This window comes from Python bivittatus, unplaced genomic scaffold (genome assembly GCF_059951505.1).
Source record: "Python bivittatus isolate LINGU-HERP-01145 unplaced genomic scaffold, Pbiv_v1 ctg000070_np1212, whole genome shotgun sequence".
In the NCBI taxonomy this organism is placed as follows: Eukaryota; Metazoa; Chordata; class Lepidosauria; order Squamata; family Pythonidae; genus Python; species Python bivittatus.
Genome location: NW_028277034.1, coordinates 30,516,784 through 30,588,872, shown reverse-complemented (window position 1 = coordinate 30,588,872; position 72,089 = coordinate 30,516,784).

The window sequence follows — 72,089 nt, the reverse complement described above, 5'->3', positions numbered from 1 at the left end:
CAAATTAGGTTATGTGCAACAATGTACTGACTATGTCACCGACACCGTTGAGGGGGAAAAAAACCCTCAGAGGTATATTTGTTTATAACAATTTTAGCATGATTTTCATTAACAGTAATCCCAAAGCAGGGTACTTATTTAATTTGAAATAAATTTCAATCATTCTGATTATGTTTTGCTGGTTTGACTTACTTTCACTGTACAGATGTTCAATAAAGAATGTTTAATCTGTAATTGCAATCTAGTTTTCAAATTCTAAAACTAAAGTAGGGATAGATGGAAATGTCAATCTATGATAATGCTGAAGCAAAAATGTTTCTTTTGGGCCTGCAGTATATATAGGAGAACTTGGAACAAATGTGAACATCAAAACCTGCACCTTTCAGAATTTGGTCATGGGGTTTGCAACTACAAAAATACACAAAATGTATCTTTAAGCAAAGTATCCATCTCTGAAAGAAATGCACTTAAAATCCATTTTTATAAAGAGATACTGTTTGCAAAAAGTGTACATTGCATCCTTTCAATTAGGCAAAACTACTGATTTAGGCTGCTAGAACGGAGAGTGTGACAAATTAGTAGAGGACAGAACATGTGCTAAGATTCCAGGCTAGTCAGATCTGGTAGAATATGTCTGAAGAGTGAACTGCTGTTCTGGTTGATTTCAGTATCTTGTAATTAGAATTCTAACTGCACTACCAGATCTGGGCTGAAGAATTATAGATGTCAACTTGAGGAAATCAAAGAATTATGGTTTCTGTATTTTTCTGCTACTAACCTAGTCATCTGGATTTTTGGTCATTTCAGTTTACTTTTTGACATATTATTATCATTCATATGTGAATATCTAAAATATTGTTCCCAGAATTCCTTCACTTCAATTTCATACAAAATTGCTTAATCTCAAAATATCAGCTTCCCTTAAAATTCGTGGATGGCTTGGTTTTTATTCCTATACAGTGGTACCTCGGGTCACGAATGCTTCTGTTCACGAACAATTCGGGTCATGAACAGCACTGTTCGCAAAATTTTGCTTCCGTTCGCAAACTCCGCATCGGGTGACGAACAGGATCCGTGGCCATTTTCCCTGCTGTGACACGTGGTCGTGGCTTCCTGTAGGTGAGGGGGACTCTCCCTCCAAACAATAACCGCCTTCCCACCCGCCTTCCTGTCCTCCACGCCAGAAGTCACCTCAAGCAAGGTTAGCGTTCTCTCTCTTCATACTGTACTGTACTGTACTTTGTTTCATATTTTTGTGGTTTTAAAAAAAAATACATATGGTTCAGAAAGGATTAACCGTATTGACATTGAACCTTATGAGAAAATTTGATTTGGGTCGCGACCAATTGGGGTTGCGACCAGAGTCGCGGAACGAATTAAGTTCGTGATCCGAGGTACCATTGTATATAGCATGTATTTCACTTTCTTCATAAACTTTTTCACTTCATTATTTTATCAATCATTATAGATATTTTCAAGAAATGATAGCTGTTAATTGAATTATAATTACAATGTGGAATGTTTGGCTTGTACTTTACAACTAGCAAAATATCCCATTCAGAACATTTTGAGTAAATATTTTAGTAACAATCTGTTACTTTTTTAGGAAACTGTCATTTTATATGTTCTCATGAATAAGAAAACTTCTGTTTTGGTTGTAGTCTTGCATGGAAATGAAACAAATAGTCTTTTATTAATTTCCTTGCGCACATTTACTGGGCTGATGGGCCACAGGTTATTAAAGAACACCCTTGATGTATTTTATATAGGCAATAACTAGAGTGGACAAAGACAGCTTTAAAAGCATAAATGTTTCCAGTAGACAATTAGTGGTGTATCACAATATATACCAATACACAGATACTGGATGGATGGATGGATGGAAGGAAGGAAGGAAGGAAGGAAGGAAGGAAGGAAGGAAGGAAGGAAGGAAGGAAGGAAGGAAGAGAGGATTGCTATATACCCAATTCCAGTGTCAACTTTCCCTCATAATTCAAGAAATACAGTATAATTCCAAGAATAATGATCCACAACATGAGTCTGGTATAGCTACAGTGGCAGTACTAAAACTAAATATGCTTGATTGCGCATATTTAGAAACTTTAAAAATCAGTCTACAGAAGTCTGCTCCACCACAACACCATTCAACTTTCCATCCTGTAATAGTCCATAGGGCATACGAAAAATACTTTACACGCGCGCGCACACACACACACACATATGTGTGTGTTTGTGTACAGATTGTGTGTACATACACACTCCATATGTGTAGGTTTGTGTATAGATTTCAGGTTACCTTGTAGCTTGTAGGTTAGAATGGAAGGTCATTACATGCTAGCAGCAGCAGAGCGACTATAATTACACCTTTTAATGCCATTTTTGTGGTGCTATTGAACATATTAAATCTGGGAAACATAACTATTTAATGTTATATACAGAAAACCTCTCTCTCTTACACCATCCCATTCCCCACAATTACAAATAGACTTAACCTGCACTATTTTCATTTTTAAAATAACATTTAAAATAAAAATAAAAATCCATTACCAAAAAGTATATAAATATACTGGCTAGAAATAATTTTAAATACCAAGCACCCTTTTATATTGGTCAAATTATACTGATTTCCATGAAAATTAAGGTACCTTAAATGCAAATACTAAGGTGTAAATAAAGTATAGTGAAAATTAATTTGTTCCTTCTTAATTTCCTCCTAGTCTATTATTTTGTGACAATAGTATATATTGTCTTAAAGGCAAACTAAAGAGAAAGAATTGAAATTATGCCACAATTCCTGGAAGTTTGTTAGAGCAAAGGGTCTATTGGAAATGTAAACAAGTAGAATATAGGAAATTATCTTTAGAGTTCTCCAGAGTTGCAGAGTTAGAGTCTGAAACAACAAGCTTGAAAATAGAATAATAATTTTGAGTAGAATCTGTATGACTGAAGCCAACATTTAGATAGTTTAACTTGCAACCTGAAGTCTGCATTCAATGGAGCATATATTAAGAATTGGCTAGTAATTATTAGACAGTTTTCTAGAGCTCTGGGCTGGAACAGACAATATAAAATTTATCATATTATTTATCTAGCAACTCTTTTATCAATCCATGTGGTCCATCTTGAAGTAATTGGTTTTCCCTGTGAAGAAGTGTCTTCATTTTTATTCCATCTACTTTTAAGGGTTTTTTAAATGGAAAATATATTGTTCTGCTTCTACTTTTGTCATTATGTCCATGTCTATTTTCCCATACCTTTTGTTGCTGATTGTATGTATCATAGCTATATTTTTGCATAATTTGGTAATATACCATGATTATACTGTATCTCCAGGAATGCAGATTTTTAAACACAGAATATAACTTGGAATCAATGAATATTATTAGTTCTGTGCTAAAGTAATAAGATACATATGCCTGAAATTTGCCAGTACATTGCCCATAGATAATAAAAGGAAAATTCTGAATAATTCTTATCATATATGTATAAAAATAATTTCATACCTATTTACTTTTACTATCACTAATATATTTTCTGTGTATCTTTGAAATCATTTCATACCATTTAGAAGTATATTTTAATCACTAGATTACATCCATTTTTTTCCCCTTGAATTTGGACTTAAAAAGACAGCACTTTAACATTGGATATAAGTACAGCATTTTACAAGCTATTTCAGTTTGACATAAATAGGAAAGCAAACTGTATTTTTTTCATGCAAAATTTATTTATTTATTTATTTATCAAATTTATATAGCCATACATCTCACCTAAAGTGACAATGAGCAGCTTACAGTAAAACCAAGAATTAAAACATTTTGCAAACCTATTAAACAATAAGCATGGATAAAACAAGACCATAAAAGGGAAGGTGTTTACATACAGTATAAGCAGCAGGCAGGCTCCCTGTTACCAGGGGATTCCCAGGCTTCCTGAAAAAACACATTTTGAGAGCTTTACAGAAGGCCATAAGGGTTGGGGCTAGCCTTACCTCAAAATTAACCTCAAAATTACATTAATTAAGGATAGTTTTAAACAATAAAACATATTAGTATTATAAAGTTTATGTTGTAAATATGTTACAGTCATAAGTACAGGTACTGTAATGCTGTTAGACAATAACTTCATAAGGGACTTTAGACAAGTATGCAGCCCAAGCAAGCTTATGATCCACCATATAGAACAGCATAAAAAAATAAAACCACTAATCCTGTTTGATATACTGAGTTGTGAACCTTCTTGTGAAATTATAGCTTGTCTCCTTCCTTGGCTGACACAAATAGCTCATTTTCCAAAATGTTATCAGGGAGATGCAATCTCTTCTTTTCCATATGATTCATTCTATGCAACTAGCTCCGGGTTGTGATGTTACACCTCTAGAGCGTTTGCAAAGATAAAACACAGTTAGTCTAGAAAGCAACAGCCCTATTTAGTGATTATGCTCAAACTCTCTGTGAACACACACATGTGCATGTATGGCCAACATATATTATACAAATCCCCCATATCACCTATACTTTCTGTGTTCTGGAATGGGAAAATGTGAAGAAGAGTTCACACTTACCTGAACACAAGAACTGTCCATGTGGTTGTAAACCTTGCTTTCTTAGAATTCTCAATCTCATGGGAACTTTATTCACATGAATGCCCTTTCAGGCATTTCTACTCAGCATGAAAGTTGGGGACCTGATGGCGAAGGACAATATTGCACGAAACAAGCTGGATAAATATTTGTAACCATAAACAGAAGCATTTTAATAATGTCTAGGGGCATACAAGTATATGCAAATTTTGGAAAGAAACAAAGATATGAGCATTACAGAATTTGAGGAAAAACAAAAAAATCTTTATTGCACAATACAGCAGTACAACATAGTTTCATTCCAGAAACATTCCATTTCAAACATTCAACAGAAATCCCCAACTACATTCTAATCAACAGCTTCTGTTGTGGAAAAAACAAACCGACCATTTCAGACCACTGACAAGCAATGTCCGTGCCAATTAACATCAGCCAATTGTAATTTCATATAACATGCCATTCCTATAAGACATATCTATACTGAAAAAAAGTATTAATTACATATGGTTGTGATTAATTCATCCAGAATCAATGTTAATACATGTGACTTTATTGTTTAGTAATGCAGTGACCCATTTTCAGTGTACAGAGTTTGAATTATTTGTTGAAGTAAGCCTCTAATGAAGTTTAAAGATAAATGGGAAAAGGTTTCTACTTTATATGACAAATGAGTAGTAATCTGATAGAGATGATTCCCATTTTCTCAATCAGCTAAAAATTAAATAGATGGGGAATGGTAATATCTTAATGCTTGCTCAGATCTGTAATTGGTTTTCACCCTTTAGTGTTTAATTTTCCCCATTCATGTCAGTATTCTGAAATGTCTCCTTGTTAACTGAAAAAATACAACTTTTGCCCAAATGAAAAAGTCACATATTCATATAAACTTTCTATAACTACACAAAGATGAAGAAATTATGACCATCTAGATGTTTAACTATAATTGCCATCATTCATGACAATCATTCATCATATTTGTTAATAAAGGCATCTGAAGTCCAACAAAATCTGAAGGATCAGAATAATTGCATATACATAAAACATTTGATATGATAATGAAACTGTGAAAAATATCAGCTGTTTGTGGCATGATATGTGCTCAGATGTACTGTAAATGCCCTCCAATTATCTATAGTAAATATCTTCTGCATATTGCAAAAGCATTTTTTAATTTAAAGTGTAAGAGTGAATTCTATTAGTGTATAGATGATTATCTGCTCTTTATTCATGCAAATACAATGAAATGGATAGATTTCTACTTGAGAAAGATTAGAATTAAGCTACTCAGTAACATCTATAGTTGTGGAAAACTTATTAAACATTTATTTCATTCCCAAAGTATCTTGGATTCTTTATTTTTCCAGTTGGTTCCAAATGAATGTAACAGATCTTCCTTTTGAAGCCCTGATTGATCTTTGGACTACAGAATTCCCCAAAGGTAGATGTCATAATTCAGGCAAGAATAGGGCTCCTGTTTCAGCCTAGTAGTATTGACCTTGAGGGACCCTTTATTCACTTATTTATACATTGTTCAAACACAGAGAAACACAGAAAAAACCAATTTTGTCTTTCACACACAGCTCAATTTCACTCCCACTTCCTCCCTCTCTGTTTCTCTGTCTCTAGCTATCATACAGACAAGCATTATTCTCACATATGGTTCACTCCATTGTTAGGTGTGCGGAGTTATGCAAAAGAAAAGAAATTTATGAAAGATGTGGTGGAGAACAAATGGTGGAAAATGAGAATGAAAGGAATTCTAAATGCACTGGGAGTTAGTTTGCTGAATGTGTCTGAGATGGGATTCAGCATAAGTCTGGTCAAAAAAGTACAAGTGACAAGAAGAAAACTCCATTCTTACCCACACCTAACAGATTCAGCAATAAACCCACATATTCACACAAAAAATCCATAATTCAGGCCTAATTTATCATGGGCTTTCTTTAAATCAACAAATTTGCAATAAACTTTATACTGCACATTCATTTATTTCTCAGTAACCTGCTGAAAACTAGCAGTTTGGTCTGCTCATTTACTGTCTGGGACAAGTGCTCTGCACTTCCAAAAGTTTTCTTCTTGTCACTTTTTTGACCAGACTTATGCTGAATCCCCTCTCAGACACATTCAACAAACTAACTCCCAGTGCATTTAGAATTCCTTTCATTCTTATTTCCACCATTTGTTCTCCACCACATCTTCTTTCATAACTTTCTTTTCTTTTGCATACAGTAACTCTGCACACTGCTGAAACATTGTATTCTTTTCACACCATTCCAAGCAGATCCTCTTTTCTTGTATCTTCTTCCATCCATTCTGTTGCGAGATATTCTATCTTCAAACACTTTTTAATGTGTTCTGAAGTTATTACACTCTCACTCTTGTTTCTTTCACTGTTTCCCTTTCCTTCCATGTCCATTTTTTCCCCAAGGTCTGATCTTGATTAGTTGATACTGTCAAATAATGATCTGCCCCATATTCAGAACTTCTCATTACCCTTGTAACCTTAACCCTAACACTTCATCATAAACAATACAATTACTCATTTTGACTCATTCATTTTTATATGTGTGTATGAATAGACATGCTACATAATGTATCAAAATAAATAGACCTTTTCCTTATAAATTCTCATTAGTAACCATTCTTACTCGTACTTTGCTGCAGAAAGTTTTTTAAAGTCAATCTTATAATTTTAAGTATATTTTGGTTATGGTTTATTATCTATTAATATAAAAATGACACATCCAAGTCCAATTATTTCATGGATTATTCCATGACATGAAAGTAAAAGAAGATAAGGAGTCCATGTAGAATTCTGTAAACCATACTGAAGTCAGAAATCTGAAGAAATTGATGGATCACATTGCAAGTATTTACTAATACTGCAATTAGTAGTTCACTAATGGAAACTGCAAGTATGTGCTTGACAGTGTTTGTATAACAATGAAGAGATGAAAACTTCTTACTCCTTAGTTGGATATGAAAACTAAATAGCTTGGGAGTGAAAGAGCTGAATTATTTATACACAGAGATATTAAAACTAAATAAAAAGCCATATTGGTATGGTAAGGCTTACAATTTCGTTTATGATTTCTGAACTCTCCTTTCTTTTAGATCATAGCATTTTTCTAAAACAAGATTGCAGAGGTACTCAAGTGGCATGAGTAAGAGAAATGATGGGGCATAACTCATTTTGTATTTTGATACTTTAGCTTGAAGTACTTACAAAGAGCTAATTAGTGGTTTTGAATATTTTTTTTTAAATTGCATTCACTTGAGCTTCTATTCAATGTTTTATGTCTTAAGCACTTCATAGATATTACAACTAACCTGGGAAAATGTCATCTTAGCATACACAGTTGTAAGAAATAATTAAAATGCTATGTTTGCCAGTCTTTTCCTATCGTCAGCCTCTCCAGAACGAAGGCAGAATTTTCTCTTCTCCCCTTCAAAGATAGATGGGAGTCCACTGGCATTTCTATGCTAGATCAGACTGTTAGTGGTGCAGAAGATTGGCAGAGACTTTATAGAGGCCTGGTCAGCCACTTCCTCCTTTGTATTTTCTGTTTCAGTTGGGGTTTTTTTTTTGTAGTTGTTGTTGTTTACACTTTATCCTATATACCACCATTATTCTTTATCAGTATATAAGGTATTAGTATTGAAATTCTAATGCAAAATGTTTATGATAGAAAATAAATAAGAACAGAGCACCAAGATCATGAAATCAAGCATGGCCTGATACAAAACAAAACACACACACACATCCCACACACACACAAACACAAACTTGGAATTAGGGAGGCACCTAACTGAATGTTCTAGGTGGCAATTCTGTAACTCCACTAGATGGGGATGTATAGCGAGACTATTCTTTTAAGAAGTATTCAAAGTTCAGTAAAAAAAAAGGTATCCATTTCCCAAAGTTCCCTTCTCTTCCCTGATCAGAATCTTTAACACATAATTCAAGAATCTAAAATAGCTTCCTTATTTGTGTCAATACTGAGCACAGCTCTCACATGCACATTCCTTTCCACATATAAATGAAAAACTAGCATCTTGAGGAATCAGATTTTTATTAGGTTTTCCATAACATATGTATCCTTCATATTCAAGAAGATTGTATTTTGACTTAATTATATATTTTGATTATGAATTACTTTCCTATTTATATACATACACATAGAAAAAAATATTAACTTTTGGGACAACATCAACAGCTTAGAGGTTTCCATGGAAAGAATATTTGTCTTGGGTGGAAGAGTACTTTGAAGTAAAGGACCTGTTAAAAACAAAGTTCTGGCTATGACAAAAGGAGGAAAATTATTCATCCATGTTACTCCTCTCAGTCATGGAATGTGCTTCAAGAGGCCTCCATACAATAGCTTTGGCTATCATTTCAGTATGAATAAAGTCATCTAAAATCTAACTTACAATTTGTCTAAAACATGATCTTTGATATAGTTCCACCAACATTCTTACCCCAAATTATCAAAATGTAATAGACTTTACAATGGCTTGGTATTTCAGAACTTATACGAAAGATCTAAAATATATACATTATTTCCTGGCATTTCAGGAGCTTTTGGAAGTAACTAAAGTACTCTGTCTCTCTGCACTGATACTTTAAAACATGTCTATGGTATATTTATATGAACATGGATGATACCAATATACGGAATACATGGGGCAGAGGTAAGGAAAAGTACAGAAGTGTAGGATGGAGACTTCCTAAGATAAACTGAAATTTATATATATCACATGCATATACCAGTGACCTGGACCATCTAGACAGCGTTACTCAACCTTAAACAACTTTAGGATATGTGGACTTCAACTCCCAGAATTCCACAGCCAGCCATAGTTCAGGACATGAACTATTACATTTAATTTAAAGGAAGTTATATTCAGACTGAATGTGAATTAGGAAGGTATTGGAATCAATGGCCTAAATAGCTTCTTCCAGTTCAATAATTTATGGGTATTATTCTTATACCAGGTCCCCAAGACTATACTGATATATGGAAGAAGTCATCTTTTTTTTTTTTTTTGTATATAATTATCTTGGAATAAAAAGCATATAAAGAAGAATTGGACAGAATGATGAATATATTCAGAATTAGTATTAATCAAGTATTTCCCATCAATTCTTAGTAGTCCTGTTATGAGTTTCTGTTATGTCCCAATTGCATAATAAATCACTTGCACTTTTACATATGCTAATTTAGGCAAATGAGGTTCTTTAGCCTCAGTTGGCTCCAATAGATGTGGTAGTACTTCTGCCATCTTCCTCAATTTTCTAGTACCTTAATTGGAACTTGGCTGAGGTTCTTTCCAATAGAACAGAATATCTGTAGCTCAGGGCTGAACTTGGTGCTCACTAAGCTTCGATGTTTGCTTGCACTGTTTCATTATCCAACTAGATAACATCATCATTGCAGTTTAGGTTCTTTTTCTGCTTTTAAATCTACTTGAAAAGAGAGAATTTAGGTATACAGTGGCTGGAAGGGAGCCGTATCACTGCCACCTGCACCATGGTTTATGTGTTAGTGAATAATTAAAATAGAGAAAAATAGTTTATCTTGTACACATTTTTCTATAGAACTTTCCTACTGTACACTGATTTTTATTTCGTTTCCCCAAATAGATACTGATTTTTAATTAAACTATTAAGCCCATAGCAATAGACAATACAAACTGTTTACTGCATTATTTGTTATCCATGCCATGGCAAATTTTTGGGAGGTCATAGCATTTTACCTCACAAGCAGACAAGGTTTTTCCCCCCTCACACTTACTGTGCAGGGAGGAGAAAGTATAGGGTTAGGATTAGGGTAGAGACTTTGGAGGTTGAAGGTTAGCTACTAAAAAGGGTCTGCTTGGCTAGTGAATTTAATACTTTTGTAATGCCTAAGCAGATCTTTCTGTCTTTTTCTTTCTCCTTCAATGCAGCTCATATCTTTTCTTTCTTTCTTTCTTTCTTTCTTTCTTTCTTTCTTTCTTTCTTTCTTTCTTTCTTTCTTTCTTTCTTTTTTTTTGGTTTTTGATTTCTACTGGAAGGAAAGATGGCAATATACTGTATACTCATAAGTATTCACATGGAAAGGATTTGTATATGCATATTTTTCAAGCAATTTTATTGGTATTTATTAATACAATTGATATAATTTCATATTTTTCTCCTGCTCTGCCTTGCCTTTAACCTCCCTCTTCCTTCTTCTTTTCCTTTCCTTTTCTTCCATGGGTGGGGGGAGTATGGTTTCTCTTGACTATATTACACATATACATATTTGCATACATATACACTACTTTGTCATATGCATACATGTATTGAACTGGGGAGGTTCTTAGAATTGCTTTGAGCTGGAATAGGCAACCCTAGATTGGTAAATGGGATTGTGCCAGACTTTAGACTGGGCTTAGACCATTTTTCTCCTTATCTATTCTTTCTTTTCCATGGATACCATCATTAATTCAGGATTGCCTTCCTTTCTGGTAAATATAATACATTGTTTTTGTGGTATTCCTCTTAAATCAATATTATGGAATAGCCATGATATTAAGCTTGAAATGCATCCTCTTGTCCAAAAGAAAGCAGAGGAGTGTGAACCCAAGCTGGTTAAAAGGAGCTCCCTCCCACTGGTTTTCCTCTTCTTCTACAACCTCTTACATTTCATTTCTAATTGTGTTGATTATAAGCTACAAAGAGGAAGTTTCTGTGATGTTTCATTGAAAATCAGACATTACAGAGCAAAGAAGCTGGGATGATCAATGTGTCCACAGAATGCTGTCACCAGCACAAACACAGCCATTAAAAACATCCCAAGTTTTGATTTTCTTTCATATAACATCTCTCTAATGTATCTATATCTCTCTCAAGTTCAAGGCAGGTAAAATTTGCTGACATGTGTATCACTTTCTTTATCAAAGTCAACAAAATCTTTCCTTCCAAATGCTCAACTGAATCTTTATATTAAAGATACCATTGAAGCAAAACTATATCTTTTTCAGCCGTATGCATACTTACTGGGGAAGAAGCAGACTTTGATAAAGAAGTCAATGGAATTCACTTCTAAGCAGACTTGTGTTATTAGCATCCTATTTGATCCTTGGTCAAATAATACATATTTATTCAGTTGCATGAATCTGATCATGCACATTTTATTTCTAATAAAGGATATGTGTAAGACCAAAATTATTGTGTAGCATGGATTAAACTGTTTCTCTTCCAGTCACTGGATGCCTGAATTTTCTCTCTGTCACACAAAAAAAGAACCTCAGCCAGATACTAGAAAATTGAAGAATATGGCAGAATTACTAATATATCTATTGGAACTCACTGTGGCTAAAGAACCTCAAGTGTGATTTCTTTTATATATAGAGGACATTCCATAGAGTAAAAGGGAGCTGTAAATCAAGTTTTTGGGAAGGTAAAGGGCTACATTCCACAACTTGTGTTTTGATCTAGCTTGGGATCCTATACATTTCCTCTACTGAAAATCAAATTAGCATAATCAACTGCACATAAAATGACATCATTGCGAGTGTTATTTTATTTCTTGGTGAAATATTTGGCTGCCCAAAGACTTTGGTTTGGCTGGCATACGAATGAAGTAAATAAATATAACATGCAGTTTTACTCTCAGTATACCCTTAACTCTCTCACTGAACCCCATGAGATACCAAGAGATGTCAGGAATAATGTATAAGGCTCATTTGGGACTTTTGGGCTTCTTAAGCAGTATTTTGCTGAGGTCCCCTTTTCTAGTTAAAGTAGAATGAAAATAACTTGGGGTAGTGTAGCCCACATGAATGTTATATTCTGCAGGAAATGTCATTTTGTTTAAAAAGTCTATACAAATACTATATAGGCAAAAATGAAGGTTTGGTTTCACCGACAGGCTGCTAGATAGCTGGATAACGGTGGAAATGGCTTTTAAGTCATATTTGATATATATCTCTTTTATCCTATTTTCCTTGCTTTTCACAGTGATTTATTAGAATGCTATGCAAGAATTTTTTTTAAAAAAAAGAAAATTTAAGAAGAAGAGATATCTATTTAATTCATGTTAAGTAGAATCTTCATGTACTCTGGTGGAACCTGGATGAGAGAATTGTGGTAGAATATTTTCAGGGAGAACCTGCTAATATTCACTATTCCTTGATGCCATTTAAAATATTATTTGCCCTCAGCTGAGCTTATATCCCCAAATCCTAAGACATGCTAAGATATGACAGTGAGAGAAGCAGTTGGAAATAAGGAATATTTCATAGGTGTACATTGTATAAATAATTAAAAGACTTTTGCAAAATGCATGGTCCAGACTAAGAAAACCTCAGTTGCTTATGGGTTGATAACTATGGGAATAGAATAATGAAGCAGATGAGCCTTTCATCCAATCCATAACATTCTTCTATTTTCTAAATTGAATTTAAATAAACTCTTTTGAAGTTGGTACTTTGAACACTGGAATCTAAATGCTCTTTACTTCCTTTTCCAGCAACTGGAAAAATCAGTGGTTCAACCACAATAAGTAGACATGAAAGATGAAGTACTTTCAGTGTGAAAGTACAACTGTGCCCAATCTTTGAGTCTCTACTTGAGGAAATCTTATCTCCAGTATCTGTGAATTATTTCCATCATATTATAATAATTTGTAGCCATCAGGCTAGTAACTTTGAAGGCCTGGTGCTCATTTACTAACAAGCCAGCCACGGTGCATCTATCAAAGAATGAATTTTCTACACATTTTAAGGCATGCCACTTGCACAAATTTAGTTTTCAAAGCTGGATCCCTGTTGTTTTATTTCATTTCCATGGCTTTATGTTTTATGACAGTGGGATTAACAATTTAGTTCCACTACCATTACAAACAATATGCAAGATATTCCATATGGTGGCTGCCGACAATTCTGATTCTGTCAATTGGCAAGAAATAAGCACCTGTAACTATAATGATATATAGATTACAGCACAGCATGAATTTAAAGAAGGCAGTTAGCAAACTTTGTAACTATCCAGTAATGCAGTCATGTATAACTTGCATGGAGAGCTTTAGCATTTGTCATCCTAAATAAAAGCTTTATTTGAGGCCTATCTGGCTTTGTGATACTAGAAAATTTGGCTACGGTACTATTGACGATTTATTTATTTATTTTTTACATAAAGGTAATAAGAACCAGAAGGAAGCAAAGCTAGGTATGTTTAATCTTCTTTTAATATCTGGTACTTCAACTACAGATTTCAGAGGAAAGAAATTCCTCTAGATGTGCTAAAAAATAAAAATATAAACGTAAGCACTTTTTTCCTCTGACTGGCATCCTAGGTTCCTAATGCACGATGCTATAAACTGTACAAGAAACTAATAATGTTTATTAACTACGTAAATTAATATATCCTCATTGATAAACATTGACTATTAAAATAAAAACATCATTTAAAAAAATTGGATTGGAAGAAATGGCTTCATTTCTACTTTCTAGGCCATACAGTCCAACTATATTTTTATCCTTAGTATTTAAAATTTGGCATTCTAGTTTCCAACAACAAGCAACTTATCTTCTTTATGTGTTCTGCCCGTTTCAGATTGAACGTGACCATGAAACTCATCAGCCTCTTATTCCCCATCAGTGGTACATACATATATACACGCATATACTAATAAAGGGATGTCCATGGTTTAGCAAGAACCTGTGAGCTCTCAGGACTGGAAACAGAGTTTGATTCTCACTTGTTCTCATTAACTATCAGAAATACAAATATGGCAGCTGATGTTACCATTCAGGTGAAAAAAAGCTGAAGCTGCAAAGACAGAATTAAGTAGAAATATGGAATATAAGAGGCATGAACACAGAAAACTCAACACCATGAAAAATGAAATGAATCAATTTAATACTGACATCTTGGGCATCAGCAAACTGAAATAGTTTGGAACTGGACACTTTTAGTCAGAAATTCATACTACTACTTAGGACATGAAAAACAAAGAAGAGATGGCATTGCTTTCACATTCAGGCTATAGGAAACAGATTACTTGGGTACAATCAGTCAAAGACTAAGTAATATCAATCAGATTCCATGGACATCCCTTTATTAGTGTATGCGTGTATATATGTATGTACCACTGATGGGGAATAAGAGGCTGATGAGTTTCATGGTCACGTTCAATCTGAAACGGGCAGAACACATAAAGAAGATAAGTTGCTTGGTGTTGGAAACTAGAATGCCAAATTTTAAATACTAAGGATAAAAATATAGTTGGACTGTATGGCCTAGAAAGTAGAAATGAAGCCGTTTCTTCCAATCCAATGACTTCTTCATTGCCAACATTCTTTAAACAACTGAAATGACACACACAGAGTGATATAGAGACAGAGACAGAGACAGAGATATGTTGATATCACCAGATGGAGCAGACAAAAGTCAAACTGACTAGATTATTTGTACAAGTAAATGGAAGAGCTGTTATCACAGCAAAGATGTGGGCAAGAGCTGATTGCAGAACAGATCACAAACAGATCACAAACTAATGTGAAAGTTCTAGATCAGCCTGAAGCAGAGGAACAAAGGCAATCTGTTTCCACAATATTATTTTGGTATATACCTACCATTTTCAAGAAGAACATCAGGAAACACTTTGAAGGCTTGAACCTCATTGATAGGGTATCAGGGGAACGGTGGAATGAAAACATTATAAATGATGAATGTGAAAAGAGATTGCTAAGGAACAAGAAACAGAAGAAAGCAAACTGGATGTCAGTAAAGATGGTAGAAATTGCCAAAAACAGGAGAGAAGCCAAAGTCAAGAAAGATCTCAGGAAGAAGCTTAAAGAATTTCAGAGAGCTGTTGAAAGAAATAAGGAGCAGTATTACAATAACATCAATAACACTGAAGATGGAAACAGACAAAGGAAAATAAGAAAAGATTTCCAGAACTCTTCTAAATTTTTCTTAAACTGAGGAAAACTGGATTGAAGAAATATGGTATATTTTTAAAACTGAAGAAATATCAATAACCTGTTCTATACTGATGATGCTACTCTGATAACTGAAAATGCAAATAGTCTCTAAGTTCAAGTTATGAAAGTCAAGAAGCAGAGATAAAAAATGAGACTATGATCAAACATAAAGAAGACCCAACTAATGACAGACCCAGCAATCAGCCTTAGAACTGACATTGATATGATACTGAATATGATAATATATTCAATATTTTAATATGCTGAGTGTGTATGTGTGTGTATACTGTACACACACACACACACACACACACACATATATATATATATATCTTCTCAACCCTATGGGTGGTATGTGTCTTCCTCAATCTTGGGTCCTCTACCCAACTGGGTTCTGCTCAGTATCTGAGCTGTTGCTAGCACTGCACTCTCCTGGACAGACAGCTCTGATGTTATTCTTTGGCCTTTACTTTCCATATCCTTCTAGTTCCTCCTTCAGGCCCTGGTACTTTTCCAGCTTCTCATAGTCCTTCTTCCTGATGTTGCTGTCACTTGGCACTGATACATCTATCACCACTGCTGTCTTTCGGTCCTTGTCTACTACCGCAGTGTCTGGTTGATTGGCCAGTATCTGCCTGTCCATCTGATCTGGAAGTCTCACAGCATCTTAGCCCTGTTATTCTCCATGACCTTCTGTGGAATCTCCCATCTGGACTTGGGGGGGAGGGGGTTAGCTCATACACTGTGCAGATGTTCCTGTACACAGTACCAGCTACTTGGTTGTGCTGTTCAATGTATGCTTTTCCTGCCTGCATCTTACACTTATGATTTTGTCTGTTGTTTTTTTATTTAAGTTTTTATTGTTGTTGTTTTTAAATGCTGGGAGTCACCCAGGATCATATATGTGGGATAGGGAGCTATACAAATTGAAATAAATAAACAAACAAACAAACCTTCCCTTTAGGGAAGGTGGTAGAAAAGGTGGTAGAAAAGGCTTTAGCTCCAGAGGACTCTGGGGGAAGTGGATTATTTGGACTAGTTTCAGTTGGGTTTTAGGCTGGAGTTTAATATGGAGATAGCATTGGTCATGCTTGTTTATAACCTGTGGTGGAGCTGGATGGGGGTGGTGCATCCCTCCTTGTAGTTTTTGATCTCTCGTTGGATTTTGATACTGTCAACCATGGTATCCTTTTGGATTGGCTTTGCAGGTAGGAGGCACTATTTCTCTGTGACTGTTTTCAATTGGTGTTGACAGGTGGGGAGAGATCACATCCATGGCACCTCACTTGTGGGTTGCAGCAGGGTTCACTGCTCTCTCCCTTCTGTTTAACATCTATATGAAATCCCTGTATGATGTCATCTGATGGTTTGGGATCAAGTATCATCAATATGTGGATAATACCTAGATGCACATCTCAACCCCTTGCCTGCTGAATAATGTGGTTGAAGTCCTAACCTGGTGCCTGGAAGTTATGCAGGTCTGGATGGGTAAGAACAGACTTGGGCTCAATTCTGACAAGACTGAGTAGCTTCAACTGTTTGGACCCACGAGATCTGGAAGTATTCCATTGTTGACTCTCAATGAGTTTGAAATCCCCATCTGAGACTTGTGTTCAATGTGAGGGTCTAAGGCCAAAAGGGCCTTTGCATCTCATGCACCATTTGCACCTGTTTCTGGACTGGGAAATCCTGCTCATGGTCACTCACACCTTAATTAACTCCCGATTGGACTACTGCAACACCCTCTACATGGGGCTGCCCTTGAAGACCATCCAGAAGCTTCACTTGGGCCAGAATACAGTGGCATGGCTAGTTCCGGGCACAGTTAGTTATGCTAATGGAACACAGCTACTCTGCAACCTGCACTGTATCCCAATAGGCTTCCAGATGCAACTTAAGGTGCTGATTATCGTCATTAAAGCCCTACATAGCATAGGATTAGATTACTTGTAGGACTGCATACTCCCAAGAATGCTCCCATAGGAAGGGCATGATCCAGGTTCCCTCTTTTAAATTTTTTCATCTTATGGGACCTAGGAATATTATCCAGGTTGCAGATATTTCAGGTCCCCTCCATGTGTGAAGTTGGTAGAATTGTTGCAATCCTTGATACACTTCAAGCTTGGCTGTTTGCCTCTGTTTTTAGAGAGGCTTAAAAGCTGCATAGTGGTTGGGGTAGAAGACAAAAAGTACTGAACAGCCAGAAGGGAGCATGATTGTTCTATAGGGTGTGTATGTGTGTGTGAAGAGAAAGAGATGTCATTGGAGAATTTATCCAATATATTATGTTGTGTTCTGCACAGTTTCTATAAATCATCAGCAAAGGTGGAACATGAAGATTAGTTTAATCAGGCAAAGTTTTGGCAGATTTTCTTCTTCACCATGAAGTTCAGCATTTAGATATGAAAATAAAACTCCTGAATTGCATTAATATATGAGTGGGGTGCAGAGAATATGGCTACAACAGGCATAACTTGCATAAAGTTCAATTTGTTCCTATATAATAGCATTGTACTTTTGTCTTAAATGGAGAGAAAAATAAATCTCTCCTTAGATCCTAAACATTCAGAATGAAGTTATTCAAAATTTTGTCATCTAGCTTAAGACATATATCTATCTGAATCAAATAGCAATTCATGTAGAGAATTCCATAAGTACTTCTCCCTATTTCTGGGAGAATAAATAAAATAAAATAAAATACAGTCAGAAAAGCAAAATAAATAGTAAATAATCTGTTATTGTTTCATGGCACTCAACATCTGTTTCCTGAGGTAGGATCTCAGTCTGCCTAATGATAGGATCAGCCTTATTCCACATTGATTTCACTGCCAGATATGTAAGATGTTACATTGTAAACAAAACTAAAACTTGTATAGATGAATTGTTTTGCAGTTCATCAGAAAATAGCTAAGACTTCTCAGTGTTTTCTCACAGTTCGTACTTGAACTGCAGAATGGAAATAGAATTAGCATGTGACTCCTTTGGGCTAATCAGAAATTTTGGGGTAATGTATAGCAGAGGTATTCATAAGGTGGGGGCAAATGATAAAGTAGGCATCACACTATTGCCACACCCTTTTGTAGTGTGTCCTTTTGTACCTGAGGCACACTATCCTTCTGTAGTGTACCCTGATCCCACACATGAATGAAGGGAGTAGAAGTTGTAGTGTAGTAGTACAACACTCATTTCACCATTTTGATGAAAGTATCAGATCTTGCAGGCTTCTTTGATGCATACAAGCAAGAAAAATACGGCACAAATGTAAGGAGAGTTAAAGATGTAGATGTTGCAATGTAATGTGTAAAACTGAATTAACTTGTGTCTTATGGCAGTAAATCACAGAAGATTATCTCCCAGAAATCATGGCAAGGTTGGCTGAGAAAGCAATCAAATCTCAAAATGTGTTTGTGATTGCTAGAATAATATAACAATGATGGTGACGACAATGATGAAGGCAATATAGCTGAGATGAAGTTCTGGAAATAGGCCAGGCTGATAGCCTTTACAAAACAGAATCCATGTATATCAAAATGGAACTGAGATTTGGACAAAAGTATAACTGAATCTTCTTACTGCTAAGAAAACTTAGCAGTAGAGAGATTTGATTCCAGGAAGGGTGAAACATATTTCATATTTTAAAGTTTCTATAATTATCTTACCTTGGAAAGAAAATAGGGAAAATCATTTCTGCCAGGAGGTAAACTAGTGGTTCCAGGAAGTCTGACTATTGCTATGCTGATTCCCACCAGAATCCCCCAGACCCTGAGTTTCCCATGTTGGGTACTTCTGTCCTAACCTCCTAACTACGTTGTTAGTTGTTTTTAGCAGATAATCTTGCCTTCCCCTGGAAATTGTTCAGGGCCAATTCACGATAGAGACTGATTGAACGTGATCATTTAAAACTTGTTGACAAATAAACACTGGGAAAGAAACGCATATACCATTACCTTGGCAAACTGCATTGTGGGATTAACATTCCTTTAAATTTAAGTTCTAGGCATTCATTACCTCAGTACTTGCCAAAACAGGGTTTTTGTTGTCAAAAGAATGTTTCCATTTAAACCCCACATTTAAAATTCTAATAAGATGCTGGATCTCATTCAACACAAAAAAAAAAATCTATTGCTTTAGTTTAATTTGAACACAATTAGAGAAACAGCCCATTTTATTGTGGTGTCAGTTCCAGTTAATGAAAAATAGCCACTACTTACATTTAATATTATAAGACAAAAAGGCTTGAGTTAGTGTCATTTCAAATCCTATAAACTGTAGTTAGCTAGTATGCATTTAAATGTCTCTTTGTTCCCACTTAAATAGCATCTCACCTGCAGTAATATTATCCTAATGGCAATATTTGGGAATTCGTTATTAAATGTCCCATATAATTTTTAAATAGAATTTAATTGGTTATTTGTAGAACTGTATTAGGCATATTGAATCCATATGGCAATGTATTTTGTTGCACCAAACATGCCTCTTTAGGAAGAAGTGTAATATCAATGTGTTTATTTTTCATATTTAAGCATTTACACTAAAAATTGTAAGATTTTATTCCTGCCATTTGCTTGGAAATATAAAGTGTAGATTGATTGACTGATTGATTGATTGATTTTAGGGTAGTTGATAGTTTGGGGGGGTTAGAGTTTTTTCAATAGACTGGGATATCTATCTATCTATCTATCTATCTATCTATCTATCTATCTATCTATCTATCATCTTTGTTTAATTCTGCTTAGAATTTGGAAAGTATACTAGGTGAGATTTTTTTAGGGTGGGAACATATACCTATTTTCTTGGGAGTAAGCTTCACTGAATTCTTGTGAGGGGATGTGTATAAAATTGCACTATTAGATATACTGGGCACATATGTATTGAGGGACCTATATAGGACAAGGGTAGGCAACTTGTGGCACTCCAAAAGTTGTTATTAATGTATAACTCCTAACATTTTATACCATTAATTATGCTTCCTAGGAATCAGGAATACCTATGACTCTTTTGATTGATTGATTGATTGATTGATTGATTATGTGCCATCAAGTTGATGTCAACTTAGTTTGGTCTACCTGATAGGGCTGATATTACAGGACATATGAAAGTTTTGTGTGCAGGACTCACACGTTTGGTGCTTATGACCTGAGTGGATTCTTTTTATATTCTATTTATAGTATGACTTGAACTAGAAGATTTACAAGCAGAGATTCAAGGACATAGGTTTTGATAGGACCGTTTTATTGCAGTGGGTAAACAAACTGATAATAAAAACAGCTAATGAAATCTTTAAGGCTCAAGCCACATACAGCAGAAATCTTACATTTCTTTCTCCTACCAATGAGCCCCTTAATTCTTCACAGAAGGAGCAGTTGGTACCTGTTCATTTGTTCTTGAAAACAGCTACACTGATTTCAAGCCTTTGCTTCTGATCTTGCCTGTTCTAGTCCTCAAACTTCTGCCATTACATTTTCCCCAAGATATCTCTCCATTAGTAAAGCAACTATTTGGGTCATCTCTGCTTTGATATATGAACTCAAAAGAATATCAGTATTTACAAAAACAGTGAGTCTTCCAGAACAAAAATAGTGTGTGAAATTATTTCTGTCCAAAATGTTGTCGCTTAATCATATCATATGAACCAACTTTACATTTTGAGCACCATATATCCAACAATTCAAGGTGCAATTCAAGGTGCTGGTCTCACCTCTAAAGCCCTTCATGACATGGGGCCTGGTTATCTGAGAGATTACCTATCTCAAATTGTTTCTGCTTGCCCGGTATATTCAGGCAGAGTGGGTATGATCCAGGTGCCTTCTATTAAGCATTGCCTTCTTGTGGGATCAAGGAAGTGTGCCTTCTCTGTCACAGCCCTGCCCACTGGAACAGCATCACCCCATTCTCTTGAGGTTCCAGAAACCCCTTAAAATCTGGCTTTGTTCACAGGCTGGAGTTAATGTGATGGGGAAGGGAGGCAGGTTGGCATGCCTTCATTACTGTGGCTATTTTTAGTCCAGGCTGTCTTGCTTTGCTTATGTTTTTTACTGTTTTTATTATGCATTAGATTTTGTAAACAGCCAAGAATCTACTGGAGTGGAGTCAACAACAAATCCAATGAAATAAATAAATAAATAAATGTATGTATGTATGTATGTAAATTATATTTGGATGATAGATACTTTGGCTGCCCTGCTCACTGATGTCCCTTTTGGAGATACAATCCCCCAGTTGTCTGTATCATCTTTCCATCTGTTATTATAAGTTAGATGTGTTTGCTTCAGCTAAGTCTCTTTCAGCAAGCAAGTACATCAAAGGGTGGTTCTTTCCTCCTAGCTGTATGCATCATTTGACATTGTACTATTCTGCAAAATGGGGGAGGGTGGCAGAGTAAAGTTAGGCTATCTAGAAGTTACAGCCAGAACATATAGAGCTGAAATTAAATATAAACAAAAACCTAATTGGCTAATAATTTTAAAAGCAACATTGGAATTTTAAAGTTCAACCCAATATATTTTCAGTTACAATAGTCTGTTTATGATAAAGATATTGGTACTAATTTGCAATGACACACACACACACAGATATATATCCGTACAAGAATATAAGTTGTTTCTATTCTTACTGATTTGAGAAACAGGGCTTTTAGATGATTTTTTTTTCCTGCCAAGATCATTCTCATGACAAAGACATAGAGCCCCATATGTTCAGCTTGTAAAAATTAGTAAAAACAGCTAGAGTTAATTGTATTTTTATTTAACCAGAAGTCCTTTTTTCCCTTCTGAATGTAGAATGTTGGTATAATTGAACAATAGGTGCAGTTTTTCACTGAGCAAACAGTATATTCACAAGGGAAATTTGTATGTCATCAAACTCATGTTTTCCTTATTATTTGAATTTATGTACCACTGTGAATCAGCAGTGCTTGCTACATTTATTTATGTAAGATAAGTCAGTCTTGATTTCTACCACAGGCCTGCCTATTGATGTCATGTATCTATTGTGCCTGATAGCATTCTGAATGGAATGTCAGAAAATTCTTGTTCAGCTTTCTGTCTTCCTGCTCCTCTGGGCTTATCATCCCAAATTCCATAATCTGAAGTCTTAGATACCCTTTCTTAGATGAGAATTCTATTGAATTCAGGCTCCTGGCACTTTTACTTGCCCAGTGTTTTTGCTGGCAATGTCATTCCCTATCAATGGAATTATGGAAACTTTTTCAAGTGAACCTGAAAGAACTGTAGGGTTGACTCATCCTGTAAGAATACTACTAAATCTCCAATTCTCCAATACCTTCCAGCTTCTAAAGAAAAGTATCAGGTCTATGCCACTTCACCATATAGGTGATATTTCAACCCAGCAGCAGGGAAAATAAGAATATGTCCGTCACGTGTTATTTTCATGTGTTTTTTTCCCTTCTAGGCTGAAGGCTCTTTTCTTTTTCTTGCTGTCACTTGTTATTGTACTATCAATTCAAAATAAACTTAGTTTCCCATGGCAAAAAGGTGTGGATTTTTTTTCTTGATACAACATTTCATGTATGGTTAGAGCTAAATACAAGCTAAAAACTTGCACTGCTGCTCCACTTTTTTTCCTATACCTCTCCTGATTTCTGAAGTTCACTTCTTTTTCTCTGCCTCTTCTGCCTCTTTCCCTCTTCCTCCCTGTCCAGCAGGTGTTTAGAGAAAAAGCTTTTTCTTTTTAGAGATCTGATCTGATCTGTGGACATAGAGTATTCAACAGGTCAATTTAAATTGTGTATGCTTCTAGAATGCTCCACCCCATTATATGATGTGGAATTACAGGCAATGTCATTTTTTATGCTCAAGTACTAAAAACAATATGTCTCTAATTTGCACCCCCCCCCGACTCTTTAGAGAAAGAGAACAATTGCTGAGAGTCATGCGGCATACAAGTTTAATAAATAATAATAATGTCTCACAAGAGTAGCAGTGCAAGAAATATATTGCCAAAAGCCAAACCTAGGGACTAAATCAGAATTGTGGTTTCTTACACAAATTGTCACTGGCAAGTGAAGTTAGGACACTTAAGAGTGCATAACTGAGTGCCTCCAAATTACAAATTTCAAGAAAAGCTGGTTAGGGAGAATCACTTTAGCAGCACAGCAACTGTAGTTTTCTCATGGAGGAAGAAGCTTTTTTTCCTATGAGGCATAATCAGAAAGGAGATTTCCTTTATCAGCATTCAAAAGCACTGCATTGTTCAGAAGAACCCAGCTTCTTCATGCATGGTTTTTCAAATGTGGATCAAGCTTCCCCAGATATACTTGAGCAGTAGTCAGCAGTATTCCTCTTTAGCTTCTTATTACAAAGAGACTGGTGGTTCTAATTCTCTGAGGCCATTAAGATTTCAATGATAAGCACTAATTACAATTAAGTTCCATTTGCAAGGAATTTTGAAATTCTACAAGGGATTTTATTTTCTTCATTGAAAAGGCTACTGAAATTATATTTACTTACCTGATATTTGTTCAATAGTTTCTAATGAGATCTTGGCCGTTAAATTAGTATATTCACACTGATATATTGTTTAGTCATTGGATTTTGCCTGTTTTAATATCCTATTATATTCATAAAGAGAGGATGACACAATGATGGTGATCATGGTGATGGTGATGATGATTGAAGAGGAAAGCAAGAGAAGGGAAAAACAAATATTCCAAATTTCTTGAGAGGTTCAGTACAGTGAATAATTATATAAAAAGTAAATGAGAAAAAAATAGCACAGAATCAGACAATTATTAAAAGTAAACACTGCAGAAATAACAATTTAAAAATATAACAATAAAACCAATTTTACAACTCAAGAGGTTAAAACTTTTCGGTAGAGCCAATGACAGTTTTTGTACATTTCAGTGAAAAGGGAATATGAGATTTAAAAAAATACAGCAAAATAATCTTCTTTGATGTTTTAAAATTTCCAGAATGTATAATACTGTTGACCTCATTTAACAAAAGCCCATAGAATCTGTCCAAAGGTCAATTTATCTCATATTCTGTTCACATAATTGCCAATAAGTTACTTTTGAATAGCTCACAAATATACCATAAAAGCAGCAATATTCTCTTATTTGTATTCTTCAGCAAATGCTTTTAAGAAATATATCTCTAAATATGTATTGACTGGTAGCCATTGATAGCCATATCTTTCATTATTGTTTCAGATTAAACAAAAACAAAGTTTTTAACTATGTGATCTACAAAGAAATTTGATTTTATCTGTCCTAAATCTCCCACCATGCACAATTTCATGCATTTCTAGGTAACTGGCATCAAATCAATATGCATTGTTTTGGGTAATTACAAAGAGGCCATTTTAGGGGAATACTATATATTAGAAACTCAGTATATTTTGTTCTTGAATTCAAATCCTATTTTTAGGCAAAATTTCAACTTGATTCAGAATCTGTCTATGATTTTCAAAAAAAACAACAAAAGTTCACCTTGTAACTTATTGAGTTTTTCAACACACTTCCTATAATTTATGTAACTGGTAATGTCCAATAAAGATTTTTAAAAATGCATGGTGCATGAAATTTATTAACATACTTTTTTTGCTGGTGTGGCTTTTTAAATGCCCCAAAATAAGTTTCCCTTTTAAATGTTACCCATTATTTTCACTCAATTTTCAGCAGTATATCTTATTTTTTTAATTTTTTTTTAATCAATAAAAGATGGATGCAAGCAGATATTGTTTGAAGCTCACCTTTCTGTAAAGTCTGGTTGGGATGAAACATACAAAAAACATAGACAAAAATATACCTGAATACATTTTTCTGGAATTGTATTTTGAAGCAGACAGGGTGAGCACATATCAGAAACTTTCTTAAAATTCTTCAGATGACCCTGAAGTGCTTTTCATTGTGTTGTGTATTTATGGTATCATAACAGAAAGAGGAAAGAAAGAAAGAAAGAAAGAAAGAAAGAAAGAAAGAAAGAAAGAAAGAAAGAAAGAAAGAAAGGAGGGAGGGAGGGAGGGAGGGAGGGAGGGAGGGAGGGAGGGAGGGAGGGAGGGAGGGAGGGAGGAAGGAAGGAAGGAAGGAAGGAAGGAAGGAAGGAAGGAAGGAAGGAAGGAAGGAAGGAAGGAAGGAAGGAAGGGTATTTCTGCCAAAATACACATTTAGAAAATGTGGTTAAGAGCAAACAAAATGAACCTCTAGGTAGGATACTTTATTATAGCTCAAGCAGAAAGTGAGGATGCAATCATTAAATTGTCAAAACAAATACTATATAAGTATATGTAAAATGCTTACAGTTGGTTCAATCTGCTGTAGCTGCCATGATGTTTACAATACTATCTGGAAACATTCCATTTAATAATCTACAGTGTATTTAGTGAAAAGTCTGGAATTTTTGTGGCTCCTCACAGTGGCAAAGCAATCTGATCACACCATGTAAATCAAGCAAATGTCCACCTTAGGCAATATGTGTCAGCATACACAAATGTAGTCACAAGTTATAATTAATTATTGGATTTAGAAAGCAATAACAAACACAATGGTATGTTTTGCTTTGTTTTAATTTGTTTTAGTCTGTTTTCGAGTACAAAATGTACTCCTTGCCATCACCACTTCGATGGATATTAATAGCTTGTCAACTTTTAATTCATTAGTATATCATCTAAGGCTGAGGCACTGTGCTTTATAAGCCCCTGTAGGCATTGGGTGTGGATTCTTATTCTTTCCAAAAAGTGTCATTGAATTCTAAATGATTAAACACATGGAAATTAGCCCTATTAATTTTATTTAATTAACTTGATTTAAATTAAATTAAATAAATTTTAATTTTCGTCCTGGTCTCATCTATGTCTTTCTCACAATCCTGCTACTTTTTGTCATGTGGCCACCAGTGTATAGCCAAAGGCAAAATATGATCATCCCCTCCCAAAAGTTATGCACTTCTTCGTAATGCAACAGCTTTTCCCGTGCAACAGTTACACTTATGGTAATAAATATGGGATTTGAAGAAAAGTTGCACTGTATCTCTAAATAAGAGTATTGTTCAGTTGTGCTACAATGTGTTTCATCTACCAAGCCTGAAGTGATAGGAAGGAAAAACAATAAAAGAGAAATGAAACAGGTCATCTATTTTCTCCCTCCTGTTCTGCTTCTGGACTATGCTATAGATCACTGGGCAGGCCAGATATAGAGATGGCTGCCACCTGAAAACTGAGAATTTTATTGATTTATGAAGTATCTAGAGATCAGAAAAAGAAAAAGGCATGTTACTTTTTTTTTTTTTTTAAGGTTGCCTCCTCCTTGAAATAAGTGTGCATGGAAGGAAGCTCACAGCCTCCAGATTTTTACAGATGGCCCAAAAAGAAAATATATTATAGAGAGAGGAAAAAGAGGAAATTCTCATCAATCAATTTATATGCATAGGATGTTCTTATGGATTTGGGAAGTATACTGAATTAAGGCATGCCAAAGGGGAGAGAATGGATATGCTGATTTTCCTTTGAAGCTCTGTAATAAGTTACTTTCTTCAGGGTAAGGCTATTTAAAAAAAAAACCAAGTTGTAACTTAAGGGAAAATTGATACAAAATGTTTTAAAGATGGTATATAACTCCATCAATGATTACCAAAATAAACAAATCATATAACAATAAATGTTGGAAATCCTATAACAAAGAAGGAATATTTTATCATAGGTGGTGGTTAAAAAAACAAAAAAAAAAAAACCCAGAAGTATTGGAAAGAAAAACATCCACATATTCAGAAAATCCTAAAAATAAAATTTGAACTGAAACCACAGCGATTCTTATTAGGTATAATTCCAGAAAACATAAATAAAAATATCCCAATTTACAGTATATGCTATATTGTATCACAAGATACCATATATGCTAACAGCTGCAATAACAAATTTGGCACATCATTGGAAAAGAGGAACCAAAATTAGAAAATATTCAATGCTGCAATTTTGCAGCAATAGCAAAATTTACACTAAATATCCATAATAGAAGTCTAACCAAATGTAAGCAAGAATGTTCCCATATATATGACATGTTGCCCATCAGGGTAAATTTAGACATTTGGATATGAGTGTTAGAAAGAAAGTTATGAGACCAATAAAAAATAATGGATGAAAGGATTTAAGTAGATACTACCAATAACTTTTAATCTTTAATATAAAATATAAATACCTAGGTTGCATTCAGAAATAAATGGAAGGCAATGGGAGAATGTGTTACTAGAAAGTTTTCCCCTACTATTTTTATTTAGATCTTATTTATGCTTAGTCGTTGTTTCTTCTTGTGTCATTCAATTGCTACTATCTAATGCAGACCTTTTTCTCTATTTCATGATTCCAGCAATAAAAATATATTAAATAAAACATTAAAAAATTGCCATCTAACAAGGGTTTCAGTATGCACACACTTCTATGAAGAGAAGTGTGAAAATAACACATTTTCACAAAGGAATGCAAAAAACTAAATAGACTCAATGACAAGGTTGCTAACATGAATGCCATAGTGGCAGAATGGCTGAATAACAAAATTAACGATGTCCTTTATTTATAATTGCATTTGAACATTTCAAACAGCTCACACATATCTCAGGACCTTTTTATTTTTTAAAGAAATGTGAGTAATTTGAACTAAGTGGAGTGGTGGTGGAAATGTTAACAGTTCATTTACCAATAATGAATTTGAAGGAGAGGTTTCACTGATGGCAAAATTTTCATATCTAGAAGAAGGCCATTGTCTCTCACTGTGTAGAATTCCTTTTCTTCTGCCCAGGTCAGCATTAAAGGCAGGACATTTTAGGGACATTTTACCATTTTCAGGCAGGAATGTTACTACTCATAGTGGGAAAATGTAATTTAAATTTGAAAAAAAAATTATTCCATATTGGTATGACATTTTGAGCTGAAACAGGTCATGTGTCCTGGATTACTTTAACCAGACCACATTTCTTTACTCACTGTCCTAGCCATTTTTTAGTTACATGTGGAAAATCTTTGGTTCTCCAAATTTCAGTAAATGGAAAACCTTCTTTAATAGCTGGATATACTGGATATACAGTTCAACAAGCAATGTAACTAACTTTGTGAGGCCAGTACCCAGTTGGGCAGATTCAGCTGACAAATGATTAAGGATGTAAAAGAATTCCTCTTCGATTTATTTTGGAACCATAGGAAGTCAGATGCAACAAAGGCTACAATAAGAAAAATGTATCTAGCATTCAGTATCACCCCACCTCTAAAATCCACAAAGGAACTGGTGTGATTGCTCTCTTAATTTGCTTATTCCACATGATGTATTAAGTAATTTCAATTTATACTGCAGTGCTCCTTTTTACACACATATTTTAAAATGTCTGTTTTTCTAGTAGCTGTGAGCTGTTGTAGAAGGTATTTTTTATGTTGATCTTTTAAGGGTTACTTGGAATTACCATGTCACACAATGGTAGGGTTTTGTTTCAGTTTTGGAAATGAGGCTTCAACCAAACATTTTTTTATAAGCAGTGTGTTATCCTGCTTTAAAGGGTTTAATGGGCAAACAGCTTAATGCTTGACTTTCCTATTGCCACAATAAATATAGATGATAAGGCATATTAAAAATTCAGATTGGCATACTCTTGTGTATTCTAGACACTTATCAAGCATGGAAACAATGTGAATGCAAAATATGCAATCTGGTTGTTATCTTATGATCCAGTTTGGATGCAATTTGACTGAATACAGATGTTGCTGCTTGAAATGTCTTAAATGCTCATATGCTGCCTATTTGGGCTAATAGGGCTGCTTTCCATTTGCTACAGACATATTAATGTCTCTAAGACTCCATGATACTGTTTATTCATTCAGTTTACTTCTTTGCATCTCATACCCCATTTCCTCTCATCCTATTGTTTTCAACCTTATCCAAACGCTATTATAGACAATGGTGGCTTTCTAATTATCCCTCATTACTATTACAAAACGGTTGTATAATCAATAAAATAAGCCTCATGAACAGAGGGAAAAATCATTCAATTATACCATAAATCTATACAAGATATTATACGATCGACTATAACCTGAAGGAATTGGTTATTTTTTTATAGTAATACATGATATATTTAGTTAAATTTCAGGGTTTATATCACTGTAAGGGAAAATAAGTTCAACCTATAAGTAAGTAAATAAGAACTCATCCTTTAAGTTCTAACAAAAATAAGCTTCTTGTCATACTGCCTACCAAACAATATGTATTTATGCATGTATTCGTTTTAATATTTCCATTGGCTTCAGTTCCCTGGTTGGAATTCATTAAATTAGTGTAATCACATAAAAGAGCTTGTACATGTCCAACTGAGGTCATAGCAACATCCATGCACACTCATGCACATCATGCAAGATGTTTTTGAAACTTAATTCAAGTTTTAAAATAGTTTATCATATAGTACCTAAAGGACCACGGTTAAGGAAAAAAGAAGTCTGATGTTATAAAACTTGACCACTAAGCACATAATGAGTTGGTGGGATATTCAGTCCTGGCACAAAGAAAATTTGAATGTTCTAGGATACCATCTTCAGTATCACCTAACCAGCTAAAAATTTGCAAGATACAAAATTGCTCTGGAACAGGAGATTTATTTGTTTGTTGGTTGGTTTTATAGAGATGTCCATCTCACGTGCCCTCCCTGCTAGATTTAGCGGGGCTGGAAGAAGCAATGTGGGACAGGCAGCCCCACAAATAGCTTGGTCCTCTGTCAGGTAGGTTTTATAGACGGTAACCAGTGCCCTGAATGTCATAAGATTTGTTTTTTATGCTTTATGCTTTTATTTTTCTATCTGTAATATGGTGCTTTATGCAAAGAATATGGAACCAATTTTAAAAAAATCAATTCTTCATTATACACATTTGTTTTTGTATATAAACCCTGCAATCCCTTACTGGAAGTGGCTGCCATCCTGTTGCAGCTGGGGATTATAAACCTTATCAGCAAGCTTTACCATCTGCAGGGTAATAAGTGAAAATCAGTGGCTCACACAACCTCAGTTTAGGCTGGGCAAACTTAATGAGTTTTTCTGTCTCAAATGTATTTACTTTTTTTGTTTAGAGCAGTTTATCACAGCTTGTTAAAAAAAATTCTAGGGAACTTAGCTAACCATATCCATAATTCAGACATAAATAGCATACTGTATGTTCTTCACCAACTTCTTTTAATTTAACATAGTGTCAGTGGCATTAGGAAGAACTCAACAGTACAAAAATGTTATCTGTTCACATTTAAACAGAAGGAAAACAGTATAAACACATGTCTGCAGAGTACCCAGGGAGATAATTTTAGTAATTACTTTTGAAATACTTACTTGGTTTGAAGAACATTCCTCTGAAAGTTGATCAAATATATGCATTAGTTGACAATTGTGTATGTGGCGTATGCTTGATTACTAGTAAAAGTCCTCATTAGACAGTTCTAAATAATAGTTTTATATAAATTTTACTAATTTACTATAATTTTACTAGAATGAAATCCTCTTGAATGGAGATATGTTTTAATCCTCTTCCCTTCCCAAGAATAATATATTATTGCCAGTGAAATTACAAGAAATCAGATGACCATAATTTTTGATAAGTCTACATGGTGTAGATTAAGTGGTTATAGATGTAGGAGATTTAATATTTGTAGATTTGGAATTTTAAAACTCCTTTTGAGTCTGACTCCTGAAATCTATAAAGAAGTTTAAATTAATTCTTTTTTTCCTCCAAAGCAAGGAAACTTAATAATTTTGTGAACCTTTCAGGCCAGTGCTAAAGTGAGACATGTTAATTAGGAAGTGCTACAAGATAGGGTGCTATTTTAAATGATATTTCTGTGATTAGCTACCACCCCTACTCCTTCAAAACAAAATATTAACATGTTTCATGCATTTAAATATGTGACTTTTTAATCATTTGGAAGTCTGATCTTCATGCAGCTAACCAGGACCAAGTTTGGTTTTTCTTGTGAACACACCATGAAAGTGCATGCTAGCAGATATGACATTCCCACATAATTATGTATAAGCAACTCTACATTAATCCTTTGAACCCTGATGGTACAAATATATAAATTAAGACATACAAGCAATAGCAATATGAGTAATAACTTCATGAATACTTTATATATGATGAGCATGTAACTTCTAAGTATGCTTTCCAAACTTAGCAAATATGCAGCAGCACAAGATTATATTTTTTCCAATTCTTGATCCAAAAGTAAACCCTTTCTAATAATGCTGGCCCAAAAGGCTTAGGCACTGTAGGCTCCTCTTTCATATTTTCAGCAGAATCTTTCTTTATAAGTTTATGAACCTTTAATCATCCTTGCTGTTGGCTAGACATCTGTTGTAGATTTTGGAAACCTGGATAGCATAATTAGATGATATTTGTTAACTATAAGTGAGAAATAAAAACCAGTGCATCATTTGAAACTTTTGATAATTAGTGGAACTTGGCTAGAAAAGAAGCAGAAGTCTAGAGCATTATTATCATCGAATGGATTGTATTCTTCATGTTCTGATTCTTTTCCTGAAGAATCAAATTTCAAATCTCAATTAGGATTTAGATAGAAAAAATGCCCTATATGCTTGAAGAATGCAATTAAAAGGCTGATTTATGGAAGTTCATGCTGTCATTTTTAAGGTGGGCTTACCCTAAATAATCTGAGGCAACAAAGAAATTGGTGAAGAGACAGACATTACAAGGTATACAGAATTCAAAATTATTTGAAACTTTCGAGAAAATGTTTAATGGGGTAGAACACAGACACACACACACACACACACACGGCCTAAAAGTAAACAAATACCTCATCATAGGAGGAAAAGTAAGGGACGAGACAGAACAAAGTCAGCTAGGAACAATCAAATAAGAAAGGAAAACACAAATCACATTAAGAAATCTGTAGATATTAAGGCATTTTATCTATATCTGTATTGCTAAAATGTTTCCTAGACTGTACATAATTTACAGTCTAGGAAACATAGGCATGGAAACAACAGTAGCCAAGGGAATGGCAAATTACAATTTGTATTCCAGTATAGAAAAAGTGCTAATATAGTGCTAAAGAATGCAGAAACTACTGAACAACTGCATGTAAATCACATGCTAGTAAGATAATGCTCAAAATATACTTTTGTTTGTTTGTTCAACTATAGTTATTTTTAAAATATAATTATACACAAATCAAACATGGGAACATCCATGTTCTGAAGTACAAGTGTTATGGAATATATAATCTATTTTGACAATGAAAAATGCCTAAATGGCAATTTTCTACATAATGAATAATAAAAGTTTACATTCAATAAAAAATAAGTCAGACTCTCATGGCATAGGCATGTTAAAAAACTGTTACCCTCCACATTAGTTAATTCTGAAAATATAAAACTTTCCATATGAGGAAAATTAGACAATTATAGCCAATTTGCTTCTATCATTTCCAGTTTGGAGCATTCTTTTACTTGTTCTTCTGTTCACTGTCCATGAATAGACTTCTAGAGCCTGAGAAAAATGGTTGAACATTGCTAAGCCAAACAATTGCTTTATGCTAGAGAGACTAAAGTACAAATTACCTGAAGACTTATATATCATGAGTACTAAATATAAACTTGTTTCCTCTTTTTTGAAGTATTGTAAGTACCACTTGTATTGTGGCAAATTGTTAGAGTAATCAGAAGTTCTGCCATATTGGAATTGAGCAGGAGCTCCTTAGGAAATCTAGAAGCAGAATTGTTACTTACCTTTGAATGAATAATATGTTCAAAAGCAGTTTACATAGCCATCTGAAGATATGAATGAAACTAAGTTATCTAGAGCATTAATCATTGGGCAATATATAGGCACTGAGAAGTATTGTTTGTTGTTGTTTAGTCGTTAAGTCGTGTCCGACTCTTCGTGACCCCATGAACCATATTGCGCCAGGCCTTCCTGTCCTTCACTGCCTCCCTGAGTTTGCTCAGAGTTTGCTCAGTTTCATGCTCAGAAGTATTGTTGGTTGTAGCCAAAATAATTATCACATATTTGTACTATAAATAATTTGCAGAAATTGATGCTAACATAAACTACTTGCCAAAGTTTGAATTAATTTTTTTTTCAGCAAGGGGGCAGCAAAGAGGATTTTCAATCATACTAGTCAAATATTCTTATTTTGTCTTATCTGATGCAAATGTCTAGCCTTTTTGTCCACTGTTTTCTTGTTTTAATGTCAGTTTTATAAAATATATTCTGTTTAAAACCAAATTATATTTCTCTGTAGTAGGGTACTTGTTAAGAACATAAGTGCTTTATTTTTCCATGCAAATTTTCTACATGGAGACATTCAGGTCTCATGACAACAGGGAAAGGCAAATCTTTTTCAGTGATTACATATAAATAACCAAAAATGACATATTTCCGTGCCTGCAACCAAAAAAGAAACTAACAGTAATGCATCAGGCAACATTTTCTAAAGCAGGCCTACCATTTGATTTCATGTCCTGTCATAAGCTCTATAAAATAAAAATTGAATACAGAAAAAAAGCCAGTTTGGTCTAGTGGTTAAAGTGATGATTAGGACCAAGGATATCATGAGTTCTAGTCCTCCCTTGGACTCCCTTACTGTGTCTCTTGGCCCAAGCAAGATAGGGCTGGCAAGGCACTTCTAAAAATTGTTTCTGTGTCACCAGGAGGGAGGGTTGACTCTAAGGACCATAACAGAGTCTCTGTCTCTGTCTCTGTCTCTGTCTCTGTCTCTGTCTCTGTCTCTGTCTCTGTCTCTGTCTCTGTCTACCTACCTACCTACCTACCTACCTACCTACCTACCTACCAACTATCTTTCTCTCCAAATATCTCATGAAATATAATGTGATAATACAAACAATACCAAGATCTCATGATATTTAAGCCACTTTTAATTATCAGCTTTGGATCTATGGGTATCAGTCAGGAGTGTTATAGGTGGTATAGTGTCACAAGTCATCATATTTCTGGCAGATATTGCCCTACTAGCAATTCAGTCCTACTCAGTTCAATATATTAATAAGGTTTTATCCCTCTCTCCCTCCTGAATATGTCCATGTTAAAAAAAAGTCAAGTCATCAAACAAAAAAAGGTAATCCAACTTCCCCCCTTCCCCACCCTCCGGTCCTGGATTAGCCTCACTTTTGTCACTCCATAACAAGAAAGTCCTGGCAACCTGCCAAGGTTTTTTTTCCCTCTCATTTGCATGGAAACCTATAAAATGTACTAACCTTTCTGAACTCAGAATTATGCAGAATGTCATTATTGAGAGCTGCAATGGTTAAATTTATACTGAATGCATATAATGACTATTTATTAGAATATCAGTAATTTTATCTTGGTATCAAAAGTTTATGGATTTCATGGACAGTCTTGACTTCAGTAATATTGTATTAAAATGAAATGCCACGGAAATGTATGAAACTTTTGCAAAGCAGCGATCAGTTACAATTTGGGAGGATGGAGCTCTCCAGCAATAGATACAAACTTGAGAGTAATGCTCAGGAATATAAAATACATATGAAAGAAACTTCAAACATATAGCTGTAGATAGAAAGTTGCAGGGAAATAATGGGCAAATATCACATCCTCCTTGTTCAAGCTTACCCTTTTGTAACATTCTCTGTGAAAATGTAAAAATATATAAATGTGGATCATGGGTGCAAGGGAAGGAATAATATATAGGTCATTTACTTGCTAGAACAAGTTAGTGCTACTGGTGTTGCGAAGTTGCTGCTGGAAGCAGAATATTCATAATATTTTGGATCAATGCTCACTGAAGAAAGTAAGAACTTTCTGAGTTGCTTCCAAAAGAAAGAAGCAAATCCTGAATTAGGCAATGAAGACAGATAGTAAATATTAAGGAGGTGGAAGCAGTCTGTTCCAGCTTGCCACCAGTACTAAATGTATGAGAATAGAGCCTCTAATCCACTGTGCGTGCACATGCATATGGATTACTCTGCCTCTGATGATGAATAGGAATGTTTGCCCATCCTGTCTGAAAAGAGATCAGTTATTTTTGGCTCTGAAATCAGGATGTCTGTTATTTCATCTCTCTTCTTCTCAAAGGTGCACCTGATTGATGCTGGCTGGAAAGGAAAACGTAGGAGTGGCACTGCACCACTTTGGTAGAAGAGCTTCTGAAAAAGTCAGGAGACAGTTACTGATGACAATGTTTGTACTTTTGCTACTTAAATTCCCACTGGGTTTTTCCTCATTCCAAATAGAGAAGGATACAAATAAAAACAAGGCAATGTAAAATGTACCTTCAGATAGGTTGTTTAACAATTCTTTTGAATTCTTCTTTATTAGCTGTGTCTTGAGATACCAACGCCTGAAACTATATATATATATATATAGATTTTTTCAATAGAGAGATACAGTAGATCTATATGTAAATATCCATGCACTGTATATATAAATATAAATTTGTATATATGTAGATTCTATTTTCTTAAAGAACTGAAAAAAATGTGGGAGGCATTCTCTATATAAGGGATCTCTAAAAACTAAAAGTGGAAGTGTTTGTTTGTTTATCAGGGTTCATTAGAGGTAAGAAGTATTTGCAAGATTTGCTTCGTTTACATAGCACAGAATCATAACATCACATTTTTATAGATAATTAACATATTGCTATGGTGGTTATTATTTTTCTGGGGAGAAAAGCTTTTTAATTTCTATCCTTGAAACCCATCCCTACTTTGATCATATCCATACCACATCATAATTTAATTTTGAATAATGAATTTAAGTTACAGAAAGGCACTTTCCAATGGAGTGCTACGGGAAAAGAAACAGCAAAATTTCATAATGAATGCAATTACACAGAGAAGTAATGGGCTCATGTTTACTGGATGTGTTCAAGTGGAGACTAGATGGGCATCTGTCAAACATACTTTATTTTAATCCTTTAATGAGCAGGGGATTGAACTTGATGTTCTAAATGTCCTTTCTAACTCCATGATTCCATGATAATACAGTTTTGGAAAGCATTATTGGAATTACTGGAAAGCTTACTGTGTAAATCCTATAGAATATAAAGTTTAATGTTGATATCCCATGTTCACCACAGTCAAGTATCAGTTCTGAATTGCAAGACTCAAACTGTCAGACTCTACAATGAAAGAAAAATCTTGCATATAATCATAGAAAGGACTTTTGGGGTTAAAATCCAATGATATCAGTTTGAACTTTAAAATATGCATATCTGGATGATGAAGGCCTGAAAAGAAACAGTATTAATATTGGAAACATGTGTTATGCCTATAATTTTAAGATCGTAATGGTTTTCATTGATTTGCCAATTGTTAAAAATCAATGAATACTCATCTTCAACTCTATTGCTGTAATAATCAGGCAGCTTTATGGCACAACATCAGCTAAAGAAGATATCAGTGGAAGCAGATGGCTATTTAGCATTTATGCATATCTTGCCATATGTTTGGAGAGCTAACAGACAGAAATATCATTTTTAAAAAAGTGTTCACAATTATAATGAATATTCTGAAGGTGTGTATGAACAGAGCTCTAAATGTACAACTGATGTAGGAACATAGAAACGTGGAAAACTGCCTTACACTGATATGAATAGTACATATAGTCTAAAATGGTTGACACCAACAAACAAGCTGGAAAGATTAATATTGTATACACATATACCTACCAGGATATACCTAGAAGGATATACAAATCCTTCTAAAACGATGGTCCAGAAAGCATGAAATATTTTCAAATATTTAAAGCAGCCAAATCTTTTTCTAGGCTTATATGGCAGGTTGGAAGCGGCCCCCAGCTATCTCAACATGCTTATAAATGCATAGTTTTTCCTTTGTTATGAAGCAAAATAATTGTAGATGGACAACCATGTGTAGACAGCCACAGCAGCTTTGAAAACAAATGCACAAGCATGGAAAATAAATATGGTTGCTTTCAGGATTTAAAAAGAGACATGTTGTATGTTGTTCCTTGTGTCCTGAAGCACCTTTCAAAAGATGTGTATGCTTAACACAGAGACATAAATTCATACACATAATCATAAATGGATAGTAGTCAGGATATAATACTGGGAAAAATCCATAATGAAATCTTAAAATATTTAATTATATAAAGAACAAATGTTCCTTCTCTTTCAGACTTGCTCCCTGGAAACAATAGTGGACTGAAGCATGACATGAGTTTTCACCACATTTCACTTTAGGAGAATATAATCAGTGAGTTTATCTAAGGAAAAAAAAAAGATTTACCAGAATTTCTAAATAAAATTAATTTGTGAGTTTCAGCAATTTTCACTATACTTTGGGATGTTCAGTTTCATTAAGAGAAATCTGTAACTTTTCCAAAACTTGAACTTTCCAAACATGATGTGCCCTTCCTCTGCAAATTAATTGCTGTCTCTTTCCCAAACTATTGGACAAAGATGTAAAAAACATTTATATCTTTCAACAATAATTTATTTTCCATGAAGATTCTACCCAGTTAGACATATTTAGAGACCTGAGAACTTCAAGGACAGCAATAACTGTGGAACAAATGGAGCAGATGCCAGTGCAAGTATTATAAAAGAAGGATTTTCAGAAGGGGAAATTACATAGATCCTATCAGGATTTAGCATGCCATGGGGACGCCTGGATAAAAGAGACCTCCTGCAGCCCCACAAACCCTTGACATATTGGTTGGGTGTGGATACATGGAATTCTTAGTATCTGTATCATCTAGTGCAGATGGGAACAGAATTTTGGCAGTTTGCCAAAATTCCTTGGTTATAATTCCAATGTTTTTAGTGGATGTACTAGTTCATCTCATTCTTTCCTGCCACACAATATTCACTGAACTTTAGCTGACTGTCATTTGTTAAGATGCACTATATCTACATTCCAGGTTCTGATTCCTTGGAATGTCTATAGAGAACGATGAAGAACAACCATAAATTATCTGAAATGGATGCTCACAGATGGTTTCAATTGACAGAAGGAGGTTGTTTATACAGAATTTACAATGACTGGATTTAAGTCCACTGATTAACCTTCCTGCAGTATCTGGGCATAAGACCAATAGGGATACCCATTAAGCTGAGTACCCTAAGGGCAAATGGCTACATCTCTACTTCAATATGGAGAAAAGATTAAACTTCCATCTTGTATTAATTTTTTTTTCAAAGCCCAGCATGCTGAGAAAATGATTGAGACAAATTAGTTCACTAGATTTACATTTATTTTTTTCAAATTAAATCCAGAATTCAAAATCCTCATCCAAACCAGCTTGGGAACATTAGTGATTTCCACTAGATATGAAACAGGGAAGAATATAAGTCGGTACCTGCAATTTTCATTTTTTATTGATATTCACAGTATGAAATCAGAAGCTTTTAAAATTATTATTAATTTAATGCCTTTGTATCATGGATGTAAAACATGTAATATCACCTGCTTAAAAAGTGGTTTTCTTTATACAATAAAAATTATGTGCTATTATTACATGACGATCCAAATCTAAATTTTACCATCCTAATGACAGTATTCATGGAATTTTAATTTACTCATGCACCTTGCCTTTATCTCCAGTTTATCTTTGGAGTAATGATAAAGCTTCATCCCCACGCAAGGACTAATTGTGCAGGAGATAAACTAAGCCAAGCCACTCAACACCTCATGGCCCAAATCCCTGGATAAGCATTGGCTTTTGATAAAGAAAGTTCCCAATTGCATAGAATCTTTTAATTGCTCTTGTATTAACATTTTCAGAAATGCTTTTAAGAGTTTACATTGAATGCATCAGCATTTAAAAAGCACCTCATCTAGAGTAATGGAGAGGCACAGTTGTCCTATATTCCCTATACATACATTTAGAGCTTATAAATAATTGCCTAAATACTGTTTCAGCTATTTCTAATTATTTTCTTCCAAGGAAATATTGATTTATCTCCTGGGTAAAACTGGGGTCTTAAGATATACAGTAAATACTTAGGTTACTCTTCTTTGGAATTCATTGTAAACTATGGTCCTTTTTTCTAGTATGTATGTGGGTATCTGAGTATACACATACACACACACACAAACATATTCTATTGTATATGATTAGCTACTCTTTAGTAGCTCTCTGTTATGGTAAAATAAAACATGTGTCTAGCATTTCAGGTATATTACTTTTTTACAGTCTTGATATAAAGTACCGATTCTTTTTTCTGCCCAAATTCTCAGCTAACAAATACCTCTGAGTCACAATTTTTAATTAGGGTCATTCCAACACTTCAGAAATCAGAAAAAGTCCAATAGCACCTTTTAAGACCAACTAATTTTATCGTAAGGCACAAGCTTTCATGAGCTGTAGCTCACTTCATCAGACAATGAAATATATTATAAGTACCTTATCAATTAACAATTGTATTTTGTTAGAATTGCATTGTGTTCATTCAGACATTCTGAGATAGCCTGAAGCCTATTGATTTTCAGATGCCTCACACTCAGTTATGCTAAGAAGGTTTCTTTATTCCCAAACCTCTACTGTAAGACCTGTAATGGAATGTTCTGGAAGGTTAAAATGCTCTGCTATTACTTTGTACTTGCTTTGAGTCCTGGTGTCAGATTTGTGACTATTAACTGTTTTGTAGAAAGTCTGGCCTATTGTCCTATGCAAAATCCCAGAGGGTCATTGCAGACAGATAATGGCAAATATTACATTAGAGGAATAGTGAAATGTGAAAGTTCCTCTAGCTTTGTATGCAAAGGTGCTATTGGTATAAATATAAGAGCAAAGTAAACATCTGGTGTTTTTGCAGGAACTGGTTCCCATGTTAGTATCATTGACCTGTTGATTCTTATTGCTTTGTGAGAATCTATTCAGGATAGGTGATTGTCTGTATGCACGTATGGACCTGCCTAAGGAAATGAAGAGCCATTGTCCATTATTCCTTGTACTGTAACTTATTAATAATGTATTTGAGTTGAGTTGTGAGTAGGGGGTAATCAACACTATTCTGTTTTTGTCTTTTAATAGGCCCTCCCTAGGAATTGATTTGGCTGTACTGATTGTATATTGATATTGGTGGGTCGTACTTGAATGCCTGATTTAATTGCATCAATTAAGCATCTCTGTCTAGTGGGTGAGGAGAAATGTGATTTAAATGCAGAGCCTGGGAAGAGACAATAGGTTTGATGGTATGTTTTGGATGAAAGCTGGAAGCATATAGGTATGCATGGTGATCTACAGATTTCCTGTAAAATGTGGTGTTTATGTGACCATTGTGTATTTTTACTGTAAAATCAAGGAAGTGGACTTGTTCTGTAGATAAGTCTAGGCTTACTTTGATGGTGGAACAGAAGTTGTTGAGGTCTTGATTGAATTTGATGAGAGATTCTTTGCCATATATCCAGATGATGAAAATATTATCAATTAATCTCAAATAAAGGAAAGGTTTCAGGGGATAAGAGTTCAGAAAGGATTGTTCTAAGTCAGCAGTAAAGATGTTGGCATATTGTAGAGACATGCTCATAGTTATGACATTGATTTTCAGGATAATAATAATAATAATAGAATGAATGTGGCAAAAGAAAGCAAAGATAGTACCAATAGTAATAAGCGCCTTCAGGGCAATCCCAAAACATCTGGAGTACCACTTGAAGACCATTGGCATTGACAAAATCACCATCAGCCAATTGTAGAAGGCAACTTTACTTGGAATAACGTACATCCTGTAACAATACCTTTAAGACCATCAAACAACAACATCAGGAAGGACTTGATAAGTGGATAAAAATGCCAAATCCAGTCTAAACTTCTGGCTGACTGTGTGACCAATGATAATATAAATGTATATGCTGCCCAACACCCAGTTACTCTGGACAGTTTACAAATTGTTAGAAACATTTAAAAACAAGAAATGCAAAACAAAGAAACAAAGAAACAAAGGTAGCAGAGAAACAAACCCATATGGGAATAAGGGAAAGTAAAAAAGGGGTAGCATTTGTCCCCTCCAAAGGCCTGGGTGAAGAGTCATGTCTTCAGAACCCTTCAAAATCCCAATAGGATGAGGGCCATTCAAATTTTGGGTAGAACCTCATTCCAGAGGTATGTGGATCAGGTATATGCTTTTGCCAAAGGTAAAACAGTTTTAGGTGAGTACAAAGTCTGGTTGCAGAGCATGTTATGTTGAGATCTGTGAAGATATTCCTGATGGCTTAAAATCCACGTTTGTGAGGGGATATTGGTATATAATGCCTCAATATCCATAGTAGCCAAAACACTGTTTTTAGTGGGATTGCCAATGGACTGATTGCAATTTACTTAGGAAGTCTATGGTGTTTCTAATGTAACTTGGAGTGCTGGTGGCATAAGGTTTGAGCACAGAGTGCATGAAGTCTGGTATTCCAATGCTAGAAACAGTGGAGCAACCTAGATTGCCTGGTTTGTATATTTTAGGAAATAGATAGAAGCCTGATTGGGGTTTCTAGAGTGTCTCCATCTAGATATGATCTTGTATGTCCTTAGGAAGTTTTTTCATCAGATTGTGTGGTTCTTTTGGTATGTAGCTGTGGGATCCTACGATAAAAATTCATAGAATGTAGGGTTGGAGAGTGTTTTTTGGCATCCTTAACATAATCAGCCTTATGCATAATGACTAGACCTTCTTTGTTAGCCTGTTTGATTATGATATCATTGCTGTTCTTGGTTAGCACCTTATTCTACTCTATTAAGATTGTTGTCTAAAGGGAATTTTTTATTGATAGTTGTGGCTTGAGCTTGTTGGTGAAAGCATTCAGAGTAGGAATCCAAATCAGTGTTTTGTCCATTGGGAGTGACCATGCAGTATATGTGATCTGTGGTTATGTGTTATCCTATGATGTGTTGGGTTGACAATGGCTGTAGGTCTAGTTCCTGCTTCCCATTTTGAAAATAAGTGGCAAAAATGTTTCAAGGTTTCCAGAGAGTTGTATAGTTTGTACCACAATGTTTTAATCTATAAATTGTTTAAATAATCTGAACAATAAATAACTCCACACTTTTGTACAGTTTTTCATAGTTAACCTCTGATCAAATTATTTTAGATATATTGTGCTATAATATTCACCATATTGCGCTATAATATTAATACATTTAGGTAAAGAATCTTTATAATTATCAGTAATACACAGAATATTAAATGCAAAAAGTAACAACTTATGTTCTACTTCACTCATATAGATACCCAACATTTATTGTGATTACCTAATGAAAATTAAAGTTCTCATAGCAGATTAAATATGATAGAAGGTAAAGGACAACATTGATGGGTCCCATCATACATCCCATGGTACATCACATGTGAAAAAGAATATTTGTTATACACTAACTGAGTGGTTAGTATATCACATTTTAACCAAATTAATAAATATGGGAAGTTGTTTTGGCTTGGGAATTGGACTGCAATTTGAAAGCTGGCAAAAGGGAAAGATAGAAAAAAGTTATAACTAAGTGCTACTGTATAAGATAAAAGCAGGTAAAGGAGGAGACAACTGCACAGCATAACTGGATGTGGGCATGCAGAAAAACAGCAAAATCATGACTTTCAGTGAAGATTCCTGCAAAGTAGACATCCCCGAAGGAGTGGAGATGTCATTGCAGTACAGATTGGTGGCCAGACAGTGATTTCTGGCCAGCAAAGTCTCTCCAGAAAAAGGAGAGATTGTGAGATCATCCATGTGTACTCTGGACAGCTGCTCCTTGTGAGTAGACTGCAGGAACCAAGGTTTTTGTGGTCGACTTGTAAGTCTAGTGGCTGGGCGTTGAGGGATTTCAACCAAGCTCATGGCTGTAATGTAGCTTATATGGACATAAAGTTGGTGAAGCCTAATTTCTTGATCTCTTTTGGAAATTGCTTCTTAACTGTTTTTCAACTATTAACAACCTTTGGAATGACAAGTTTTATTGGATTCATTGGGTGAGTTTCCTTCAATTCTTAGCAAAAGAAGTTTTAAATATAAGTTTAAGGACTTTTTTTTTTTTTTTGGAATAAACAGCAAAAGGATGATTAGAACGTTGATTTTGGAAAGTTACAAATAGACTAAAGATCCATATGGATTTGAAATAAGATTTTGAAATTAATTATAAGAATCCTTCCCAACTTCAAGATGTGTGCACTTCAACTTCTGGGTGGGGAATTCTGGGAGTTGAAGTCCATACATCTTAAAATTGCTGAGGTTGAGAAACACTCTTTTACTATATTCTTATTTTTTCTTTCTTTTCTATTTTTCTTTCTCTTTTTTTCTGCACTTTCTATTTTTTCTTTTTATTCTTTTATTTTTCCCATAACAACAATCCTGTGAGGTGAGTTGGGCTGAGAGACAGTGACCGGCCCAAAGTCACGCAGCTGGCTTTCATGCCTAAGGCGGGACTAGAACTCACACTCTCCTGCTTTCTAGCCTAGTGCTTTAACCATTGCACCAAACTGGCTCTTATCTTAATTTATTTTGGTATAAACTATACTTCTAATGTATCTCAACCTATAATTATCCATATATTCTTCAAACATTTGGTTAAATGTGACTGTGCTACTGAGCCTTACAAGGAATAGAGATAGAAAACTGATCTAATGTTATGTGTAAATACTGCTCTAATATTTGACTGGCAAGCAACTCTCACATGAAGTCAAACAGGGTAGGAAAAGGGATCAGTCATATTATCCTACAATTTTAGAATACTGCTGAGATTATACTTTGGAAATACTATAACTAGACACATAGAGCCACCCAGAGTCACCCAATGGTGGAGATGGGCGGCATACAAATTTGAAAATAAATAAATAAAAAAAATAAATATAGCAAAATTGTTGCCATTCAGACCATGGCTCCTGCCTTTGTGTGTTTTAAATTAATTTGTTTAGGCATCTATAAGAACTTAGGCTTCTTTAAAAAAAGACATCCAGCTGTTTGCCTATTTTCAAGAGTCATTACATTTCTGTATGCATATGAATGGTGATGAGAAGCTTCACCATATTCACAGGTTTAAGTATAAAGTCAATATTTAGGTTATGTCTCTTAGGCATTTCCAACACATGTCAGACTGCTAGGATATTGTACAAATGAAAAGTCAAGTCAAAGAGGAAAACTGATGGCATCGACTCCATGTGTCTTGCAATATTTAGCCTTTGTGACTACAGACCTTTCAAAATTAAGAGAATGCAGGAAGAGTTCTTGGATATTTTCAGAAATATTTGTCTAAGATTTCTTTATCTAGTTTAGAGGGTTGCAGTTCAGAATATTCCTCGAAGATGTTTACATTGCACAGAATCTCAGCCCAACTTACTTCACAGGATTGTCGTTGTGGGGAACATAGGAGGATGAAGAAGTATTAGTACATTCACTGCTTTTATAAAAATAATAAAGGCGGGATAAAAAATCTAAAAATATAATTATACAATACTGTACAAAACAATCAACTTTATGAAATCTTTATGGGAAGTTATGGAAAACTGTATGTTTGTATATTAGCATTCATAATTTTATCCTGTTTTTCCATTAGGTAATTATTATTCTTATAAATATTGGTAGTATATTAAAGGGCAGATACTGTTTTCACATGAATCAAAGTGGAAGGATATCACAGAACAGAAAAGAGAAGCAATAGGAGTATTGGGGTGGTGACTTTGTAATTTAATTCATTTCTATCTTCCACATCATCTTTCCTTACAATACTTTTTATCTGTATTTTGGCAGATTCTGCAATCATTCTACTGTCATCCTAAATTTCTTTTACTTCTTTCCTTTTCTTTGTCCGTGTCCATTTTTTACCTATATATACTTGATCATATCAAACATTAATCTATCTTGCATTCAGAACTTCTCATTACTCTTTTATCTTTCACTAATTCTCTTACCTTTCATCATAAAAATCAAATCAACCATGCTTCTAGATTCCTTCCTTTGTTACTGTATTCATGAATAGACATATTAAACCACAGCATATTCACAGCAAATATCCTTTTTTCTAAGCACTGTCCTAACAGTGTCTATTCATAATCCTTCTTGAGCTTCTAAATAGCGTAATAACTAAATAAGGACTAGAAAATGTAAAACAAAACAAACAGAATATTTCCCCCTCCCATTTTTATTTCAACCTATTCATGAACTAGTAAACTACATAAAGTAACAGTGTCCAGCTTTTTAAAAAATTACATTTGCTGAATGAAGAGCAATAACAAGATCAAAATCTTCAATTATTTCTGGATTCCTAGTAAAAGAGATAGAACTGTAGGAGAATTCAGGTTTTTTTTAAAAAAAAAAATGAAAGAGTTTTACAATGCTAAAAGATAATCCAAACTGAAATCAGAAAAAAGAAAAGAACAGAAAAAAAGAAATATAAAATGCAAAAAGAAAAGAGAAAAGAGATAGAAAAAAAGAATAAAGAAGCAACTCCCAAACTTCTGTGCAACAAGTACAGGCAGATTAATAATTCCTCACCCCCTATGAGGCTACATGCATGGTCTACTTCTTCCCATAGCCCTTCCCCCATCCATTCACAAATCCAAAAATTGTTGTTATTTCTGTCCAAATGATGGCAAAAAATCCATAAAGGTTTTCCAGAGTTCTATACAAATATTCCCTATTTTAGCCAAGATGAAACAAGCCAATTTTATATCCCTTTCTTTTGCTTCTAACAATCTTAATCTTTAGTTCATCAAGTTGCTGTCATAGGACTGAATCTCCATGCAGATTTTCTTTGTCTCATCTCAAAGATTTTTTCAAGGTTTTAGAAACCCTCTTTTGTAAATCCAAAAATAAGTACTTGCCCATGTCCTTTTTCATATCTTGATTTGTCATTTGTGTTTTCATTCTGTCATCTCTGTTTTATAATCCTCAATTTCTTTATTTTCCAATATTTCTCCATAAACTAGGATTTGTATCCCCCCTTCATCCTGTCTATCCACAAATTTTTCCATATTTTTGTCTGTCACATCTTTCAATTCTTCTTTATATTCTTCTTCAAAAAATACATTTACAAGTGCAGAGATTATTGCTTCAGATTGGTTATTAATGTCTCTCCCAGTTCTTCAAAAATCTTTTTAAATGCCTCAAGTGTCGCACTTTTATTTGTCATTTTGCCAATTTCACTTTTCTTTTTCCTGCCTGGAACTTTAATCCCCTCTAGTGGCCCATTTCTATATTCATGAAGTCTTAGGTTTCACTGTTGTTTTGTTTTCAACTTTCAGCCAATAATCTCTTTCCTGGTAGCCTACACAACTTGTATTCCCATGGAAATATTGTTTTGTTTGCTCACTTTTTAAAAAATCTTAGCAATATTACAAATTTGTTTGGTCTCTTAATTCATTTAAAACTTCCTTGAATTAAGTTCTTTTTCAGCTTTTTGCCATTTGTTTTATATGCTTTAAGTTTTTTAAACTGCTGGTTAACTTTCTTCTATTTTGGAATAAAGTTTTACTCACCAGGTAGTTTTTCAGATTTGTTGTTGGGAAGACCTCCTTTAACTGTAAAATAATTATAAATCCAGTGGTGGTTAGAAAATGTGGTGGTCAAACCAACTCTCCTTAAAGGCTCCACTGTCAAATCAAATGAGAGCATAATTTCATCTTCATCTATGTGTACATCTCACAGAGAAGAGTGAATGTTCTATCAACTCCTCACTACAGTGCCTTCAGAAAATCAAAGATGTACACATACAGTAGATGAAGATGAAGCTATGGTCTCATTTTATGTCACAGCACTCTTTACATCCATAAACCCACAACTAGTGAAAGAATCCATATCAGCACTACTACACAACACATCTGACCTAACCAAATACACCCAGATCTAAATACCAGAATCATGGGCCTCACTACCTATTTTCAATTTGATGGACAAATATACCAACAAATCAGAGGCACACCCATGGGATCACCACTGTCAGGACTCATAGCAGAGATGGTAATGCAGCACCTAGAAACTATAGCACTTCCACACATACAACCTAAAGTATGGATCAGGTATGTAGATGACACCTTTGTTATAATAAGAAAAGAACAACTAGAGAAGACACATGAAACCATCAACAACATCTTCAAAGGAATAAAATTCATCCAAGAGGAAGAAAACAACAACATGCTACCCTTCCTGGATATCCTCATCAGCAGAGGAAACAACAGCAAATTAGAAACCCAAGTTTCTAGACAACCCACACTAGTCAAGTACTCCATTACCAAAGTAACAACCCAACCCCCTACAAGAGGAGCTGTGTAAGAATATTATTCAAATGAGGACAAATTCATTGCAGCAACCCAGAACAACAGAAAAAGGAAATAGACCACCTATGCAAACCTGTGTTTAGGAGGCCAGCTTAGTATAATAATGGTATTTGTGGGCTTTAAAAAAATGAATATCATCAGATACTCAGTCAAGAGCCTAGAGTTAAGGGCCTGGCATCTTTTGGCCTTTCAGCAGTATAAAACCAAATGATTTAATATATTAGCTATTCCTACTTAATTATCTTTAGTATATGATCAGCACAGTATGCAGGCAGAAAGAAGCAAAGAAGGGTACAACAATTCTTCAACTCAAGCTGTTTGAAAGAAGTTCAGAACATTTCAACTACTGTCCACTTCATGTAGAGTGGGGAACAGCAGACTGAGCTGGGGGGGGGGGCTATGCTCTTTAATTGTCAACTTTTGGAGGCAGATTTCCAATCTAACAAGTTTTTCTACTGAAAAATCACAATATATACTCCAAATGAGTAATCTAACCAGTTTGATTTGGTTCCTGGTGTCTAGTTGATCTAGAGATGTTAGTTACATCTCATTGTTTGTCACTATGTGCTAACCCAAATAAAATATCTATTTTTTTTAAAATTGTTGCAAAACATGCAGTTGAAAATGTGGGGTACAGCAGCAGGAAAGTCAGTGGTGGTAGTGGGAAGACACTGGGAAGGCTGAGAAGTGGACAGGCTGGTGGGAAGATGTTGGGAAGATAAGGAGGCAGGCCCCAGGGAGTGGGTTACAAAGATCAGGATAGCAGATTGGCAGAAGTATCAGCAGCATTGGAAAGATCAGGAGCAGTAAGCCAAGGAAAAAATCAGTAGCAGCAATGGAGAGATGCTTCAAGACTGAGAAAACAGGTATATCCAAAGTAGTTGCTGCCTAATTAAGATAATGACCCTGATCAGAGTTGTGAATAGATGGGTGTTGCAGTACTTCCTCAAATGTGTGAGGAAATATCTTTTCTATCTTCCTTTAATTTGGTAGCGCAGTCATATCTTTACAGCATTGTTGTAAGCTGTAAGTACACTTTTAAAATATATTTTTTAAAATATGGAAGAGCCCACTCAGCCACTTCATATATTTGAGAAAGCAAATGCAGTCCCATCAGTGTTTGATTTTTCTGGATCAAGAAAAATACTAGCTCACCTTTGTTCCCAGGAGTGTCAGGGGGTGTCAGGCTAGCAACTGCGACTGTGTGACTGAACTCCCATCCCTTTTTCTATGTCTTGAAGAAAAAAGAACAAGAAAGAAACATCCAATAAGTGATGCATTCAGTCAAAAGACTATATAACTTGTGACCCCATTTTTTTTTTCTTGAAAGCATACCCCATGAAATACTGTTATATACAACTAACTCCTAAGTGGTTTATTTGAGAAAGTCTAAGCATAGATTCAAAAAAAGTTCCTAGAATATTGGAATCTTGGCATATCTTTCCCCCTTCCCTCCTTCATTTCTTTTGAGAAATTTGCTTCAGCTTAAAATGCAAATTAAGCCATTGACTGGTAGAATCAATGGCGTGGAAAAAAAAAATCACTCTTTAGATTGCATTAATGACTGTTTTCCAGAATGAGCCAAGTCCAAGGCCTTTTTTAGCTATGCTTAGGGAATTATTGTGGGAGGATCAGTCTTTCTCTGTTCTGAATAAAATCTTCCAGTGGCCTACTTTATTAGACCAGAAAGCTGAATGACAGCTCACTGTCAGCCTTTTTGAGTCTCTGCAATAAAAACTTTTATGGGCCTCCATTCATTATGTTGATTGTCAGTTGTGAAAATCAAAGTGCTTTTTTGCTTCATAAGGATTGTCTTCTGTGTGGCTCAGCTTTCTTCCTTTGGTTTTGTCCTGTTCACCCTGAGCTAAGGAAAAGAATGAGAACACCAAAGCAGATAACCTATTTTTGTTTTGTCTTCAGTGCAACTGGAGTAGTTCAAACAGTGTTGGCTTGTCCTAATGAAGTTCATTAGATTCTTTAAAAATGTTAAATAGTATGCAGTAAGCCCATTTTTTTTTTAGAAAAAAAGTTGATCAGTCTTATATATTTGACTATAATTTTGCTCACATCAGTGTTCCATATTTTTAGATTCCTGCTTTGAGTCTTTTGTCAGCTTGTAAATTCAGCTTGTAAATTCAACAAGAGACATCTGCACAACAATTTATTTGCATTTTCATTTTCATGGTTCCTAATATATGCAGTTTTCTGCATTTTTCCTGCAGTACATATTTTTTTCAGGTAATGTTCCTTGCATTTTAATGTACTTAGTTGCACATAACATCTGCATTCTGAATTCTGGAAACTGTTATTTCAGTTGCAAATACATCTGATTCATGTATCACCTTGAGACACGCTAAGAGAGAAAGTAAGCCAAATTGTTTTTTCTTTCATTCCTGTTGAGTATTGTGTGGAAAGAATAGCTGTGTATGTTTGTATGTTTATACAGATTTATGGAAAACATGAATTTAATTGGTTATCTTTATAATGCAGCCATAATCTCTTCCTATTTCTGCATTTAAAATTGAATGTTAAAAATTATCTACCTACTTAAAAGTTTAAGCATATTAAATTGCTCTTTTCAAAAGGTTCTTTTTAATTATTTTTTAGCTTTCAATATTTTTCTTTTATCCTGGACAGAAATTTCTGCCAAATATTTCAAAAACATGCCTTGGCCAACAGTAAAATAATGTGGAGATACTGTTTCCCAATTAGATTTTTTTTGGCAAGTTTTGTTTTTGGAAACAGATGAGAAGAAAATCATCATTTATTGTCAATGTTATTCTCAATGTAGAAGAAATGGAATAAAAATAAAAGCCATTAAAAATAATAACACACACTGATGTCATTCAAGTACAAATTTCTATCTCAGGCTATCTGTTGGGCACCTAAAATAAATAACTTAAATCTATAAACAAAATAGTTGAAATTAATGTTTGGATTAATATAAATCCCACTGAAGCCAGGATAAAAGGTCATCTTTTATAGGAATAAATATAACACGAATTCTGCAACCTGGGAGTCCACACATACACATTTTTGGTCCTGAAGGCTTATAAGCCTAGGGTACAGAATTAAGATATAGTCTCACAAGTCTTACTCAAACAAGTGCCAAACATTTAATCCAAATTGGAATCTATATTGTCATAACAATGTATGTTCATCAACTCCCTTTCATTACTCAACATTCAATCTTATGCTGTTCCATGTTCACAGGTTTTCATGCCTCTGCTGTGTTTAAGCCAGCTGTTGTTCATGCATTGTAAACTACAGTTATGTTTATACTTCTGCATTCTATAGTCAGTATCTCCACTGTCTGATTGAAATAAACTACTATTATATATAATGTGATAAGAACATGGCTTGAGTGAAAAAATCTTGTTTATTTGCTAGCATTTCTTTTTGATAGTTGGCTTGGCACATCTAAGGCTGTTTTCTGTATTATTTCTGTAAACAAAGCTATAAGCTGAAGTAGGACTAGGAAACAGAAATATCCAACCTGGAAAGATACAAAGTGTCTTTGTTGTTATATTATATTTTTAATTGTGTTTTGCAATGTTTATATTCTATGAGTTTTCTCTGAATGAGAATATAAAGTAATTAAATACAATAAAAGCCTGGGTTATTTTTTCTATATCAGAAATAAAACAACTGTGGCTGCCATAGTTACAGCTAAGAAGTGAGGGAGACTTCAAATAATTTAAAAATGAAAAGTGATATGACAATTGGCAGATGCAGCTGGAGGAGGATAGATATTGGCTCAAGACAGGAAGGCTAATCTGAAGTTAGTAGCTGAGAATAGAAGAAAGCTGTGCTGTGAAATCATTGTAAAACTTTATGCAGGCATTAGAACACAGCATCAGAATGCTTAGAGAGAGATCTAATCAGAGGGAAATTAAAGACTGCTTTGTATCATTTATTTCTGGTTGTAAGAGATTATTAAAAATGGAGATTAGTAAAATCTGATCAGAGTGTAATGTTACTAAGAGATCATTTAGCTAGGTTAAATTATGTTAAGAGACATAACTATGCATATCTAAACATGATAACTTTAAGCAATCCTTAAACTCAGAAAGCAACAAATTCAGGAATAAGCCTTACTAAATATCTTAATTTTATTCACATTCTGAAATAGTCTCTATTCATAGTGAAATGTCTGTGGCTTAGTAACCAAGCTTTTGCATTTCTATAAACTAGAGAGGCTTACTTTGGTGGTAGCTATTATAGGTTTTATAGCTAGTGTACTATTCCATGGGACAATGTTATTAAATAACGTGGTTGGATTTTTTTTTTGTTTTTGTTTTTAATGGAGTAAAGATTTAATAGGCACACCTATCTTCCACAATTAGGCAAATGCTCAAACAAATGGACCATTTTATTATATTTTTCTCCTGTTTGTCTTACTAGAAAGGTTGTTGGTATACTAGCCATAAGTGTTATTGTTTACGATACTTTATTAAAATTGTTTTGTATTAGAATTCCTGGCACTTTTTAAAAAGTGTGTGAATACTGCAGCTGAATAGCATAGGCAGTAAGTGAGGCTCTGCAGAAATCTTGAGTGTTTATGTTTTCAGTACACCATCACAGCAGTATTTTGGTCAGTTTAATAATGAGACCCACAACAGGTGCAATAACATTACATTATAATGATAGTATAATTATAATAGTATTAGTTATAATCATTTTAATTATATTAGTTATAATATTATAGTTATAATACTATTATAGTTATTAGTTATAATACGCACTTCTGCTTCAAGACCTAAAAATCAGTTTCAAGATTTAGTGGGAAGTGCCTGTGCTTAATATGGATTCAGTACTGACGGTATCCTGGCTTGCTTGTGGTCTTTTCTGCTTTCATCGCCACATCCATAACATGAGTTCTACATGTCAACCTCAATATCCAGTTACACTCCATGTATATTTGTTATGGACGTATAATAGTTTGTGGTCTGGAAAGAGGACTTATTTTTGCATTTTGCATTATTCTTTAACATTTTATATAAAACACATAGGCGGTGAGCCATTCTTTCCTGAATTTAGAGTTCAGCTGAAATCCCGGATTGTTTTATGAAATGTTTCTCCATACAAAAAATACCTTTTCCATTCCATGATGTGAGATAAGCTTTTTTGCGTGATTGGTCCCATATGAGTGCTGCAGAAAAAAAAATTACCCCTTGGCATGCACTCAGGCTGCTCTTATACCCCTTGTTCTTGTGTTCTTGTACCCTGCCTCTCTCCCATAACTTGGAATGGATGACCTTTTCAACGCTTTCATTTTAATCACCTTAAGGGGTTTTTAAAATAACATAGAAATGTGCATTTTCATCTACATTTCTCCTAATATATGCATTTTTCACACCTCCTCATAACCTTCATAAATATTCTTTTCTTTGTGTTAAAAAGTATATATATTTGTCTATGCATTTTATACAGTCATATTTGGAAAAGTTTGGATTGCTTTGCACTGCTTTGGATTCATGGATTGGTTCAGGAAATATGAATTAAGCCAAGCTGACCACATTCCCCCCTCATTCCAAGTTTAACAGTTCCTTTGTGAAAATATCTGCAATTACATTAAATAAGATTGCGAATCTTCTGTCTTCACGTAGGTTTTACTCAGAAATAAAGTTTATGGACAGGTTTCTTTCCAATCCAAAAAGGTGGGAGGAAAAGGCCTAGAATTTAAACCCTGGAATAGATGGATGGATGGATGGATGGATGATAGATAATCTAGTGCACTGCAGAAAGCAGATCTTCAGGTGCATATAAGGCTTCTATTTTGTCTGTAATAAACCTCTCTAGCCATGTCATGCCTGAAACCTACTATGGTAAGCTAGATCCTGAATACATTGGAGAATCAAGATTTATTACCATACCTGGTATGAAGGTATGGTCAAACATATCCAACCATTCTGCAGATCCTCAAATTCACAAATTGCAGTTTTTCCCAGGCTGCAATCTGGCCCCAATTGATTCTGATCACACATTTAATGCTCCTGGGAAGATGGAATGGAAGTGACTGGCTTTGAGGAGGAGCAGTCTGACCCTTTAAGTAATCATTCTAAGTGCTCGATAACCTCCACAAAGTTTTCTTTGTCCAAAAATTAAAAGTGATGCTCAGCCATCTTTAAGTGTAATAAAGAAAACTTTGGAAATCTAAGTATGCATATGTGTATTTGGACATATAAGTATGAATGTCAGTTCATATCAAAATTGAAAAAAGAATCCTTAAATAGCAGAAAAAAAGAAAATTAATAGAGCTTAAGTTTTTAAAAGATTACAAGTTTCCACACAAAAAGCCAAAACAGTTTACCCTGATGAATAAGTAGATGATAATAATGATAATGATTTTAATAGAAATTATTTTAAAGTCATGAAAGAATGAAAAAGCTTCAGTAACATTATTGTGGACCAGTTTGTTTTGGGATTTCAACATTTGATTTTCACATGAGCAAAAGTTTATTTTCAGTATCATAGCATCTCCAAATGTTCCAGGTATAATGAAAGCCACTGCAATGTGTGAATGTATTTGTTGGTTTGTTTTCCCATAAACTTCCAGCATTCCAGGATATCAGCACATTTCTATAAAACTGTGAAACACCTAATCCTGACCCCTATGTTCTTGAAATTCATAAGAGCATTCTTTTCCTGCCACACTGAAAAAGGATTTATATAAATCCTTGTTAAATAGCTCCTTTCCATGGAATTATTTATGTTCTTATTTTCCAAACTGAAGAAAGAAAGTCTACATTTTTTTAATTATAGCATTCTGTTAATGTGGTTCAGAATCACCGACTGAAAACAAATTTCAGTTCTCATGCTGAAAGATGAGAAAAAACAAAGCAGCAGACCCCAATAGCAAAGAGAAAGGAGCATGTTCTCCCTTTGTTTGATTGCATAAACATGAAAAATATAGAGGTTGTTTCCAGTGCTCTGTCATGCTCCAGTGAAAAGAATTTTGTTCTGCAAAGAGCACACTGCATTGTGCATATCAAAATTAACCAGAACATCTTATTTTAAAAGATGCATTTTTAAAACAATAAAGCTGTGCAGCACACAGATAACTGTATGTGAACTGAAGAATATGTGAACTGAAGAATTATAGAAACAAACAACCCCCCCCCCCCCACACACACACACTTTAGCATGCCAACAGAGGATATGGGGTCCACAGATTGCAGAGTTTATTTGGAGGCTAGATTATATCCCCACCTGAGACACATTAGTGGTGGCATAATTCCACTAGTTACTGATGACACTGACTGGAACTTCTTTGTGATGAACAATGAACATATTAAATACTACTATGTGAATTGGAAAGGAGTAAATAACCAAGATCCATTCAGATGTTTCCTCATTAAAAATAAAGTAACTAAGATGACATTCTCCTTTTTTTTTTTTTTTACAAATACTCAGATAACACAAATTTAGTGCACATGGATTTGACCTAACACATTCAGTTTATATGGTATTATTCTCACAAATGCAAAGGATCTGCAAGCTCTAATAAAAAAAAGTCAAGAAGCACAGTAAAAAAAAATGGGACTAAAATTAAATATGAAGAAAACTAAACTGATGAAAACAGATACAACAACCATCCTTAGAATTGACAATGATGGTACTGAAATGGTAGGTAGCTTCTGCCTTTTAGGATCAGCCATGAATGGTAAAAGGACAAGCAGTCAGGAACTACGCTGCAGACTAGCACTTGGTAGAGTAGCCATGAAGGCCTTGATAGTCAGTATGCTATAATGTATCTATACCTACAAAGAGCAGAATTGTGCAAGCAATGGTATTCCCCATGACACTCTATGGAAATGAAAGTTTTACCTGGAAGAAGAAGGATAGGAAGTGTATTGATGCTTTTGAACTTTGGTGTTGGAAAAGACTTCTGAGAATACCATGGACAAATCAAGAAAGAGTTTCACTCAAAGCACAAATGACCAGACTCAAATTATCATATTTCAGGCATTTTATGCAAAGACTCTAGCGCTCTGAAGAAGCTTGAAAGCAGAATGAAAGAGAACAGGACAACCAGCAGCAAGGTGGATGGATTCAGTTACAGTGGTGATGGGTGTACCATTGGAAGACCAGGTTAGGGACAGATCACCATGGAGAAAATCTATCTATGTGGTCACTAAGATGGCACATAATCAGTTCCCACAAATGTACAGTTCTCATCCTTCTTTAGTCTGAAGTTGAACAAAAGAACATTTAATGTTAGAACATTAAAAGAACATTTAATGGTTAGGCTACAGGCATTACTGCATAATTTCAAGAGTATTAATGACGTGTGCCTGGTTCTTTTAGATATTTGTATCCCTGTTTGATACCCCAATTTTCAGATTTCCTAGGTTGTCTATGTTTGCCTTATCATCTGTTCCTAAAACAGCTAGCAAAATATCAAGAGAATTTGATGGGGTTGCTTTAAAATATAACTACCTGCTCTTAATGCTAGTGTCAAATAAGTAACAAAGACTCATTTTATAAAGAGTCTGCAATGACAATATCCTCACCTATATTTTTCCAGGGCATAAAATGAACAAGCAACAAAAGGGTTTCTGGGGCAGTGTCCTAGCCTCACAAATGCAGTTTGTTATCTAGGTTATTGCAGCAATAAATTGGTCAAGCTAATCTTATGAAGTACGTGTCTTTTAAAAAGGGATTATGATATTAAAATAACAAGTGCATCATGATGTTATCATGCAAATAATATGATGCTGTATTTGTGTGATATTATCTAACACAAGCACAAAAATCATATCACGTGTATGATTATGGTGTTGTCATTTCCTCCTTACCTTTCTCCCCCTTTTCCCTCCTGCCATCAGCTATCAATTGTAATAAATCCCATCTAAATTTGAAATACAAAAGCAATTTCTTTAGGAGAAAGAAGTCCAAAGGAGTAAACAAACTAGAAAGTTAAATGCCGGGGATATTCCTGTAGCTAGAAATCTTTGGAACTGGAAGTCACAGAACCCTTCATAAATTATTCCAGCATTTTTGTCATGCCTTTTGTTCCATAGATACCAGAAATTTCTCTTTCCAGACAACTACATCTGGCCCTCTTCAGCCCTTGCTTTCTTCAACAAGCTATTCTTTGAGTAGAGGTGTCAGGCTCAGTTGTTTCTTGGCATAAACAAGCATTTCTATGTTTATCCAATGCTCTTTTAACCCACAAACGTTGGTGCGTATTAAGGTCTGAGATTGTAGGCCTGAGATTGGCACAGCAAAGACAGGGGGTTGGTTGTTAGCTTGCCATAGCTATTAGAGCCTGGAAGTACAGGATCAGGTTCTTGAGATGTTTCTCCTGTTCTCTCACCTTGACTGAGAGGAACTCTTCACAGTAGAGTCCTGTGTCCCAACATTTATGTGTGTATGCATGCATTATGATTCATATGTCTGCCCATCTTACAAAAGTGACTCTGGATGGTATTCCAGGATTAAAAAAGGAACCACAACATGTAACCTGAATAGCTGCTTCTTAAATACTATTTATGTTGCTTCAATCAAAGCTTTTTAAAGATTGATTGTACTGATGTCAACATTTCACCAACTGTGTTGGCAGATAATTGGAAGTCAAACAACAGTAGTCTAAGTAGGATTGTTGGGGGGACATTTCAGAGTTCTTAAGTAATCCATATGTGTTTATCCACTCTCAGTACAATATATGACAAAGAAAACATAATAGCACTTTATTTTTATTTTATTTATTTATTATTAAATATATATGCCGCCCATCTCCCCCTTTTCAACTCCATACATTTAAGTTAAGTTGAATAAAGGCTAATAATATCTAATTTAAAAGAAACACAAGGTAAAATTAATCATTATAAAAATTAATAAAGCACCCAAAATGTTAAGTAAATGATGTATATTTAAGTTAGCTTTACAAAGATATTGCCTGATTATGTACAGTATATGGCTAGTAGGTCAATACTAGCGTATTGCAAAGCCCTATTATGTACAATTTAAGTAACTACTGAGGTATATAAGTATAGCAGTAGTTTTTCCTTTCCATAAAAGAAGAAAATTTCAAACATTCAGTTTTGCAAATTCTAATAAATTCCTAACTGACCCATAATCCTAGTCTATTGACTAATTTTTACATTCTTCTAACTCAATCAATCAGCCACATTTATTACAGCCCTTAGGCCAGATACAGTCAAAATATCTAATAATAGCAGTATTACATCCTTCTACATGTATATACATATATATAACAGAAAAACATTAAATATAATAGGGTCTAAAATAGTTAAGAATAAAAATACTAAAATAGATCAGAATGAAATACTATTGTAAAAAGATCCAAACCTAGGTAATGGTGTGACATGTTGTACAGATGGTAGCACAAAACTGGGCAACTTGGGTGGATATTTTTGAGTCCTTGTCTGAAAGAAGCAACATTAAATAAAAATCACATTTCCTACTTGGAAATTTCTTCAAGATTGGATACATAAGGGTCTGTTTAGAGTCCTTATATAGGGAGCAATGAAGTAGCATGTGGCTTAGAGTTTCTATTGAGCCATCATCACATGGACACAACTGAAAGTGCACAGGAGTGCCCTTAAAATATCCAGAAAGGACTTCTAACTACAGCATTAGGATGCCTTACTAAACATTTTTAAAGGAAAGTCTTCCTAACATCATCTTCATTCCCAGAGCAACACAGAGGCAGTGTACATTTGTCTTTAGCTGTTCCAGTTTAAACTCTCTCTTTTCTCCCTCCTAACACAAGTTCTGCTGCATAAACAATCTACAATGCTTCCTTGATGATCTGATGAAGATGTGGTAAGGAGTTGGGATCTGTCCAGCTCCTATTGGCCCTGACAGTAGAATATGGGATAGAGAAGGAAGAGCCAACTCTTTACCAACCACAGTGACAATGCACAGGGAATAAATCATAGGGTAATAGTGATACTCTTCCTCCATGATACAAGTGAACGTTCATGATGCTTTCAATAAAATCATATTTTAATAACCCTTGTAATACACATTCACTTGGAGACAGAATACGTCAGTGTCTGGTACAGAACAATTTGATCATTTCAGCTTATAGGATAACACTGTCAAAAATTATTACAGGATGTTAAATAAAGAAAATCTATTACGCAGAACATACAGAACTGAGCCAAACCAATGCTTTCATCCAAACCATGAAAGTATTTATTTTCCCTTAGTTATGAAAATCTAATCTCTCTGTTTGCTCAGCAAAGCAATGGACACAAGAAGCTTCCTGGAGCTTATCCTGGAAATGTGATCTTGGTCTTCCAGCAATATTTCTGTGTAAACATAAGACCTACCAGATATTTATGCATAACAAGAAGTGAAATCAGGCATGTATGAAAATGTTCACTTGATATTTTCTTCTAGTAAAGTGCTGGCAGAACTGATACAGTGCTAGTGGACAAGTGAACTTGAAATTATCTTCTCTTTAATAATTTTGAGTATCAGAATACGTGTTGGTATTCCATCATGCTTTGAGCTTGTAGCATATGCTGGAACCAGTATGATACCATGGACATTATACAGAGGGCTCTCAAAGTTAACCCTTGTGACTCTTAGGTGGAAGGAATCCATTCAAGGGTGTGCTCCCAGTTTGTTAACATGGGGCTTGCTTGTTTGTATTGTGAGGGGAAAGGGGGAAGTTCTTTCACCAGCCAGATCTCTGTTCCTACTGGAACATTGGCTTCACTAGTTAAGGCCCTTCCGGCACTATCCATGTGCTGCTTACAGCTCATTCTGGAGGCCATATGACACTTGTAGTTGGAAAGTCCATTTTGTTTGCAGCCTTCTACTGCAGTGCTCATAGTTAATCTGTCTCCTGTGGGCTCAAAATCTTCTTACTTTGGTTTCCTTCCTTCTATCCTGACAGCCTGCCTTTCTGTTTTCTTGCTTTCTTGTTCCTATCCCTCAAAAGGGAGCCAAAAAAAAAAGTCACTGGTTCTCCTACAAGGCAAAGCTCTGCCTCTTTCAATAAAAGTCCCTGAATCCCTACATGCCCTCTATGACGATGGGTTTCCTCCATAGAACAAGATTATATGCACTGCCCTGGTTAAAAATGGTAGTTAACTATGAGAGTTATTTCTCATACTAATAACAGGAATGGCAGTTACCAAAACAATGAAAGGATGCTGACTGCCCTGACTTCATAAAAGTGGAAGCCTCCTTCCCTCTGCCCTAAAAAAGTGTGACGAAATAGGCAAGAGATTGCATATGTACTGTATATGTGTCTCATCTGAATTCTTGTGTTGTAACCTTAACCTTAACCTTAACCTTAACCTTAACCTTAACCTTAACCTTAACCTTAACCTTAACCTTAACCTTAACCTTAACCTTAACCTTAACCTTAACCTTCTAATAAACAGTAGTAAGGAAAGTCCTTAGATTTTTATTTCTTGGATTAACTCTTTCAATCCAGGCTCCAAGGAAGAAGTTGAACTGAGTCAATACATTTCTGTCAGCTCCATTTTCAGTGAAGGTAAAGGGTTAAGATTGCCAATTATTGTAATTATTTTCTTTTTTCACAAGGGGCTTAGATAATCCCCCAAAACATTAACAAAGAAAAACACATGAGCCTTTTCCAGCACATCCTTGAATGTATTAATCTGATGAATTTAAGTTATTGTGTTGATTATGAATACTTCAGATAGCCAGTTGATGGTTCACTTTCTTTTTAAAAGGTTACGAATATACCTCATCTTCTTAGACCCATGCTTCTTACCCACAACAATGGGTAAATCTTGCTTTCTACTTATTAAAGTTTCTCTGCCTCTTAAGTAGCTTTTAATTACCTTTTAATTTTCATTGTTGTGTAGACTTTTCATTGTTTCATTGTTATATTGACTTGAGTGTTCTTGTCTTTAAGAAGCTTTCAAGAACTTTTCTTCTCACCTCCATAGGTACCAATGGGAAATGATTTGTGCTATACCATACATGCCTTCTTTACACTGTCAAGAAAAATAAACAGTCCTGAATCATATTAAGTCTTTTAATCTGTGTCCCATTAATAGATATCATCAAGGGAAGGATTTTGATACATCTGCAGAAATCATCAAGAGGAAACAGAATGAAATTTACAGTTATTAATTTGGATATTAAAATGCCAGCAAGAGTTTGATGATACCAGTATTTTATTTTTCCTGGTCCATGTAAATTTGTCATTTTATCATAGTCAAGTATTTTTAAACATCAATAGCTAATTATAATAAAATTCATACTATATAACAAAAACAAAACAAAAACAAACCCTCAAGGCTAAAAGTAGTACTTCTTCAGATTCATATATCCAATGAATCATTTTTCTTGAACATGAATTTGTATGCAACTTATGAATACTGTTAACAGTAACATTTCAGGCTAAATACCCATTTATAGATCCAAAACATATAATGCATATTTTGGTTGTTTTCTATCTTTTGTGTCTATAAATAGACACAAAATAGCTGATTTAAAAAACAAACTTGTACAATTGTCTAGTTTTGAATGCAACTGATTTGCTTCTTATTAAGTGTGTTTAGGATTAGAACTCCATTAAGATTTTGTACCAACTATTCTAGGAAATATGTATAGAAAAATGTAAATTTTATTACTTCAGAGGGATTAGATTCCATTATCTTTACAGGAAGTCCAACTGAGTTACAGTTCATCAAGAGGTCTGATTTTTGGCTAAGAACTAGTTATTTTGGAAGGTCAAATCTTTTTTAATTCTATTTAGAATGAGGATCAAATCTCTACAGAATGCTTGGTGGTTACTTCAAATTACAGTACAAGCTTATATGAATACATGTTGCAAATTAGGAAAGGTATTCCCTGGTCCAATACAGTCATTGGTCTGGTATATTCATACCATCAAGGAAAATTATTGAGACAAGATATCTTTTTCCAGAAATTGGAAATGTTTCAAACAATAAATTTAAATTTACACCAAAGAAATCAGACAAAACTGCAAAAATGATTATGACAATTAAGGAATAATAATAAAAATATTTAACTGTTCCAGGAAATCAGTGAGAAAATTAATTGTTATCATTGTTGATAAGGTAATTAAAGAAACAGTAATGCACACGAAGGTGATTCAGGAATGTTGACTGAATTCATTTAATCTCTATTTAATGTAGAAGGTATAAGGCTTGTATCTGTGTCTGAACTAATATTTTCAGGAAGAAAGCCTGAAAAGTCTGGAGTCTGAACACATAATGAACCAAGAGACACATCCTAACTTATTGGCAACTGAAAATCAATATATAGTCAAATCTGTCTGGCCTCTGCTCTGGATACACAATGGGTAAGCCAATTAACACATCTATTTTTTTTTTAATTAACCTTGAAGGAGTTTTCCATAACATCTTAATGTATTGTTAAAATCTCCTTTTGACAGGATGTTGTATTATCAACAACTCTTTTGTGAATGACTACAGAGAAATATATGATTAATACCACCAGTACTTTTTCCATTCCATTTACCATGACTTCATTATTTACAGTCTGCAAAACTTGTGTAATTCATGATAGCACTTAATGTATCTGATAAAATGAACTATAATCTGCAAAAGCTTATGCGATAATTGTCATGCTGCAACAGGCTAACACTTCTCTTCTCTGTAAAAAGGGAAAGTTAAAAAAAAAACTCTGCTGAAGATTCCATTAAAAATTACTACTTTGGCTTCCTTTATTATGTACTGTATATTGCTGGTGGAAAGCAAGATCAAGTACCAAGGTCAAGCACATCATTTTAGAGAAAGGTACAGTAATAGGAGCAGGTATCCATGGGTAAGAAAGTTAGTAACCCAAACATTCTTAACAATCTGTGGCAGATCTAAAATAATCCTAGTCATGTGTGTAATAGATAAATAAGCCTTAAGCTTCGATCCTGAAAATGCTTCTTCCTTTTTAATGAGATGATAAATTCTCATTTCTCCTTTCCCAAAGATCAAAGTCAACTGGTAGTGAAAAACATACCAAAGTGTTTAAAAATTGTCATGCTGCAACAGACTAACACTTCTCTTCTCTGTAAAAAGGGAAAGTTAAAAAAAAAAGCTTCAACTCAACTTCAATGAGATTTGACTTTTTGTTAAGTCTCTTTATACATTAAATAGTCACTTTCAAACCCACAGGACTCCTCTGGTACCCCCAATCATTGCTGCTCTGCTCTAATTGCTGAAATGTGCCAGATCAGAATCTTCACTTACGAAGCCCCCATGCAATTTAGAATGTGGCTTCTTAATCCTAGAAAGCACCTCTGTGAGTACAGGAAGCTCCAGGCTCTGGTGACAGAAACAAAGAGGTAGGAGTGGCATTAATTTAGGAAAAGATCCAAATAGGTAGTTTCAGTATCTCTTTTACCAAAAATACCCTAGTCATGTGTGTAATAGATAAATAAGCCTTAAGCTTCGATCCTGAAAATGCCTCTTCCTTTTTAATGAGATGATAAATTCTCCTTTCTCCTTTCCCAAAGATCAAAGTCAACTGGTAGTGAAAAACATACCAAAGTGTTTAAAAATGAGTATACTCTTTTATTTTATTTTTGTTGTTTAAATACCTATTAGACAGCATGACATTCCAACATGACCTTCAAGAGAGGAGTTAGCATAAAAATGAATTCCCAAAAGCATCGGTAAAATGTCAGAATTTCAAAACACCTCTTAATCATTCTAAGAATATTAATTCTGTATACTGCACAGAATCCCAAGCCACAGATAGATACCTAAACACAGGGAAGCCTGACCGTTTCCACAGATGCTGTTACATTGTTAGACCTGTATGTTGTAGGCCACACAATGGGAATGGAGTTGTGGAGCTTTTAAAAGAATAAGATATGGTTTGAGGCCATAGAATGCAATAGTCATTCTTTGGTCTAAGAAAAACTGGGGGTGGGGGGGAAATCTGTGAAAAAGTATCTGTAGTTATATCTGGGGATTAGAAAGGGACGAAAAGTATTTTAGTTTAATGACACCACTAACACTGTGCAATCAAATAACTATATACAGGAGATGAAGAATAATTACAGCAAATGGACCTTATGCTATAAATCTAAATTCATGGCAATGCAAATTGAAAGCTTATAAATTCAATCCCAATACTTTCCTTCCCAAATGATCATATCATGTGATTTAGCAACTTAAAGCCAGATAGATGAAGATGCAAAAGCTATGCATATTAGCTTTCATAAAAGTCTAAAGCAACCTATATTGTGTTGGATAGGGTGGTGGGAGGGACCAGTGCAAGATGTTGGTCCAAAGAATTAAGGGGATTAAGAGGAGTGCCTTGGGCTATTCTTTAGCTATAATTGCAGGAGCATAAAATTGGTTCAGTGATATTTTAAAGGAAATTCTCTAGCAGTTTTCATATCCTTGCTTCTTTAGGAACTAGCACATACAAAAACATTTATGACTTAACTTTTATCGCACCACATTTAACACAAGGTTTGAAGTAACTGGAGCACACCTGCAACCTGCAGTTTTCACCATGGGTTTAGACTTCATATTAAAGTAATATTGTTTTGAATTTCAGATAACATAAATGTATAGTTTAACCTGATCATGCTACAAATATTGGTTTGATATAGTTTTAAGTTCAAAATTTGCAATTTTGGAAGATATTATTTCCCACAAATCTAAGAAGGAGTGATAGATGACAATCTCCTTGGTGAAGATATTTGGCCATAACTTTATCACTCTGGGATTCAGCCCAGAGTGATTCATAAATCTTGGTCACTTTTGTCTGATTTTACTGATTTCTGATTTGCATAAGATAGATAGCGTGTAGTGGTTAAGGCATCAATCTAGAAACTGGAAGACCATGAGTTCTAATCCCACCAAGGCACAAAGCCAGCTAGGTGACTCTCTCTCAGCCCTCAGAAGGAGGCCATGGCAAACCACTTCTGAAAAACCTTGCCAAGAAAACTGCAGGGACTTGTCCAGGCAGTCTCCAAGAATAGAACATGATTGAACAGATAATGAATGTATGTATGTATGCAGGTACGTGTGTGTGTGTGAGTACAGACACATACCTGCACACAGGCATGCACATATCAAACCAATATTTGTAGCATGATCAGGTTAAACTATACATTTATGTTGTCTGAAACATAAATACATACATACTTGACCAAAAGTCCATGAGGATGCTGTTGTACTATCAGTAAAGCAATGTTTAACTTTTGAGCCAAGAGTCATAAAATGAACTAAAAGTTTTTGTTTGTTTGTTTGTTTGTTTAATTTATTTTGTCTAGTAATTATCATAGTCTTATAGTACTCCCTTCTGTTCAAGATAAGCATAACATAATTGTAACAGACTGTTTTGAAGGCAGTAGGCAAACTGGCTTCCCTGATGTAAGGACTAATCCCTTTATTTTGACTTGGTAAAACACATTTTTGTTTATGATGCTGTGCTTTTGTTCTTTAGCTGTTTTGATTTAAATTTTAAAATCTTTTGATTTTTAAATTAAATTTTTAAATAAAATCAAAATCAAAAGATTTTAAAATTTAAATTTTAAAATTTAAAATCACAGTCTCCACAATGTGATTTATAATGGATTTAGGATATGATAGTTACTTGGGTTGTGTAACATGTTGGCTTTGATTAAAAAATATTAATTGGAACATAAATTTGCCTTTCCCAAGAATACACAACAGAGATGGGGAGGAGTTGTACAATCCCAGGAAAAGACAGAACTGATTTCAAGATTGGTGGACAAAGCTACATTCATGCTCTAGTGTGGTCTGAAACACCTTTTCAGGATAGAATTTTAGGAACTTCTCATCCCAGATACACACATATAAACCTATGCAACTCAAGTTGTATGTGGATATAGATATCGATATAGATGTCGATATAGATATAGATGTCGATATAGATATAGATGATATAGATATAGATATAGATATAGATATAGATATAGATATAGATATAGATATAGATATAGATATAGATATAGATATAGATATAGATATAGATATGTCTCAACCAATCTCAGACTTACTGGAACTGGAGGATTCTATACTCATAAGTATACATGATAAGCTTACAATTAGCTCCAGCATCCAGTATCTTTCCAGATCTCAAGAACAGTTCTTATTAATTTTCTTTCCTAGGCGATGTCACCTAAGATACCAATAACTGAATTCTACGTGGAAAGCATGCATTATCAAACAATCCTAAAATTCCAAAAATGGATACTTGAGAAGAAAAGTTCCACAAACATGGCAAATAAATATTGCAACATAACCATGCTGAAAATGAACTTGAAAATCAACATTAAATTATTTTTTCTCTAATATGTCTTAATTATATCTGGATTGGACTATTTTAATTTATAATGCTTGGGAACTACCTCTGATTTGCTGTAATTGACTGAGAATCCAATGAACAATTAAGCACTTACTACTGGCTTATATTATACTTGTCTGGTTACCAGTTTGGTTTGGAGCACATGTTACTTTAGGAATATATATTTCTCAGCCTAAACTTACTCTAAGAATGGCCTTAGTTGATGGGATCAAGAAAAAAGTGTTTCTCAATGGCCACATTTAAATTGTGAAATTCTGGCCCAAAAGAAATGGGTAGCAAACTATTTAACAGAGTTTCATTTTTGGGGAAGAAGATCTGTTTATTCAGGAATGCACTTGTTTTCTAGGTAATATAATAAATAAATAAATAAATAAATAAATAAATAAATAAATAAATAAAATGCCTCCTTTTAGTTCTTGTATTGACCTTTAAAAAAAGTTGTGTTAATTTATCATATTTTAAATGTTTTAATTGTTGCTAGCTATCCTCAGTGGTGTGTCAGCACTAGAAGGATAGGATACAGATAAATAAATAATATATAATAATTTTGAGCAAATTTGTTTTTACTAAAGAAGCTATGTATACTTGGCTAGGAAGACTCTGCCACATCCCATATGCAAGATTATTAAATAAATCCAGTTCTGCAAATAGCTTTAGAAAGTATGTAGAAGAATGAGGAGCACCAAAAAATAAGAAATATTTATTGAATTTATTAATTTTTTTGAAAAATATGCTTTTACTAGTTTGTGAATGACAAATGCATTTTAATAAAGAATGGGTTGGTTGCTTATTGAAATAATATTCAATATTACATATTCTCTTAAACCAATCCATACACAACTAATGTAAATCAAATGGTGCTTAATTACAATCTGCATATACATTAGTGAAGCAATAGTGACCAAAAACGTATACCCTGTATCATGTTGTCTCTACAAATTAACACAGCATGAAAGCAATAAAGTAACAGATCTCTTAATTAGCATTGTTCCTCAGGGCAAGTATTCTTGTGTCCCACACAGCTAAAAACAACAAGCGTGGTCTTTAGCCTACTATAGCTTTAGGGCATTTCTTCCCCTTCTTTCCATTCATGGTCCAGTTCCTCTTTCTTCTAGATTCATTGCACATGCAGAGTTCTCATTAATGTCAGTGGAGCTCCAGGTGTTGAACAGGTGTGTTTTACATAAAACAACAGCACACAGTCCCATGATGTAGGTTAAAGATACACCATATCATAATTTTAACATTGTATTTGGTACTGGCTTGACATCTATTCTCCCATATTCATAACTACTATTGAAGATTCTACCCTTAATGTATCAGAAAGCCAAGGATTTTTTAAACTTCAAAAGATGCTGGTTGGTGTTGCTGAGAAATAAATATATATGCATGTGGCATAATTCTTATCTCACGGGACAGAATGAAAATATTGTATAAGAGAATTTTAATTAAGGTACGTCACGTAAAACATTTCTTCGGATGCGTCCAGGATTTCTTTCACCATAACATAGTCGCTTCTGTAATTAAGGTATGTCATGTAAAATATTTCTTTGGATACATGCAGGAGTCCTTTCATTATAACATAGTAGCTTCTGTGATGCAAAACACATTGTGCATCTCAAGCCTATAACTGTACCTATTCCAAAGTAGGTCTCCATATTTTTAATGTGCATACTGTATTTCAAAGATTTGTCATTATATCCTATTTTCATGGAATATTGTATGTGAATAAGGTATGGTTCCTCAAGTAAGCCCTAAGTTATCACAACAAAATGGATAACTAGCAGAGTTGGAAGAAAACAAAACAAACAAACAAAAATGACATTTTTTTAAATAAGGAAACAATGTTGTTAATTGCCAAGGCTTATTTTATGTGGAAGAAAGGAAGGAGAAATAGAGAGGGTTGGCTGTACTTTTTTCTAATGGTATGTTCATGAACTTTTAATTAGCTAAGTTTCAAAAACATGACAATCATATTGTTGAAAAATGACCAAGTTTTGATTAACAAGTCTGTGAAAGATTACTTGGTAGCAATCAGGATGGGTCTCAAGGCTTATGCCCAAAGCTCTCTTGTATCGAATAAACACAAACAAATGTGTGGTTATTGTCCTTGATTGCATGAGCAGACTTTTTTTTCTTCTCTTTTGTACAGGCAATCCAAAAGGAATTGACATCAATAGCACCATTAAATAAAAAGCAAGAATCTATCCATGTGGGGTATCTTTTTTCCCCCCTGGTGTTAATAATTTCACTTTTCTGCATAATAATCATATAGTAACATTTATGATTTGGTTTGTACATAATACTAAGGCTAAACGTGGTTTCTTTGGCTTTGTATTAGTGCACGGTAGTGTGAATCTAGCCATAATGGCTTATTCAATAAATTACTGATGAACAACCATGATTTTCCACAGTGTATAGATCTGGCCAATGGGTATAGAACTCACAACTGAGAAGCACAAACAAGAAAATAATAGGGACACTGGAAAAAAGAAGGCAAGTAAACCCCCCAGAGTTGCTCTGCAGTGAGATGGGCAGTGACAAACTTGAAATATAAATAAATAAAATATAAAAGAATGTGTGACTAGGTTAGAAAGAAGTGTTGGGCTTAGCTACAGGCCTTTTAAATATGCATTAGCAAAATAGTGACTCTGGATTAGTGACCCAAAATGTCCTCTAGGACTACTTCTGATAAATATATTGATCTCTAAAATATGGTAAAGTAGGGTGATAATTTGGATGTGAGCAAGCCAACCCAGTCTAACATAGATAAACCTTTCAGATCACTAATGAGCAGATTTTAATGCCCCTCAGGAATGGTTTCCATATGCAACAGAAGACAGAGTGTGAAATTGACAACATGGACTATACTTCAGATGGCAAGTACAGTATTTTTTAATGCTGACTGTGCAAAAAGAATCTTTTCCAGAAGTTAAAAAAAATGAAATGAAATCTCAAAACGGGACCAATCTAAGGAGAAACTTTTCTTCAGATGTTCTGGTTTGCCAAAAAGTTTTCAAATAGGGATTATCAAACTGCAAGTTCCAACTGCTGCATGTTTAGACCAGAGATTATAAGTGCAATGCTTTCCAAAGCAGCCTAGTCAGCTGTCATCATCAGGAGGAAGCAGAAATTCAGAGATAAATAATCAAATGATGTAAATGCATGTGTGATGGTGATTCTGACTCTTTTAGGCAGACAGAATTTAGCAATCAGCTTTGGACATCATTTTGGTGGTGTGGAAAGTGTTGCTATGTTAGCTGTTTGTTTTTTTAATACCTCATTTCACATAATTTCATGTTTCCAGCCTACAGTGGGTTTGCTTCCAATATCAGAGTTGTCAGAGTTCCCAGAAATTAATATGTTGTTTATTTATTGGTGTTTAAATTGAGACTATTTCATTCAAACTACAGCATTTAGTAGAAACCTTTGGAAATTTCATTTCTATAAATGGAAAGCATGTATTGGTGCAATCGATCAGTATAAATAAGAGTATAAATAAAAAATTCTGCAATAATTTATATGAAAATTGACACAGTTCATCCCATTGTAAATCCCATTGTGTTTTAAAACATGTTTTAAATCCCATCGTGTTTACAGTCACCTGAGGTTTTATTATTCATTCATGTTTCAGACCAACATGAATTGGGACACTTTCAGACCATCACTTAAGGCCCTAAAAGTAGATCAGTGGTCTCTGCATCTCTCTAATATGTATCACCATTAAAACCTTTTCAGAAAAAAGAATGTGGCTTTTACATATTTTTTAGATAAATTGTATTTATTCTTCCCATTTTAAAGTAGCAATCAAGAAAACTAACAATATTTATAAAGACCAATGAATAAGTCATAATAATTACAGAATTATTCAAAATAATAAAAATATGATGGAATGGGATGTTTTAAATACACGCACACACTCAAACATCACAGACATTACAGAGCCACATGAAAATGTTAGTTTTCGATAAATTCCCAAAAACTTGAAAAAATTCACAATGAGTTGAATTTGTCCAAAAAAGTAACACATCTTGTGAGATATATACTTCCAAATTGCAGTCTAATCCAAAAATACAGGTTGCTTTGAATGCTCATTAATTTGTTCATGTAGGAGCATTTTATACCACATAGATTGATTCTTTTCATTTACCACCATGTACCAAGAATGAATTAATTCTTCAAGAGCCAATCTTTATTCAGCTGAAGCAGGATATTGACATATAAGAAGGAGATATCAGCAGAATGAAGGAACCCCAAAATGTTACAAGTGGGAAAACAGCCATAAAAAATTGGTAGAAAATATCCCAAAACAGCTGAATATGCACAATAATCACAAAATTTGCTTTTTTGCAAAAAAATAAAAAACACAAAAAACAGCTGGGAGGAAAGACAAATGGGATGGAACTGGTCGTATCATATCATATCGCTGGGCATAGTTGCTGGTTTCCAGTCTTACTCTATCCAATACTATTTTGAATTCTATTAAAATTCATGGAATCAAATGAGTACCTTTTTCTTCTCCTTCTTTTAGTGTAGTTTCCTATCCAAAATTGGCAACCATCAAAGCTGAGAATTCCAGGTGATGGTCTATAGAGTATAATAAATTTAATTTTGTGAGCATAACATTCTGTTCAGAATCCACTCAAAGTAAGTTTGGGGTAATAACCATTGACTGGAAAAAGTATCACAATATCAAAACATTAAGTTGCATCTCTATGGTTCTATAATAAGGCATAAGCTTTAGAAATGCAAATGTGATATTTACACAGTTTATGAATACTTTTTCTATAATTTGCTTAGTACTAGAGATGTCATCGGATAAACAAAAACAAGTCTTGAGTTTATACCAAATGAAAAAAGGAAATGGAAAAGGGTACATGTTTTTAAACTTCTCTTGTGTTCATCCATCATAATTCAGAACAGTCACATCTGTCAAAGTAGAGACACAAACTTGCAAAGAGCTCATTCTCCCCATGGCAAAGCATTCCTGTGTATAATTAAGCACATTAATTACAGTCTGAAATGACATGAAGTACTAATATGAAAACATAATAAAATTAATATATTTTATATGTTTTTAAGGATAGGATTATGGAGATTTTCACACAGCATGGGGAGTTGCTGAGGAAAAAAAACACATAAATGGGATTTAATGAAATGATTCTGGTACATGTTGCTTTGTTATTCTAAGCCAAGAGTTATTACCACAGGCTGCTGATTCACAAAGGTTTATAATTAGAAGTTGTTTCAATGCATTTGTTTTCTAATGCTGCAGTAAGAGTGAATTGAAACATTGAATAAATTCAGAGGAAATGACAGAGTGTACACACTCACACACACACTTACAATCTTTTGTTTTCTTTTCTAACAAAAGAAATGCCAAATGTTTAGCATAATTCACATCAGAGGATTAATTACTATCATTCTTTATAGATAGGGATCAATCTTCATTCAATTTATGTTGCTGTCTTCTTATTCCAACCTATCACTTTCAATCTATCCTTATCTCCACTGCAATCAGCAAAGATTGTTATTATATTTTTTCTGCCTTTATATGGAATCAACTAATCAGATTTTCCCAAGACCTAAAGTTGCTAAAATAATATAAAACTTACTAGATTCTGGAAGCACCATTTTTTCATCAGGCTTGTTTTCATTCTCCAACATCCCTACCAGAAATAAATTATGCTTGCTTAGCTTTGCAGGTATCTACATTATGTGGGAATTCCATACCTAAATGGTTGCCACACAGTGAGAATGTATCTAATTCCCTGGGTTTATATCTGTTGCTTAAAGAAAGAAGAGAATATTGATTTTACTTAGGGAGACAAGATTTTATTCCAGTGTCAATCCCTGTAATCTTTATCTGCATTTGCACTACTACATTTACAAATTTGCATTCCCCCCCCCCCCATTAAAAAGTACTTTTTAAACATGAACCCTTTTCCTGACCTCATCTGGGACTTCACAGAAGAGCACAGAATGTAAAAGCAACTTTTATACCCTGTATTAAGGATCCCATGCATGTTAGATCCATTCTATATTTATCACTAAGAAAAAAA